Here is a 72,089-nt window from a genome sequence, read left to right on the forward strand (position 1 = left end):
GATTCTTTCCCCCACTCTGCCTGGCACTTCTTTCTAACAGCCTGGCACTCTGCCCGCAGGCCAAACCTGCCTCAGTCAGCCTTTTATGTGCCACCATTTGTTTTCACTGCGCAGTTGTACGTGACCGAGCAAACGTCAGACGGGGCACCTGTAATCCAACAGTCCGGAGATTTTAGGCACTTCCGTTCATTCCTGGAGCAGTCACCGAGCCTTGGCAATAGGCAATTTAAATTCCGGACAACGAGTTCTTAAGCCGCTTCAGTGGCTACATTCTGAGAATAGTGGAAAAACCCCGACCCTTGGCTAATTAGACTGAATCAGTTTTCATAATTCGACTTTATTCAGCAGAATGGTTAGCAAACTTCATTATCAGCAGCCTGATGAGAAAGCTTTTTAGCTTCTAATATAGATCTTTTGAGTAATTTCGATTCGCAGCTAAACTCTGGCACTCTGCAGAGCAGAGTTTGTTGGACAAGATGATCTCCTAGTTTCATGGTTATAAATAATTTCAAAGTGGGCGCAGGGAAAGCATACAAGTAGCATCTTGTCCGTGTATGTTCACTCCGCAGGAAGGACAGCTGACAGCCGCAGCGGAAAGCAGCCACATTAAACCCAAGTAACCCAGGAAGCCTGCATAGGCTGAACGTGTAAATTGATATCCCCCCCCCCCCCAATATATTTGGGACACTGCCAGAATCTAAAAGTCTCTTACCAATTAATCTTTAAGAAATTTCCAGAAAAGATATGCGAATTACCAGGTGATAAACATCCCTGGGCTTTCCCTTTTGTGACACTCACCACAGAGGCCCCAAAGCTCCATGAGGGCAGAGACCGTTTCTGTCTTTGCCACCGAATCCCCAGCATGCAAAGCAGACACTGCGTCAATAGTCGTTGGACGGCTAGATGAATGAATGACACGGATGAATACCCTTCCATAGTGACATAATATTGGTACATACACGTTTTCCTCTTTGGCAGCCCAGCCTAACTGACGCTGTTCTCAGGATTCTACAGCTTATTTGGACAATTGCTTTGCATCCTGTTTCAGTGAGATGGCTACATACCACATCACCCAAAACCTTGCGAGTTATCCGTCACTAACATTTGTTGTGCTCACAAGTCTGTCCTTCTGAACAGGGCTGGGAGGAGACAGCTCATTTCTGCTCCATTGCTGAGGGCTGGGCGGCTGGGCGGCTGCAGAGTGAGCGCACCTGGGAGCGGCTCCCGGCCCGGCCAGGACTGCCCGGAGCTGGGGCTGCCTCCGCCCGCCCGGCGGCCCGGCCTCCACCATCGCCTCTTCCTAGCTCTGCCCCAGGCACCTCTTCCCGCTCCAGGGGTTCACCTTCTAAGGAGAGAGAAAAGGCCACCTAAGGTCAACTGACTGTGGTCCAGAAATACTAGAGGGAAAATTCCAGAAATAAACAATTCATAAGTTTTAAAAATTGCGCACTGTTCTAAGTGGCGGGATGAAATCTCGCGCAATCTCGGCGAATCATCCCTCCTCTCACGTCGTCACGCTGTAGACGCTCCCCGCCCCTTAGGCCCCGAGTAGCCATCTTGGTCATCAGCTGGGCTCAAGTCACCCTCACAGTCCCCTAGTGCAACGTCACGATACTACGTCATTCACCCACTCCATTTCGTCACGTCGGCATTTTATCGTCTCACATCATCCGCAGAAGGGTGAGTACAGCACAACAAGGTATTTTGAGAGAGAGAGAGACCACATTCATATCACTTTTATTACAGTATATTGTTATCATTGTTCCCCTTCTCTTGTCAGTTACTGCTGTTAACCTCGTACTGTGCCTAATTTGTAAATTAAACTGTATCACAGATATGTATGTATAGGAAAAAAACGGGGCCCGGTACTACGTATTCTTGGTTTCAAGCATCTACTGGGCGGAGGTGGGGGGTGGGGGGGTGTCTTTCAACATATTCGCTTCGAATAAGGGGGGACTACTCAGTTGACCCTTGAGCAACATGGGGAGTTAGGGGCAATCTGTGTTTGGTGCTTACAAAGTGTTTACAGAACTCCAAGGAATTTCCCCTACACAGGGAGGCAAGAGGATTAAGGAGCTGCTGAGTTTACACCACAGGTGTGTGAGTCTCTGACCCTTGCTCTTAAAATGTCTGATAAGGTAGAGTTGAGATTAAATGACTGGACCACACGCCGCTATAACTGAATGTTCTCCAAATGTGGGGGTTGCATGCAAGGCTTGTGTTTAAGGACGCAGGTGTTAGAGAACGTTTTTTTCTCCTAGCTCTTCCCTTTATTTTATTTATTTTTTAAAATATATTTTTATTGATTTCAGAGAGGAAGGGAGAGAGAGAGAGAAGCATCAATGATGAGAAAGCATCATTGACCGGCTGCCTCCTGCACGGACCCTACTGGGAATCAAGCCCGCAACCTGAGCATGTGCCCTTGACCTGGAATCGAACCTGGGACCTTTCAGTGCACAGACTGAAGCTCAATCCACTGAGCCAAATGGGTTAGGATTTAGGACTAGCTCTTCCCTTTAAGTGTGAACTTTGTGCCAGGACACACTGTCCTTAAGCCTCAGGTTCCTTGTCCTTGAAACAGAGGTAGTACCAGCATCTACCTGGTAAGATGGAGGTAGTGTGGAGCGGTGGTTAGGACCCTGGATGCAGTGGTTAGGAACCAGGTCCACGCTGGCTCCACCGTCTATTAACTCTCTGTTAGTTTGGGCAAGTTCTTCACTTCTCTGGGCACCAGTTTCTCCATGTAGAGAATGGAGCTAACGATAGGGTTGCTATAAGAATTTAATAATTAAGAGAGGTAAGGGACTTAGACCAGTGCTGTTGTAATTAGAAGCAGGAGTGAAATCGGGGGAGCCAATGTCAAAAAGCCTGAGTGGGCGTTGGTAGATACCCTTCCGGTTTGACTCCTATCACCAAGGGGCAGCCCTCCAAAGGTATTTGATTTGTCCCTCCTCCTTTCCTCTGTTTTAAAAACCTCCATCCCTTCCGTTCAACAAAATGCCTCTTGAAGTCACCTTTTGGGCTCTCAGCTTAGCTTACCATGATTCTCCCTTCTCTTTTGCCCCCTTTCAGTGTCCCCACTAATTGTGTTTAAACCACACAGCCCTTTGTACATCTTAAACTAATATAATACTGAATATCAACTGTACTTGAAAAATAAAAAAATAAAAAAATACTGCCCCCTCCCCTTAACCTCATAGCCCTATCTGAACTTAGCAAATTGGGTAACTGTGGACACCTGACGCAAGCAGGGCAATCAGTTCCTTCCCTGGAATTTGGAATTAGGACCAAAGAGGAGACAAGGGATTTTTTTTTGCATGGCTGACTGTTAGGCACATTTTTTGTGCTCCATTGTGTTCTGCTTGGGGCTCTGGCCCCTCCGGGCAATTGTCCTGTTATTCTCTGTATAGGTCTCATGATTAACAGCCTTTGGCTTCCAGTAAACCTGCCTCACCCAGTTTCCAGTGGACCGCCTACACCCGGCCCCCACCTGCACCTGGTCCTACCGGTTACCGACTGACCCTTACAAGAGACAAATATCCTGCTCCTTCTACTCTGCCCCGCTGATGCCGTTTTGGCCTCAGCCCTTCTGCTGGCAGATGCAACAATACATTTATAATTCTTTACTCCTTTTGGCCTTGTGCGTTCCTCCTTCGGCCACCCTAACATTTGGTGCCGAAACCCAGGAGGGTTCCACGGGGCAGGGGAGCCATCGCCCCGGCTTTGGTCACCCTGAGTGTGCTGCTCAGAGAGCAATAGGCAGTGGCAGCTCGACCTGGGCTTACATCCGAATCCTAATTAGGTGACATGATTGCCAGCCTTGATTAGGCCTCCCTTCCTTAGGGCCCTCCAGAACCAGCCAAGGAGGACGCTGGATCGGGGACCTCTCCTTCCCATTGCTGAGCCTATACTCAACACCGGCTCATTTCATCTCCTATAAGTGACAATTGGATCACCCTCCGAATTGGATTTCTGATTTGCCTTCTCAGACGAAGAACTAGCGCTAGGCCAGAAATCCTCTCCAGTCCGGCCTCAGTCCCGGGAACAGGTCCCATAGTCTTCCTTGTAACGAGATGCCTGCCACGTGGGTTAGACTGCCCTCCTCCCTCTGGAGCCTGACTAGACAGTGGGGACGCCTTCCCTCTAGTCTAGCTTCCTGGGTCTCCCTTTGTTGCATACCTCCTCTTTCTAATTTACACTATAGGGAATTCTTTTCTGTCTCTCCCCACCCCCCCCCTCAACCCCCCAAACCACTCCTCTGGGATGTCTCCTCCTTCCTTTCCACGGAGGTCTGGCCAAAGTGCCTTATCCACAATATAAATTAGACAATGATTCACACTGGCCTGAGAATAGGACTTTTGATTTTAATATTCTCCGGGACTTACACAGTTTCTGTCACCGCAATGGGAAATGTTCAGAGATGCCGGACATCCAGGCCTTCCTCCTCTGCAGTCACCCTTCTCTCTGCCAGGACTGCACCACTTACCAAATTCTTCTTCCTTCTAAACCTTCCTCAGTGTAGTCCCTTCCTGATGAACCTCTCTGATTGAGCTGATCATTCGGTCCCAAACCTATTGCTCCTCTCTTAACCATGGCATCATTCTCTCCTATAATTTCTTCTCTTCTCTTTCAAATAGAAAACCACAAAATTTGTCTCTTAAATAATTAGAAAAACGTGATCCTCAAACTTTATTTATTTATTTAAATTTAAATTCTATATTGTTTAATGTATTAACCTATGTCTCCTTTTCCCCTTATTGACCTCTCCCCGGCCACTCCCATCTCCCAGCACATGCCCTCACCACCCTACTGTCTTCTTGTTGTGGGGTCAAAACCTGGAGTCAAAAATAAGACCACCGGAGGCTGCTAATTGATTAAAAAAAGCAGGCAAGGATTTATTGAAACTGGCCAGGACGGCCGCGAGAGCACCACATGCAGGTAGCCACACTCATGACTGCGCTGTCCCAGGTGTAGGCAGTCCTTTTAAAGGTCTAAACCACAAGAATTTTCCTTTGTTCTAAATGCTAAATTCTAAATTCTAGACATTGGAATGCAGACTTATCTTGCGAAAGCAAATTGTACAAAAGCAGGACTGAGCAGGGTTAATAATCTAAAGGTAGTCAACTCCTGGAGCCACTGAGTCAGTGGGAATCAATCTCCTGTGGTTCTGGTCCACAGGCACAGGAAAATGACCTTTGTGATGTGGTGTGGATTAATGTGAGCTTCCAGGTCTCAATCTGGGGCCTGAGGTAACTACCCTATTGTTTAAGCAAGTAAGTGCGTGCAGGCGCCAAAAGAGCAGGGTTAAAGTTTAAACAGCAGTTTTTACCTGAGATGAATGTATGAATGTCCTTAAAGCCTTATTTCATTCTGTCCGTTGGTTATGCTTATATGCATGCATACAAGTCCTTTGGTTGACCTCTTCCCCCTTCCCACCCTCCCCTGCTTTCCTTCTGAAGTTTGACAGTCTGTTTGATACTTCTGTATCTCTGGATCTATTTTTGTTCATCAGTTTATGTTCATTATATTGCACAAATGAGTGAGATCATGTGAAATCTATCTTTCTCCCACTGGCTTATTTTGCTAAGCATAATGCTCTCCAGGTCCATCTCTGCTGTTGAGAATGGTAAGAGGTCTTTCTCTTTTACCGAAGCGTAGTATTCCATTGTGTAGATGTGCCACAGTTTTCTAATCCACTCATCTGCTGATGGGCACTTAGGCTGTTTCCAAATCTTAGCTATTGTAAATTGTGCTGCTATGAACATAGGGGTGCATATATTCTTTCTGATAAGTGTCTATTTAGGTCTTTTGTCCATTTTTTGATTAGATTATTTATCTTCTTTTTGTAGTTGTATGAGTTCCCTATAAATTTTGGAGACTAAACCCTTATCAGATATAACATTGGCAAATATGTTCTCCCATGCAGTGGGCTTTCTTGTTGTTTTGTTGATGGTTTCTTTTGCTGCACAGAAGCTTTTTATTTTGATGTAGTCACATTTGTTTATTTTCTCCTTAGTTTCCATTGTCCTAGGAGCTGTATTGGTAAAGATATTGCTACGACATATGTCTGATATTTTGCTGCCTATGGATTCCTCTAAGATTTTTCTGACCCTCAAACTTTAAAAAGAGAAATTGATTTTCTTCCCCAATATCAACTCTGGGACAGGGAAGTCTGGCCTGTAAATAAATCTCTAAATTGTAGCATAGTTCTCCAATTAAATTTGTTTTGCTAATACTTATAACACTTTTACTAAGGTAGGGCTTTGAGGAAAACTTCCCTCACAGCCCCGGCAATCTGCCTGCCTTCCTCTATAACCCCTCCTCTCCCCCTCCCGCCCTCCACCTGTTTGCCAGGGAGCAAAAGCTGTTTAATCCTTTCTTTGCTGCAAGACTGCAGGCACTTGCCTAACAGTCCTGCCACTACCAGGAGCGGAGCTCACTATCACCTAACACTTAGCATGTTATCTCTAAGGAAAGTAGTACATAAAAAAACACGTTAAAGAAATTATTTGAGTCTGGTAAGGGCCGAAAATTTTTGAAATACACTTTATCCAATAGACAGCCTCAGGCATTAGAAAAAATTACCAAAACTAGCCTTAGAACCCCAGACTCCCACTGAGCAACTAAAAGATGCAACTTTCAGCATTTTTTAACACTTAAGACAGGGCAGAGGAAAAGCAAGAGAGCCCTCCCATAAAAACAGGTGGCTCCCTTTTAAGTCATATGCCACCTCAAGGGCTGTGCCCTCTCTGCCACAAATTTAGCCCCTGGAAGAGGGACCGTCCCGGGGGCAGAAGGTCCCCAGGACCTACCCACACAATGGCCTTAAGCTGATGGAGCCCAACACTTCAGTCAGCTCCACTAAGAGCATCACCATTAAAAGGATGGAGCTCAGCCGAAACCGGTTTGGCTCAGTGGATAGAGCGTCGGCCTGCGGACTCAAGGGTCCCAGGTTCGATTCTGGTCAAGGGCATGTACCTTGGTTGTGGGCACATCCCCAGTAGGGGGTGTGCAAGAGGCAGCTGATCGATGTTTCTCTCTCATCGTTGTTTCTAACTCTCTATCCCTCTCTCTTCCTCTCTGTAAAAACTCAATAAAATATATTTAAAAAAAAAAAAAGGATGGAGCTCAGGGTGGCCCTCCACGTGTCGGGTAACAAATTTTTCTTAAATGCCGGGGCTGCTTACTCTCACCAAGGCCTCTTTCTTCCAAAACATGTTTAATCACTGGGGTGACTAGGCATCCTCAGCACTACTCTTTCACCCTACCCCCTTCAACGGCAGCCTGGAGAATCTTACTTTTAGCCATGCCTTTCAGAAACTACAGGGAGGAATACAGCCCCTCCCCTTGTAAGGAAAGAATGTGGCACTTTTGAATCCCAGTGGCTGGCAAGAGTGCAGTACTAATTCCCCCCCCCCCCACCCCCCGCCTGTCTTTATTCTAAACAAAAAGGCTGCCCATAAGGTGGTCAACCATGATACACTTAATAATATCACTCATGGCCTTGAGGAAAACCCAGCTCTCTCCCTCTCATGCCTCACAGAGGCCTTACAGAAATTTACCACCTGAGACCCCACCTCCCCAGAGGGCACCCTTCTTCTGAACACCCATTTTATATCCCAATCAGCTGCCGACATATGCCACAAACTTCAAAAAATAGACAGAGGTCCACAAACCCCTCAAAAAGACCTCATTAACCTGGCCTTTAAGGTCTTTAGTAATAGAGATGAGGAGACCCAAATCCAAAAAGTCAAGGATTTCTTCTGACATGCTAAAAATAACAAGTCATATTTTTAAAAGAGAAATGAAGATAATCTAAAAGCATAATTTGGAAACAATTGGTCTGGAATATCTCCTCATTACGGATTCATTTGCTATGCACTGTAATAGAGCTGGTCCTTGAAAATGCATTTAGAATTCCAATGACTCTCACATATATCTTCTATAAGGCTTGGCCTCTGTTTTAGAGGAAGCTATTAGAAAACATCCATAATCTCTCATTCTGGTTATAATATTTCTGTGGTATAGGAAAGGCATTAAAAAAGAAGACTTGCACACATTGCGTTTGACTTGGGCAGATGTTAATTAGAAACAAAGCAATTTATGTTTAATTTAATGGCAGTGAGAGATCCATTATACTGTTCCTTGGTCAGACACAGTGCAATGAAGGTAAATTTCTATGTTATTTCTTTCTCTCTCTCTATCCCCTTTGTCTTTCACAGTCACAGTTTAATGTATTTCCTGGGGATTCTGTCTTTCCATTTTCTCTCCTATTTGATACTTTCCTATATTGTCACTATTACATTTGAAATTTAATTCTTTCCTGCTTCTAAGCTTTTGGTTGTTTTTGCATCCTGTAACTACACATTTTTAATTTTATTTATGGTGGGCAGAATCAACGTGGATTATTCAGGGGGTGGCAACCTGATTGACTAGGTCTCGTGGACTGTTTTTCACTTTCCTTTTCTTCTTGTGGATATTATAACCTTTCCCTGTTTACTACATACTCATTGATAATTACCTAGGGAGGAAGGAGGGAAAAGAACTCAAACAATTAAAATGTGGTGATTTTTAAGCAAATTTGATGAAAGGTTGGTTGGGAAGTATTTGGAACTCCTGGCTACAAACAGGAGTTTGATTATCAGCAAAGCTGCTTTCCCCGGAAATAGCGACTTTCTTGGATTAGAATGATAGGCTATAGAGGGAAAGGCTCACAGTATTCTGAGGACAAACGGTTTTTGGTAATGTCTGTCTGTCTGTCTGTCTCTCTCTCTCTTCCCTCCCTCCCTCCCTCCCTCCCTCCCTCCCTCCCTCCCTCTCTCTCTCTCTCTCTTCTTTCTTTCTTTCTTTCTTTCTTTCTTTCTTTCTTTCTTTCTTTCTTTCTTTCTTTCTTTCTTTCTTTCTTTCTTTCTTTCTGTAATTAAAAGAGTTCAAGGCCCTGTTTATTTTTTGTTTGTTTGTTTGTTTTTCTGAAGTTTCAAAAAGCTGTAAGAAAAAGTTTTCTTTTAGCCCTGGATGGGTGGCTCAGTTGGTTGGAGTGTCATTCCACACACCAAAAGGTTGTGGGTTCGATTCCCCATCAGGGCACATACCTAAGTTTTGGGTTCAATCCCCAGTTGGGTTGCGTAAGGAAGGCAACTGATCAATGTTTCTCTCTCACATTGATGTTTCTCTCTCCCTTCCTCTCTCTCTAAAAATCATTAAGAAAGCATGTTCTCGGGTGAGGATTAAAATAAAATTTAAAAATATTTCCTTTTAGGAAGATGGGTCTAATGGAGACCTCTAGGTGGCTTCATGGGATCACTGCTTCTCACTTGGGAAGGCAGAACAGTCAGAACCCTCACTCTCTTTGTTGAAAGACGGATGTGAGTAGTATGACTTCTCAGGCCCATGGATATGCGTTCTGGTTCAGTCCATGTTTTGCTATTCACTAGCTATGTGATGGCAGAAGCAGTACAAAGAAGGAAAATATATGGACAGTTTATTGTGCTGTTGTTATATGCCAGACATTTCATTTATACTTTGTTCTTACAGAAACCTTTTAAAATAGGAAAGTTATTTAATATGTAGGGAAACTGAGTCAGGGAGAGATTATGTAACTTGCTCAAGGTTACCTGGTTGGTAACTGGCAGGAGTCCCGCTCTGGAGCCTTTGTTCTTAACCACGTGTTATACTTTCTCCGGACTCTCCATTGCCTGGTCTCTCTGGGCCTGTTAGCTCTTACAAAAGGAAGCTCCTATTGGAGAGGATCAAACGAGAGTGTGAAAGGGAAAATGTTTTGAAGACTATAAAGTAGCAGAAAAATACAAACAATTATTAAGATGGACATGCTGAAGGAAAGAGAGAATGAGAGTTTGACCTTCAGCAAAAGGGCTTCTGTCACACACCCTGACAGCCCTGGCTGCTGGGAACCTGGGTCCCGTCCTCCACAGCTGTCAGAATGGCAGGGGCAGGGGACAGACGCCAGGCCGGGGCATCCAGGCGTGAGTGGCAAGGTTGCCTCCAGCAGAGGCTCTGGGAAGATTCAGTCGGAGCTTGACCTTTTGGATGTAAAACACTTGTCAGGTTGCCAGGTGCCAAGCAGCCAGGGTTAGACGGAGCCCGGAGGAGGATATTCCTGTGGTTGCTTCAGGGATGCGCTCTCTCTGCCTGGACCCTGTGACCGCAGGGTCTCTTTGGGAGAGAAATAGCTTCTGCCAAGCTCGGGTATACCTGAAACTGGAATTTTTCCAGTATTTGTTTGCTGTTTCTCAAGTTTTAAAAACCATCTCTCCATTTTATAAGTGTGATGTGTTCTGTAATTTGTACTATAAAAATAGTAATCTATTTTGCATTTTTCTAATTATAAAATTGTGTGGTTTATTTGAATGTTTTCAAATTATACATACCACCCCATGTCTGGTAAGTTTCTCTGAGTGGGCTTCCGGGGAGGGAATAATGTTGTTTTTTTTAAGCATTGATATAAATAGTATGTTTATAGAAATGTCTCAGTTGACTCATTTGGACAAGAGATTTGCACAAGAGAGCTCTGTGAAAAGCAAAATCGTTAACTCTTCAATAAACTTGTTATTGGTGGAAAAGCCTTTTTTTAAAGAATCAAACCACAGTGGGCTAACATGAGAAGTTAGTTATTTAAGTCATATATTTACAGTCACTACCTAGAAAATGAATGCACATCGTTGTTGTTTAAATACTTACAGTTAGGTAGATTATACCGTGGCTGCAAATTCCTCCCATCCCAGAGTGTACTCCCCTTTGCCACATGACTTTGCTCATCCTTCCATTGAGAGGTGGCGTCCAGTGTGCCCCAGTGGTTGAGTGTCGACCAGAGGTTGCGGTTCAATTCTAGGAGGTCACGTTAGGGCACATGCCTGGGTTGCAGGCTCCTTCCCAAGTTGGGGGTGTGTGCGGGAGGCAGCCGATCTGTGATTCTCATCTTTGATGTTTCTCTCTCACCCCCCCCTCTCTCTCCCCCTCTCTCGCTCTCCCTTCCTCCCTCCTTCCCTCCCCCCTCTCTGAAAGAAAGAGAGAGAGAGAGAGAGAGAGAGAGAGAGAGAGAGAGAGAGATATGGAGTCTATTTCTCCTCCTCTGGAATCTGGGCTTGGTCATATGACCCGCTTTGGTCAAAGGAACATTAAGAAATGTGATGCAAGCAGAGGTTTGAAAACTGTGCATTGGGCTTGCTCTCGCTTGCTGCCCAGGTCAGCCTCCTAAGAAGATGAGAAAACACAGGAGCAAAGAAAAAAGGCCCAGAGGAGGCCCCCTACACCAACTGTTCTGCCAGCCACCAGGCGTGTGAGTGAAGCCACCTCTTCGTCCATTTGAGATTGGACCCCTACCCTACACACGCATAGACTTATCCACATCCCCCACCACAGTGGTACATCTGTTACAACAGATGAACCTCCATTGACACATCACCCAAGGTCCATAGTTTACACCAGGATTCACTCTCGATGTACATTCTAGGGGTCTGGACAAGTGGAGAATGACATGTGTTCATTATAGATTCTATTGAGCAGTTTCCCTGCCCTAAAAACCTGGCAGCCTTTCAAAGCTTCAGCGCTTTGGTTATTTAGAGGCAATGCTTTTGAGGGCCATGGAGGTGCTGGGTACGTATTTAAATGAACCTTGTCGGGAGGCCACTGCGGGAGTTTGCAAAGCTCTGCCTTCCACGGCAGGAGGCCTTGCTGGCCCCGGAGTGCTCTGCCTGCACAGCAGCTCCATTTCTCGTTCAGCTTGTACTGACAGCTGTTTGTGTCGAGCACTCTGCCGACTTTCCGTGTCTTTCGGTTGGGCTCCATGGAGCTTGTGATCTTCACACTCCATGTAAAGTGCAGGGAGACCTCCTGGACAGGAAGGAGCCCAATATGCAAAGATCCAGGAAAAGGACTTTCCAGGCAGAGGGTCCCACCAGTGCAAAGGCTCTGAGGTCGGAAGGGGCTTGGCATGATGGAGTTGCAGAAATGCAGTTGGTGTGGCGGACTTTTTTTTATTTTTAATTATATATATTATTGATATCTGAGAGGAAGGGAGAGGGGGGAGAGAGAGAGAGAGGAACATCATGATGAGAGAGTATCATTGATTGGCTGCCTCCCCTACTGGGGATTGAGCCTGCAACCCAGGCATGTGTCCTGACCGAGAATAAAATGGTGACTTCCTGGTTCATAGGTTGACACTCAACTATTGAGCGACGCCCACAAGGGCTGTGTGGTGGACTCTTGGTGAGCAGGCATAAGGGTAGTGGAAAGTGAGGAGGGAGCAGAGACGAGAATTCTGTGTTTCTGGCCGTTCGCACTGGTACATTTACTATCTCACTTTGCATTATTCTGGGGCCCTGGTAAGCTGTATTTTTCAGCAGAACACGTGCAGCTGCAGAATACAGTGTTTTAACACTCACTTCCCTCACACTGTGTACACCTGCTCCGAAGTCTAGCCTGTCCCTTAGGAAGCCAGTCTGAAGGCAACATTGCTGCAGCCTGGGCTGTGTTTCTGACCGGCGAGCCTCTGTGTTCCCAGGGACTGCGGGTGTGCATTGCTGATTGGAGCAGGGTTGAAGAGCTGGCTCCTGGACCATTCCAGCTTTGTGCTCTGCCCTGACCTCTGGTGGGCTCAGCTTGTTAAGACATAGACCAAGCTAGAATCTGGAAGCCCTGGCTCCTATCCCTACCTGCTTGCCTCGGGTTCGGTGTCTGCACTGCACTATGAAGGCCTTCAGCACCTGTGGAGAGGCAGAATTTCAGGCACGGCCACAGTGTTACCTTTTACATGATGCAATAATCAGTCTTTAGAGTTTGGATGGCATCAATCCTTCCCACCCCCCAGGCACAATGGGTGGGCATGGGACCCAGCCTGAGCATTGGCCTCAAGGATTGGTTCAGAAAGAGCACCTGACCCAACATGGGCAAATGTGATCTTCTCTAAGAGTTGGGAGATCGCCTCTTCTTTCTGCTGGATCTAGGATGGTATAGGTCCTCATATACCTGGCTGGTCAGTGCCATCCTTCGGGCCACATGGACACAGGCTCCCTGAGAATGAAATCAACACTGAAGAGGGAGGTGGGGTCTGGAGGTTCAAAGGGAGCCATCATTTAAGCCAAACATGTCAAACTTGGTGGTAGGCGGCCACATGCCTTGCCCGCTGGCTGTGAGTTTGACATGCTTGAATTTTAAGCTCCTGCTTCTGGTGTGCCTAGAGTGAGCCAGTACATTCCTGTTTTCCCTTAACCTGGTGTCAGTTGGGTTTGTGTCGCTTGAGACTGGAAACCTAATTAGTACAACAATCAGTGCTAACATTGTTGGTAGTAGCAGGTAATCATGGTAAGTTTGAAGTAAACACGCCGTGGCCCTTTCCTTAGTGACACTCACCACATTTGTACATATGTGCAGTCATCCGCGTGACTGTGTTAAAGTGGCAGTCTCCCTCTTCATGAGCCAGGGTCATAGTTATTAGAGCATTGCTTTAGCTCGCTGACTGGTTGATAGTAAGTCCTCAATAAATATTTGTGTGATGAATAAATAGTTGCGTGGCAATGTTTATTGGTGTGGTGTAAGAATGTAATTGCCATTATCTTATACTATTTTAGTTGTATTTAGGAGAATGCCCTCATTCTTTTTTTTTTTTTTAAATGAAAACAGTTCAACAGCATTTAGTCATCTGGTACTAACACAAGGGTAATGACAGCAATATGAATAAATGTTTAAGAACTATACTCCCAACAAAGGGCACCTGAAAAGCACAAACTGTATTGCTTCTCAACCATTTCTCACTCCATGAGCCATTTCTAGTTGGAGACACTTTGGAGCGAAGTAACTTGATCCTCTTTCAGCATGACCTGACCTAGTTGTTTTCTTGACTTGTTTCACAGTGAATCTCTTCTGCGTCATCGTGGCGAAGTGTTTAGGGGCAAAGTAGGGTGATGCCTGCAACTTCATCGGTTCAGCAAAAAAGAAAAAAAAAAAAAAGCATATCAGTGTGTGTTATAGAGAGAAAGCAAACATGCTAACTATTATCAAAATAAAGTGGCAGCAACGGGTTCATCCTATTTTTTAAAACTTTTGTATGTTTACAAAAATTAAAGTTAGGAAAAGAAAAAAGATTACTGTTATCTAGATGGGCACTCGTGTTTGTCCTGCCTTTAAGAAACTTCCAGTCCCCACGTTACAGGATAAACACTCTGGAGACAGGCCATTTGTATTACAAAAGAATTTCTTATTTTCTAGGAAAAAAATCGCCTCGAGTCTTCTTCAATAATAGCAATTCAAATAATCCAATAAAGGCACAGAATTCAGATGTAGGAGAAACTGAAATTAGCCCTAGAAAGCAAGTCTTCCCCGCCATCCTTCCCTCCCTCCCTTTCTCTTTCCATTCCTCGTTGTTTATTTTGCTAAAATAAAAAAGCTTCCCCCCCTTTCAGGTTATAAAGTTACTAAAAAACTTTTGGACAATAGGAAAAATGGAAAGGAGAGAGTATAAATTGCCCATGATGTTACTAAAAATAAAAACAGTGCAAAGCAGTGTTCTAAGAACTTTACATATGTTACTATATTCAAGCTTCATTAATAACCTTAGGAGGTAGTTCCTACCATCATTCCCATTTTATAGATGGGGAAGTTGAGGAACATAGGGATTAAGTAAGTTTTCCAAGATCAAATTCTCGTTTCACCTAAGAGGGGGAAGAGTTTGGATTTGAAAGGTAGCCTGACTAAAGCCTAGACTATCCATCACTCTTCTACATGGCCTGAGGCAAAGAGGCACTCTGGACCCTTTGGTATATATCCTTTCATACATACGTGTGCATACTTGCTTGCACACATGCATGCATACATGTGCACATACACTATAATCATACATGCACAGAGATATGCATAGACATGCTGCAGTCACACTGGTGAGTGCACACATTTTACAAAACTAACTTTGAAAAAAATATGTTTTTTATTGATTTTAGAGAGAGATGAAGAGGGAGGGAGAGAGAGGGAGAGAGAGAGAGAGAGAGAGAGAGAGAGAGAGAGAGAGAGAAACATGGATGAAAGAGAAACTTGATCTCTTGGTGCATGGGTCGATGCTCAACCACTGAGCATGCTAGCCAGGCGAAACTACCATTTTATTCTTGGTACTTTATGACTTGCTTTTAAAATATACACACAAGTAGGCAGAAGAGTATAATGAACCCCCGTGTACTCATCCCCCAGAGTCAACGGTGATCAACTCATGGCCACTCTTGTTTCATGTCTGCTCCTATTACTTCCCCCTCCCTATAGATTTAAAAGAAGCATTTCCTTAGAAATCATTTCAGACTTAGAGGGAAGTGGCTAGTATAGGTAACACTGACATGGGACACCTTGACTTCAGAACCTGCTTCCAGAGCTGTGGGGAATACATTTCTGTTGTTTTAAGCCCCTTAGTTTGTGTCTCTGCCACCAGATTGGAAGCTCATTTGGTGGCATGGACACTTCCCATTTGCTCATTCCCTTCGATGTTTTTAAGCTTCAGAGTATATAAACAATAGCATGTATGTATGTATTCTACAGGTGGGTTAGAGTTTTTTTGTGGGTAATTTTGACTGTTTACAATTTCTTCTTACTGTGTTTGTCTTTGCTTTCCCTGACCTGCACAAAATCCTTTCAGTTTTTCTTGGAGTATTTTCCTATACCCCTTGCCAACTACTATGTTCTCCGTTGACTATATGACAGTGGTTCAGTGTCTCTGTTAAAATGTGGTATTCAGTACAGTGATTACAGTGGGACTGTTACCTTCCTTTCTTCAAACATGGACATTCTATCAATGAAATGTAACTTAAAAAAATTAAAATACATCTTTATTGATTTCAGAGAGGAAGGGAGAGGGAGAGAGAGATAAAACATCAATGATGAGAGAGAATCATTGATTGGCTGCCTCCTGCACCCCCCCCCCCCCTCCACCAGCCACACACACAGGATCAAGCCTGCAACCCGGGCATGTGCCCTGACCGGGAATCGAACCATGACCTCCTGGTCCATAGGTTGACACTCAACACTGAGAAACAGTGGCCGGGCCTAACTTTTTTTTTAAGCAGCCACAAAGCAGTTATCTAATTTAAACCATATATATATATATATATATATTTTTAAAAATGCATACCTCCTAACCCAGATTTACCCCATTCTGTACATTTTATAAACCACTTAAATATAAGGTGTCACATTGCTCCTATTAAATTTTATTTTGTGTAGCTAGTAGATAAGTCCTAGAGACCTGATACACAGTCCAGTGCTTATAGACCACAACACTCTATTATAAAATTAAACTTGCTAAGAAACTAGGTCTTAATTGTTCCTAGCACTAGAAGAAATGATCAAGATGTGATGCTGTGAAAGTATTCACTAATGCTGTAGTGTCAATCATATTGCAAAATTAATGTATCAAATCAAAATGTTCCACACAAAGTTACAAAATGTTGTATGTAAATATATCTCAGTATGAAAAATCAGTTTGTTTTCTCTCAACCTCTCTCTTTCTTTTTCTCCTGCAACTTGTTGAATGAGGCTTGGTGCTGTGGGAGCAATTTCCCCATTATGGGCATCACCTCCAGATTTAATAAATAAGTTTGCCTTTTGAAAATACTCATTGGTATTAACTTTCTTCCTTTAGGTTTGTGCCATGTTTTTGCATTCAGGTTTGGCTGGGTGGTCCCACTTCCAACTCTTTGTGTGGCTCTGTGGGAGCTGTGTGTGTTGTTACATATATTGCTCTCTTAAGACGCTGCCTTTTCTTTCTTGTGGAGAATCTGTGGTTTATTTTTTATTTTTTAGTCAGAATGTTATTAAGACAGATTTAATGCCTTTGGATTGTACCAATCATTTAAGAATAACAATGTAATAATGATATTATATTTATGTGGAGGGCGCTGGTAATAAAATTTACTAATAATTATTGGGTTTCTTCCTACGTATTAGGCATTGTCATTTAAGAAAAATAACTTATTGAGGCGAAAGTCAAATATCATAACAGTAACCTTTTTAAAGCAAACAATTCAGTGGCATTAAGTACATTTATAATGTTGTGCAACTGCCATCTCTGTCTCGTTCCAAAGCGTTTTCATCACCCCATAGTAAAAGGCTTTACCCATTAAGGGTATTTGCCTCCCTCTCTCTCCGCCCCTCAGCCCCTGGCAACTGCCAATCTGCATTCTGTCTCTATGGCTTTTCCTGTTGTGAATATTTCATTTACATGAAATCATACAACAGGTGACTTTTTGTGTCTGGCTTCTTTCACTTAGCCTGGTTTTGGAGATTTGTTCACATTGTAGCATCCATTAGCACTTTATTCCCCTTACTAGAGGCCTGGTGCACGGATTTGTGCATTGGTGGGGGCGTGGCCTGTGGGGATCGGCCTGCTGTGGGAATACCACACATCCTGGTCAGTAGAGTGGCTGTGGACCCGCCCTCTGAGTGGCTGCTCCCACTCTGGGGACGCACTGACTACCAGGGGGCAGCTCCTGCGTTGAGTGTCTGCCCCCTGCTGGTCAGTGCACATCATAGTGACTGATCGACTGGTCGTTCTGCTGTTTGGTCACTGCGCTTTTATATATACAGACTAGAGGCCCAGTGCACGAAATCTGTGCACTGGTAGGGTCCCTAGCAGCTGCCGGCCCGGGCCTCCCTCCCTTCCCCTGGCTGCCTGCTGCTGCCAGCTGGGGCCTCCTGCTGTGCTGCCACTGGCCAGGGCCTCCCTCCCTTCCTCTGTATGGCCCCACTCCCTGGTCAAACTCCCAGACAACTCTCCTTCAAGGGGACAATTTGCATATTATGCTTTTATTATATAAGATGGTTGAATATTATTGTGTTGAATATTTGTCCATTCATCTGTGATGGTCATTTGTGCAGTTTTCTCTTCTTGACTGTTGTGAGATGCCATGAATATGCCTGCATATGTACTTGTTTTAGAATTATCTTTTAAATCATGCCTTGGATTTGGAACACATGACCACCATTTTTCCAGAAAACCCTTATTTGTGTGACTATATAATTCAGAAATGAAATGATCCCTATAGAGAAGGTTGTTACATTTTGTAGGGCTTGCTCTGCCCTGGATTATGTTCCCTTTTGTGGGACATTTTTCAAGATGAGTGAGTACATCACCATCGTCATCCTCCTCCTGATGTTGGTGATAGCTATCATTTGAGAACCTAATAAACATAATAAATACTATTATTATCCCCATTTCACAGATGGAGCAATTGAGGCTTATAAAGTTTAAGCATCCTTCCGAAGTTAGACACTAGCGATAGAGTTGGGACTAAAACCCAGGTCTTTGTGATTCTGAAACTTGAGGTATGTGACAGTTACGTGCCCGCATTTTCAGTCTTTCATGAAAGTTATTTTTTTTTCTAATTTCAGTGGATAGCTGCTGACCATTTGTAATGATAAACCATGAACCAGTGAGTCCTGAAATGAATTTAGTGGGTCACAAACCTCATTGAAAACTGTAATGGAATGGAATAGAATAGAATAGAAACTATTACATTGTAATGATATTATTATTTCAGTTATGTGTCTGCATATACACTGCGTAGCCAGATTATTATGATCTCTGAATGCATAATAATCTGGCGCCTCTCTCTCTGTCTCTCTCTGTCTCTGTCTCTCTCTCTCTGTCTCTCTCGATATATATATATATATAGAGGCCTGGTACATGAATTCGTGCATGGGTGGGGTCCGGGCCTGGACAGGGGGAGAGGACATGGGTGGTTGGCCGGCCTGCCTGCTGGTCGAACTCCTGGTCGAGGGGACAATTTGCATGTTAGCCTTTTACTATATAGGATATACACTGAGTGGCCAGATTATTATGCGTTCAGAGATCATAATAATCTGGCCACTCAGTGTATATGTGAGTCTGCACTGGTCATGATGTAAACGTATTTCTCATGTTGTGGGTCACAGTCAAAAAGGTTTAAAAAAACACTGCTCTAGGCTACTCACAGGTATCATTTTTCTCTCCTTATGTTTGAACTTTTCTATGCCCAGCAATTCTTGCTAGTTTCTGTATTGTTAAATGTGGAGAAGTTCCTCTCATCTTCCAGGTTCACAAATGACCAGTTTTCTGAAGTTCAACCTTTGTTGCCCCCTCACAGTCATCACTGACATGCTTTGTACAAACTGTGGTGGGTGAGAGGCATAGTTAGTGCTCAGTGCTGTTGAAGTTCTGTTCACAATCTGCAAGGACATGGTTTCCTTGGTTATTAAGTCCACCCCCCACCGCCCAAAAGGGGGAAAAAAGTGCACATTTCATAAGCACTTTACTAGGCGATAGCCCATGTCAATCCCATTCAGTGCAAACAGACCGTGTGTGCTCACTTGTCATTTACTGGCACCCACATCGGCCGGCAGGCTGGCCTCTGGAGGGGACAGAAGAAGGCTTTTTCCCTGCTGTTGGTCACAGAGAGAGTGCAGTGCGGGCGCTGGTCCCCAGGCAGCCTCTGGGAAGGGTCCCCGTGGGGGTGCAGAGATACTATCACATGGTGAATGTTGGGTTTTCCTCACGTCAGTAGCTATCCACAGCAGTTCTCTGGGGACTTTTTCAAAAGCCAGCTTGAAAACTTGTTCTTTTATACACACATTTTTATTCATAATGAGAACATATTAAAAACTCCAAGCTGCTGGTGGGAAAGCCCCAAAGCAGCCTTTTAACAAACTGGAGTGAATTATAACTAAAATCTACAAAGTAGAATTGGGGTTTTAAATATATATGTGTGTGTATATGTATATATATGCATTTATTTTTTCAGAACTTAAAAATTTAACTTTTGCCCTAGCTGGTTTGGCTCAGTGGATAGACCCTTGGCCTGTGGACAGAAGGGTCCTGGGTTTGATTTCTGTCAAGGGCACGTACCTTGGTTGAAGGCTCCTCCCCAGCCCGGGCCCTAGTCAGAATGTGTGCAGGAGGCAGACAAATGATGTGTTTCTCTCACATCGATGTTTCTCTCTGTCTTTCCCCCCATCTCTTCCACTTCTCTAAAAATCAATGGAAAAATATCTTCGGTGAGGATTAAAAAACAACTCTTTATTGGTATTATTTTGTGGTATTACTAGATCATCATATACATTTATATCTACTGGTTCTTTTTGAGTAATTAAGATTACTCAATTTTAGCCCTAACTAGTTTGGCTCAGTGGATAGAGCGTCAGCCTGTGGACTGAAGGGTCCCAGGTTCAATTCCAGTCAAGGGCATGTACCTTGGTTGCGGGCACATCCCCAGTAGGGGTATGCAGGAAGCAGCTGATCAATGTTCCTAACTCTCTACCCTTCTCCCTTTCTCTGTAAAAAATTAATAAAATATATAAAAAAAGATTACTCAATTTTAATAACAAATTACTATTTGGAAGGTTTAGAATTCAATTCAGACAAGTTTTTATATTTAAACTCAAGAATTCAGTCTCTCATTGAAACATTAGAAAACAGAAGTCATACTGAAAGTTTAAGTGTTCTTGATCAGGTTGTGATTATTGAGTAAATGTTGAAGCACCCATTGTGTGTAAAATACCGTGCCAAGTGTTGAGAAAAAAGGAAGAAGTATAATACAGCAAACTGCTTTAGGAAAACTGTGTGTGTTTGTAGGATGCATTTAAAGGAAGTTAATTGAAATCTCATATGTACATAACTAATGGTAGCAAATTAGAATCTTAATGTTTGTCAAAAAGGGAGAAGTTAAATACATTATGGTACAATTATATAACATGACAGCAGAAAGCCATTTAAAAGAAAGATGTAGATTTTCAAGAAGAAGTACAGAACACTTTTTAATTTCCAGCTCCTAGCATAGAGTGTTTGGTAAATATTTACTGAATGAATGAATGAGTGATAATATGTTAGTGTTTTAATAAAAATGGGGGTGTCCACATACAGATATATATCAAATTGTGAAGAATGATTATCCTTCCTGGGCACAAGGTAGGAGTATACTTTTTAAAAAAATATGTTTTTATAGATTTTAGAGAGAGAGGAAGGTAAAGGGAGAAAGAGTAGAAACATCGATTGGCTGCCTCCTGTACGCCCCCTACTGGGGATCAAGCCCACAACCAGGGCATGTGACCCTGACTGGAATCAATGGGTGACTGACCTCTCGGTGCACAGGACAACACTCAGTCAACTGAGCCACACCAGCCAGAACAGATTATACTTTTGTTCCCCTGTGGTTGGCTGGGTCATATGACTATTTCTGTGTATGTGACATGTGTAACTTCTAGACGAAGCATGTCACTGATGTGACACCTTTGAGAAATCTTTCTCTCTGCACAGCAAGTGACATTGTTCAAGAAGGCTGCTACTTGTCATCTGGGGTCCCTCAGGGACTACAGTGAGCAGAACTCTATTGTCTACCTGTGATGTACATATAACATGAGCATGGAATATACTTTTATTTTTTTCAGCCACTGAGATTTGAGAGGAGGGGGTGGTATTTGTTATTGCAGCACAACTTAGCCTATCCCAACTAACACAGTATTTATACCGTATATCACTATGATGTCCATTTATTCCTGTTGCAAGGCCTCTTCAGATTTGCATCCTTTTATCACTCCTAATTTTTATGTCCCATGAGAAAATTCATCTATCCTCCCACACCTCCCCCTGCAGCTACCTATAGTCTTTTGCTCTAATGCCCTGGTGATATGCAGAATACTGCAAAACTGTAGTCTTCCAGGATTCCAGGCATAGGTGCCTTCTGTTCCCAAATTTCTGGACATGTGTGTTGTGTGTGTGTGTGTGTGTATGTGTGTGTGTGTGTGTATGACTATTATTCCCTCATTTTTGGACTACACTGGAAGGGGCCAAATACAGGGCTCCTTCCCAGAGATGAGGAAACTGAGGCTTACAAAACTTACTGCCTTCCCCAAATCATGCACCAAGAAGTGATAGAACTGGGAGTAAAACCTCTTCAAAAGCATCTCTTGCATTCCTTATAACTCTTCTCCATGCCAAGTGTCCAGAGAAGTTTTCTTACTTTCTCATTGTGTCAAAAAAAGTAGCTAAGCACTCCCCCCCCCCCCAAAAAAAAAAACACACCCCACAAACACTTGTTTACGTTTGAACTCTTTTGGAAACTTAAAGGTGACGTTTACTGTGTTTGTGTTTCTTCTGTGTCCACTTTCCCCAAGAGAATGAGACCAAGGTCTTGTTTAAACAGAAGAAGGGTCAGGAAAGGGAAAACATCACACTCTGACAAAGAGAAACAAATATAAAACAAAACATTTCACTGACTAAGTCTTTAAAATTTTATCTTGCTGCAGAAGAACAAATAGAATGACGTATCCTCCTTGGTCAGATCTCGGTTCTCCTGCCTCACTGGTTGCTCTTCGGTTTCTTGGTGGTTCTCCCTCTTCTCCCCAACCTCTGTTGGGGTGCCTCATGCTCAGGTTTTGATCTCCTTATCAATCTCTATTTCTCCTCAAAGGACTCTTGCCCAATCTCATGGCTTTAAGCACCTTCAAATACTGTTGATGCTCAAGTTTATTTCTCTCACTCGGTACCTCATCTTTGACCTCCTGTATCTGGAATCTTTAACTCACTGTTGAAGAAACATCTCAACTCAATATGTTCAAAATGAACTCTTGATCTTCCTCCCACAAACTTGCTCCACTCACATCTTCCCCAATCTTCCAGTTGCTTTGGTATCATCCTTAATTAATTTTATTTTTGAGTCTGACACCCCACATTCAGAGCATGAGCAAACGGCACTACTTTCAAAATGTCTCCAGAATCGGATCACTTCTCACCACTCCTGCTGCTACCCTTCATCCAGGCTCCTATCACCTCTGATTTGCATTATTCCAGAAGCTACCAGCTGGTCTCCATGCTTCCATTATTGCTTACTCTTGTAGTCTATTTTAAAATGTTTTTCATATTTTAATATTTCATTCTTTTATTTTTTATCATTTTAATTGAATTTATTGGGGGTGACATTGGTTTGCAAGGACATACAAGTATACAACTCAGTAAATCATCATCTTCACACTGCATCAAGAACTTATATAACACCAGAAAGACAAACAAAGCAATTAAAAAATGGGCAAAGGACCTGAATAGACACTTTTCCAAAGAGGATATACAGATGACCAATAGATATGAAAAAATGCTCAATGTCACCAATTATCAGAAAGATGAAAGTTAAAACCACAATGAGATTTCACTTCACACCTGCCAGAATGGCTACCATCAATAAATCAGGTGAGAATGTGGAGAAAACAAAACCCTCGTGCACTGTTGGTGGGAGTGCAGACTCATGCAGCCACTGTGGAAAGCACTATGTAGTTACCTCAGAAATTAAATGCACTGATAGAACCACACGTTGACTGTCTCAAAATCTGTGAACAAAAGGTGCTGTAACATATTGAAAAAATCAAAACCTTACTTCCTTTCTTAGCCTTTTCTGCCAGGTTTATTCGAGCCAAACTGTAAGGACTGGCCCTCAATCCTTAGGAGGTGTTTGCTTTCTCATACCCCGGGAAGCTAGACTGTGCTTCTCCGACCTTAGTGTGCATGCATGTCCCCTGTCTATGTGTTACGATGCAGAGCCTGAGTTAGCAGGTCCAGGTAAAGCCTGTGATTCTGCATTGCTCTTAAGCTCTCAGGTGACGCCAGGCCGCTTGCTGCTCTGTGGACCACACCTTCTGAGTAGCAAGGAGAGGATTCTGTTGAAAATCTCTGGTTTGGGCTTTTTCTTCTCATTTTTCTAGAAGCCAGGCTTGAATGTGGAGGGCTCTTGCCAAAAGTCATAACCATGACATCAGACTTTGTCTTTATTATCTTTTTCATTCTATTTTATATGCTACTTATGCTTTTGGTTCTTCTTCCTCCCCACCCCTTGTTGTGCTCTGGCTGTCATAAGCTGGGATTGTGCCACTGGAAAAAGGTGGTACATGTAATACACTGTGACAATGGACTCTTTCATTATAACACAATTAGTAGTGGACATATCTGGTTTTACTCTCAGGCAGCACATGGAAGGAGCTATTTAAACCAGTGAAAAAGTCTTAACAATGAAAAATATAATTAATACAGGGTTACTCTGTTGAGTAAAATTTCACTGTGTGTGTTATGCCAGGCAATGACAACTGTAACAATCGTCCCCAGTGTTGATCTGCTGGCTGTCACCCAGGCGGATTTCTGTCTGCTGGTGAAGTGGGTGTGGTAGGAGGAGTAATGAGAATCATTATTCTCCTCCAAGGTCCATATTTCTATGGTGCCGAGAAATCAGGGATAGCAGCTAAACATAGTAGCTAGGGACCTTGAGTTGATCATCAAAGTTCCCATTAGTGTAAGAGGTGGAGCTTTCCTTAATAGAAGTTACTGTAAATGGACATAGGAGTCATGGGGGTAATCGAGGAACCAAGGCATAAGCATGCTTGTGGCAAGGAAAAGCCACGAAAGATTATGCCTTCCCCCATTAGCCCTCCACAGAAGTGAGTGGCAATTGCTGGCAATTCATCCTGGACCAAGAGTAGAGCTCATTAGGATGTTGAATTGCATGGAGATTGTAACGGGGATACTAATGCTCATTGAATCCCGTAGACCCTGTCTTTTATAAGGGTTGTGTTATTTTCCAAGAAATCACATTGTGCTTATCTTGACCCTCCCATAGTTGAGCTGTCTGGGTGATGGAGGGAAGCTGGCTTCTAGGATGCCTTGAAGAATGCCCTGCTCTGCTTTCTACTGCTGGGTCTGGACTGTGGCTCCACTTGACAGCCTGGAATTTAAAAATGTAAGCAATAGTGCCACCCAATGGTGTCTCAGCAGCCTTCTGATGGAGAAGAAAATGGAATTTTCTTTTGGGAAATTAACTTCATGAAGCTCTGTGCTCAGATGTGGCTCCCAGGCCGTGCAGGGTATGTTTCTCTCTCAGTGGAGGGCCAGCTTCTCTGATTCTTACCATAATTTGGAAAAGCGACCTTGCTGGAGTTCTCTAGTCTCTCCTGAAAATGGGGAAAATTATATCTACTATGTTCCTCTAGCTGTGAGGATTAGGGATATTCATTTTTGGAAAGAAGGGACCTGGTTTTGAATACAAAACAATGACTTGGCATGCCTCAACAAAACACTATATTTTGAATACTCAGACCTTTTCACAATGATTAAAAAAAAAAAAATTCCATCTCCAAACCTATAACCCTGCCTTAGGCAGCAAGCTCCAGGCACTGGGCCCTGTCCAGCTCTAGTTCTTTAAATATTAGAATTGGAACCCAGACGTGGCAGACCTCTTGTGGGTAGCTGGTCCTTATGCTGTCCCCTAAGCTTCATGGTGAACCCCCAGCTCCAGAACACAGTAACCAGAGAGGACTTTTTACTGAAGATTTCACGAAGAAACGGGGATGATTTGCATCATAGACTACACAGAGAACTAACAAAGCTCTCGTTCCTGTTCTGTCTTCCACCAGCGACCTTGTCATCCCCCGTTTCCTACTCCAAACAGCTTCTGACGACTCCTTTATTGTCCAGGCTATTTAGCTTGTGTCCCCAATTTATAGACCCCCTTCAGCAAGCTGAAACCCTGATATTAGCCCCATAGTGGTCGTCAAGCTCCTCTTGGAGGCCTCTTCCCCCATCAAGGCTTTTAATTTATTCATCTAATTAAACAGTTTTTGGGCGGGTGAGTTCTCCTGCTGAGTAAAGAAGATTTTTTTCTTCAGATTGCCACATAAGGTATATATACCCTGCCTACTTCCAAAAATGGCTGTGAACCATTAAGAGGTTCAGCTACATAGGAAGACATACATGAGTAGTTAGTTACATAGCTCAGTACCAGACACCGTTGGGTTTGTTCCTGATGGTCCTTCTGCCTTCTGGTCCTTTCGTCAAGAGAGTCTTTTGACCGCATCAAGTGGACACTTTGTGTTCACTTCATTTTCCTCAGCCTCTTGGCAAACCCCCTTCCCACACCCCAGCTTTGTTCTTCCTGGAAGCACTGTCTTAGCTCCCCTCACTGTTGCTGTGATACTTGAAAGGTGTTAATGAATGAATGACAGTGATGTCATGTGTGATCCTTATATGAGGTTGGTTTAAAACTGAGTCAAGTCTTTTGGGGCAGCATGAGATGATTTCTCTCTCCTCAAGGGAAGGGGCATTCAGAAGACAAGTCTTTTTAAAAAAAATATATTTTTTATTGATTTCAGAGAGGAAGGGAGAGGGAGAGAGAGAAACATCAATGTTGAGAAAGAATCACTGATCAGCTGCCTCCTGCATGCCCTCTACTGGGGATTGAGCCCACAACTGGGCATGTGCCTTGACCTCCTAGTTCATAGGTCGATGCTCAACCACTGAGTCACACTGGCTGGACCATAAGACAAGTCTTGAAGAGCACCTTGCAAGCTTTGCCCTCTGAAGGACCAGTGAGTGAGCCAGCCCTAGACAGCAAACGCGTGTGGTGCTTCTCAGTCTATAAAAATGATGTCTCTCTTGGGAAAGCATTAAAAAGAAGTTCACCACCAGTTCTGACCCAGTGATGCTGATGTGCTCCAGGGGCATCATATCCCTTTAAGAGGAGCTTCCTTTTCTCTGTATCTCCCCCAACCAAGATGATTGTGTTGAGCCTTCCAGTCAGGAATGTGTCTGAGTGGTGGTGGTCCCTGGCCTGGCATCTACTCCCAGCTGCAGACCTTTACTGTGGGGAAGAAACGGAGCTCAGTGCCGTATGATGCATGTGAAATGCTTAGTGTAGTCTCAGTACAAAGTAAGCAGTTAGTCAATTTAAGCAAATTTATAAAGTGTGAACATATTGGAGTAGAATAGGCACCTGCAATAGAGATCAAACTTTAATGGCTCAAAGAAAAATGTATTTCTCACTCATGTTACAGAATCAGGCAAGTGTTCCAGGTGTTAAAGGAAACTTTCAGACAATTTAGCTCTGAGCATATATCAGAGTTTTATTATGATTATGCACAGCAGGGAAATGGACCCTGGAAGACCACTTCCCAAATTCACTTTTGGCAAGGACATTTGATAGGAAAGAATTCAGTTAATTATTGTTAGAGCAGACAAAGAAAGAAAAGAAAGTCTGGTTAAAGGTCACTAGATCCTTGATTGACAGTTGGCAACTGAGTGTGTGGGTAATTGGGCATGTGGGTAATTGGTTTCCTAGAGCAAACCTCAATCCCATTAAAGTTCACAGAAAATTGCTTAAGCATTTTATCAGGAATGCTAACTTCTCGGAGAAAGGTTGTGAAAGCAAACATGTTCTCCCCAGACCAGGTTTGGAAAAATGTCTCTTATGTGAGAAACTGTGGGCCGCTCTGCCACATCCAGTCACTCGGGCTCTCTGGTTGATGGCAGCTCTGCCATTTCAGTATATAGCTTTAATATCCTGCTGGTCATTGTCATTAGCCAATGAGAAGAGGGAAAAGAACAGAGAGTCTTCTTAAGAAATCTTGCTTCAGCAAATGAGCCAGAGGTTGGAAACAGAACTTCCGCTCACATCATTGAGAGCTTAGTTACATGGCCACCAAACAGTCCCCAATTGGGCACCCAAGTCCTGGCTGTAGTTTGGGCCCAGCAGTGGTCTCTGCCCCAGCGAGGGTGTCCTGCCTTCTTGATAGCAGGAGATAGCAAAGTATGACCAAATCCCGCCCACAGCCATTTTGTAAATAAAGTTTCATTGGAACACAGCCATACTTATTTATTTAACATGATAGCCACAGAGTAGAGTTGTTGAAATAAAGACCATGTGTCCCAGAGACTAAAATATTTGCTATTTGGCCTTTTATAGAAAAAGTTTGCCGACTCCAGCCTGGCCCGTGTTGCTCAGTGGTTGAGCTTCGACCTATGAACCAGGAGGTTACGGTTCGATTCCCAGTCAGGGCACATGCCCGGGTTGTGGGCTTGATCCCCAGAGTGGGGTGTGCAGGAGGTAGCTGACCAGTGATTCTCTCTCATCATTGATGTTTCTCTCTCTCTCTCCCTCTCCCTTCTTCTCTAAAATAATATATATATATAAAGTTTGCTGACTCTAGTTCTAGAGAGGGTTCTAAATTGCCACAAAAGTGGAATTGCTGGATCAAAGGGTGTGTGCATTTAAAATTTCAGGAGATACCACCGTTCACTAGTAATGTATGAGATTGCCTCGTTCCCCAGTATCCTCACCAACACGGAGTGATATCATACTTATTCATCTGGCCAATTTGACAGGTGAAAGTGATATTTCACTATAATTTTAATTGGACTTATAATTAGTAAGATTTAATATTAGGCATTGGGCATAATAAAATATATATTTGATTTTTGTCTCTGGTTCCTGGCACAAAGCTCCTAGCACCCATGGAATTTGCAGAATGATAGAAATGTCTTTTGATATTCATAACAAACCCCTTTCAACCACATCAGAATTTATATTAACGAGGTGACTTTTGAAAAGCCCCCGTTGCCAGGAAAAACAACCAGGAGTAGAGGTTAGGATCTCCCAGGCCCACCTTGGAGTGGAGAGGGCGTGGAGTTTAAATCAGTCATACCTACAGAATAACGCCTTAATAAATCCCAAAATGGGTTTGGAAGGCTGGGTTGGTGAACACACGGAGGTGCTGGGAGAGACAGCATGGAAGTTCCACACTCCTTTTTCTCTTCCCTGCACTACGGGTCTCTGCTCTCCGGCTGTTGCTCAGTTAGATCTTTGATAGTGACGTGGTCACATAGTAAATGTTGGACTGAATTCCGTGAGCTGCTCTAGCAGATGAATGGAACCCAAGGCGGGGTCATGAGAACCTCTGGTTTACAGCCAGTAGGTCAGAAGCACAGGTGACAGCCTGGACTTGTGATGGGCATCTGAAGTCTTGAAGGACCGAGCCCTTACTCTGTGGGACCTGATGCTGTCTCCAGGTAGACAGTGTTAGAACTGAGTTATTGTGTAGGACACCCAGCTGGGGCTGAGGAATTGCTCGATGTGTGGAAAACAAACACATTTGGTATCAAGTTTATCCATTAGATATTGTGAGAGTAAAGGAGAGACATACAGGTGGTTTTTTCCTTTAGACTTATTGTGAGGGAAACAAATCAAGTCATATTGTAAGACTATTTATACTTCCTTTTCTTTGACTGTCTGCTTATATCCTTTGCACATCTACTGAAAAGTGTTGAGTTGTTGATTTTGTATAATAATTTTGAGGAGCTTTTATATGGTAGGGAATGGAGCCATTTATGGCATTAATTGCACAAAACTACCTGTCTTAATGTGTTCTTTGTATAGTCAAATTGAACAGTTTTCTCTTTTATGACTTATGATTTATATATCATGCTTGCAGGCCTTCCCTACTCTGAGATTGTACAAAAATGTCTTCCATTTTTTCCTAATTATTTTGTGGTTTTCAGTTTTTATATTAAAGTGTGTGTTCCATCTGTAATTTATTTTAAGTTTAGAGGAATGGAATCAATTTTTTTTCTGGTTTCCCATTGTGTGTACACCATTTCTTTAATAAGACATATATCATGTTAATCTTTATACTATGTTAACTTTCTTTATATTTTTGGTCTATTATTAGAATATTCCATTGAAATGTCTATTTATGGGCCAGTGTTAGGTTGTTTTAATTAATGTAGCTTCATATCATATTTTAATATCTGACAGGGCTAATTTACCCTCATTACTTTTTTTTTAATAGGATTTTTCTGGCTAGTTTTACTTGTTTGTTTTTCCATATGAAAATAGATTAAAAAACTGCTGATAATTTTTATTTGGATTGCATTAAATTTATATATTAACTTGGCAGAATTGACATCTTTATGATATTGTTGATGTTGAGTTCGTAAGCATGGTCAGGGTATACCTTTCCATTTGAAGAACTTGTGTTGTTTTTAAATTATTTTTTGGTTATTGACTGCATTTTTCTGACCATGACACATTTCTGAGACTGGCCCACTCAGTTCATTTCTTATGCTGTTATCAATTATTGTTTTTACTGCTGAGACAACCTGTTCCACAAGCTCAGAAGATCTAGGAGCTCACCATTTACTTGTGTAATGATCCACAGAGCAAGCACATCTTGCTGTAGGAAATGGTAAATTTGTGGGTTTTGGCTGTCCCTAAAGTGTTTTGTGATGATTACTTCATAGACTAGCAGCAAGGAGACCGTGAGAGGGAGAGGAACAAGGTCTGGATCATAGAGCTGGAGAAAGTGTTGGTTCAGCTCTTCGTTTTGAAAATTCTATGTTATCGAGCAGCTCTGCAGGCAACGGTAGCTCAGTCATAGTCTGGACCTCTGGGAGAAAGTGTAGAACATGCTTCAGACTTATCCCACCGAAGGGCCATATCTACCAACTCCCACTTGTCGTTGACTGAATGCTGCTTCTGGTGCCATCAACTCCAGGCTCCTCTGGCTTGCCTTGGGAGTGCACCTATGAGCACAAAAGCCCCAGGTGGGGAGTCCCAGGTGCTTGTAGTTGGAAGTGGTCAGCCTGCACAGGAACAGCACAGGGGAGGCTCTAATACAGGGGTCCTCAAACTTCTTAAACAGGGGGCCAGTTCACTGTCCCTCAGACCGTTGGAGGGCCGGACTATAGTTTAAAAAAATATGAACAAATTCCTATGCACACTGCACATATCTTATTTTGAAGTAAAAAAACAAAACGGCAAAAACACCCGCATGTGGCCCTCGGGCCGTAGTTTGAGGACGCCTGCACTCTAATACAACCTTCTTAACAAGTTTCAAATTTTGGCCACCAGCTACCCACTGCACCTGTTGGGAGAGGAATAGGGCAGTTAATACTTTGGGTTAGTTGTACCATCTACACTCCTTTCTTAACAAATTCTGCCTTCATCCTCGTCTGAGTGGGCATGTCTTTGTTCAATGCCTGGAATTCTCTCACTTCTCATTCCTACCACACTGATGGACCAGAGTCCAAACTTGTCTCAAAGTTAGCATTGTCCATAGGCTTGTCAGTAACCTACGACTTATTATTGGAGTTAGTCCTAATTCAAACTCCAACAGGGCAGGTCAGATTCCTCTTTTGGGGATATGGAATTGAGAGGCAAAGAAAGAGCCAGTGCTGAAGTAGCGGTAGGAACTAGAGTTAAAATGTTACAGTATGAAGAGAACACCTGATCGAGCTGGTTGTTAGAGGGAATGGAGAGTGAAGGACAGGGGACCTCAAAGATGCCTTGTTTCTTTTCCTTCTTTAGTCTTGGTTCAGATATTTCAGCCTTTTTTAAAATCCTCACCCAAGGATATTTCTTTTCCATTTTTTCGGGAGAGTGGAAAGGAGGGAGGAGGGTGAGAGAGAGAGAAACATTACATAAGAGAGACACATTGATGGAACCTACCACTGAGGTACATGCCCTTGACTGGGAATTGAACCTGAGAACCTTTGGTCAGCAGGTTGACTCTCTAACCACTGAGCAACTGCCAGAGCGATTTTCCAGCTTTGTCATGAGGGTTTCCTTATCCTCACAATAATCAACTCCACCCTTTACTTCAGTTAGTATGAGTGAGTTACTGTTATTTGCCTCGACCGATACACATTGGCAGAATATTGGAGCATGGTCCCCTCAGAGTTACTCATGCTCTTCTCCATTTCTACTGCCCCTTCTTCCTCCAGTGTGTCTGGCGGCAGCTGATCGGCCTCTCCCCTCCCCATGGCTGTTTCCTGCTGCCGTGGAAGGCTCCAGGAAAATAAAATCCAGAGAAAATGCTGACCATTAAGTGCAATAGGCTTGTCCTTCCCAGAAAAGGCCGTGATAACATGCAGCTTACTGTATAAGGAAGCTCAATTTTCATCCTCTCAAGAAAAGAGGAAACCTGATTAAATCTTTTCTAGTTGTAACCCTGTGCTTTATAAATGGGCCCAGACAGTAAGGAGCTTAGAGGGAGGAAGTTTTAGCAGGTTTCCTTTAATGAAACTTGATGCGATTCTCTCACCTGAGTTTTTACTGACTCCAGCTTCTTTAAGAAAGAGCCTCAGAAGAAGCTTGTTGACCAAGTAGAAATATGTAAAGACTAGAGGCCCGATGCACGAAATTCATGCACGGAGGGGAGCGTGTCCCTCAGCCCAGCCTGCACCCTCTCCAATCTGGGACCCCTCAAGGGATGTCCGACTGCCTGTTTAGGCCCAATCCTGGATCGGGCCTAAACTGGCAGTTGGACATCCCTCTCACAATCCAGGACTGCTGGCTCCCAACTGATCACCTGCCTGCCTTCCTGATTGCTCCTAACCACTTCTGCCTGCCAGCCTGATCATCCCCTAACCACTCAGCTGCCAGCCTGATTGATGCCTAACTGCTCCCCAGCCAGCCTGTTTGCCCCCAACTTCCCTCCTCTGCTGGCCTGGTCACCCCTAACTGCCCTCCCTTGCAGACTTGATCGCTCCAACTGCCCTACCTTGCAGGCCTGATGCCTCCCAACTGCCCTCCCCTGCTGGCCATCTTGTGGTGGCCATCTTGTGTCCACATGGGGGCAGGATCTTTGACCACATGGGGGCAGCTATACTGTGTGTTGCAGTGATGGTCAATCTGCATATTACTCTTTTATTAGATAGGATAAGCCAGGAGGCCTAATCCAGAATCTAATTCTCTGAACACATGCAATCCACAATCAAGCTCTGTTAAATACAAGCTGCAGTGACACACGGGACAGATATTTATTGAGCACCTTCTAGGTCCAGACTTTGTGGTAGGTGCTGGCTGCATGGAAGTGAGTAAGACAGTGTTCCTGCACTCAGGACACAGAGTCTGGGGGGGAAGGTGGACACTGACTATGTGTTTGTAAAGAAGGGTGTCACCCAAGGGAAGGGCATGAGAGCAGGTCAGGGAAGGCCTCCCTAGCAAACTTTTATTTTTCAAGCTGAGACCTGAAGAATGAGCACAGGGAAGAGCCTTCTAGGAATAAGAGTACTATTGGAGGAAGAGGTCAGCCTCCCACTGGCTTTCATATAGTTTCTTTGTGCTGCTGAAATTCCACCTCTGTGCACAGGGCTTTCTCAAGAGTAGGTCACTCTTGCCTAGCCGTTGTGGCTCAGTGGTTGAGCGTCAACCTATGAGCCAGGAGGTCGCAGTTTGATTCCTGGTCAGGGCCCATACCCAGGTTGCAGGCTCGATCCCCAGTGTGGGGCATGCAGGAGGCAGCCGATCAATGATTATCTCTCATGATTGATGTTTCTCTCTTTCTCTCCATTCCTCCCTGAAATCACTAAAAATATATATTTTTATAAAAGAGTAGGTCGGACTGGGCCAGGCTCCTGCTCCTCAACCGGCTGCGATGGCGCCGCTCACCATGAAGGTGTACCTTCTGGGAAAGGAGGACGCGGCCCCGGGAGATCCGCTGCTTCCAGGCACACTACCGCGGTGAGGACCGGGACTTGGTTGCCTTTTCCAGTGATGAGGAACTGCTGATGGCCCTGGCATACGTGAAGGATGACCTTTTCCGTATTTACATTAAAGAGAGGAAGGAGTGCCGGGGGGACCACCGCCCTCCCCCCTCCCCCTTCCGTGATCCTTGATGGCTGCAACGGTCCAGTGGTGGGCACCCGGTACAGGTGCAGCGGCTGCGAGGGGAAGGGCATGCACCGGGAGCACAGCAAGCTCGCCTTCCCCAGCCCCTTCGGGCCTCTCTCTGAGGGCTTCTCTCACAGCCGCTGGCTCCGGAGGCTGAAACTGGCACTTTGGGTGGCCTGCCTGGGAGATGGGCCTGCCTGGGAACTGGAGCCCACGTCCTCCTCGGGCAGGGGACACCCATGCCAGCCCCACAGCAAACTCTGCTTCTGGTCCATCAGAGGATCCCAGTGGGAATCTCCAGAGTCTGCTGTGGGGAGAGTGTGGCAGCCGCCCTCAGCGCCCTGGGCATTGAGGTGGATATTGACGTGGAACATGGAGGGAAGAGAAGCCGCCTGACCCCGTCTCTCCAGGCAGCTCCAGCGCGGAGGAGAGGTGCAGCTCTCAGGCAGGAAGCTGCTCTTCTGGCTCCAGCAAACCGGACGGGCTCATGGAAGGAGAGGCACAGACTCGGGTGAAGCAAATGAACAAGATCACGCCGCAGTCGGGTGTGCAGCCTGAGGAGCAGATGGAGTCTGACAACTGCTCGGGAGGAGACGATGACTGGACTCATTTATCTTCAAAGGAAGTGGACCCGTCGACAGGCGAACTCCACTCTCTACAGATGCCCGAGTCTGAAGGGCCAAGCTCTCTGGACCCTTCCCAGGAGGTACCCACAGGGCTGAAGGAAGCTGCGGTGTACCCATACCTGCCGCCAGAAGCTGACCCCCGGCTCATTGAGTCCCTCTCCCCGATGCTGTCCACGGGGTTCCCTGATGAAGGCGGCTGGCTCACCAGGCTCCTGCAGACCAAGAATTATGACATTGGGGCTGCCCTGGACACCATCCAGTATTCAAAGCATCCACCGCCCTTGTGACAGCTGTGCTCACCTGTTCTCTGACCCCCTTCTTGTCTCACAGTTGTGTTGAGCTTGTTAGAACCCTGCGCCTCTAAGGGCCAGTTACTCTGCATTTTTCTTTCAGAACCGGGGCGGGGGGGGGGGAGGGAGATGCATGAAGCCATTTAGGGCAGTAGGACAAGGACAGGAGGGAGTTCCCAGCGTTGTGATGATGACTAAGCAGTGCTTCCCAGCTTCCCTCGGTGCCCGCTTCATGTAGCCAGGGTGGCCGGGGGTCTCCCCCTCATCTCCCTGCTCTCTGCCCGCCGGGATGTCACCAACAGCCCAGAATCCAACTCGCCTCACCTGAGGATATTTTTTGATTCCCGGTCAGGGTCGTCTGCTTTTTCTTTTTTTAAATAACGAATAAAGTAACTGATGTGTAGCTGATTTTCTGCTAGAAGCTGATATACTCAGAGTTCAGCTGGAACAGCCAGCATCCTGTCAGGAGGTGGTTGTCCTGCAGCAAGTACCGGAGGGCAGGCCTCCCCCGGGCACAGGAGTGGCTGGCAGGCACCCATGGTGGTGGTCACTGAGCACTGCCCGTTTCACAGCCATTCTAGTTCTCTCATTTCCAAACGTGTCACCTGCGTTTAAAGTAAGAAGATCCTTTGTAGCCATTCTGTTAGCATCTCTGTAAACCAACTGCAATTAAATGGTGTAAGCACTTTTAATCCAAGATGTTGCAGTAAGAGATGATCCGTTTGAAAAAACAAAACAAAAAGGAGCAGGTCACTCTTTATGGAATAATGGTAATTTCTGATCACCTGTGGGTTCTCTGCAGCAGATGCTGTTGGTGTCTGCGGTGGTGGACATTGCGGACAGCCGCGTTGCAGGCCGAGGTGTGTCTGCCCCCTAGGGACTTCGCAAGAGACTGTGTGCCTGTGGGGGCCAGGAGTGCTGGAGAGTTCACACCTCTTCCTGGTCTTCTCCTGATGTGGAACAGCATTTGGAGGGTGGATACCGGAGCCCTTCAGTGGGACCTTCTGAGGTGTGTTTACACAGCCTCTTGCAGGGTCCCTAGGGGGCAGAGACCCCACGAGCCATTAGTGATCCTGTGCGTATCAAGAAGTCCGTAATTGGGTAACTGGTCTTCCTCCCTTCTCTGCTACCTCCTCCCTCATTTCCTCACGGTGCCTCGTGGGCTTACCTTCATGAATGCGTCCTGAAATCCTTATTTTGGAGTCTGTGTTTGAGAGGAAGCCACGCAAAGACCATCTCTAAGCTCTGCGTGTTTGTTTTCATGACTGTGTCTCCATCTTGTGGGGATTCTGGGGGTAAAAAGGAGGGGAGGGACAGTCAGGACTAGAAGCTTTTGCTCCTTCCATGAAAAGAAGGTGGGGTGTGTGTGTGTGTAGTGTGAGAGAGAGAGAGAGTAGAGAGAGAGAGAGAGATTAGAAGTAAATCCTCATTAAGAAACTGTTGAGAACATCTGTCAAGTTATTCTTCTCCAGAAGGCTTATGTTAAAAAGAAAGGAACAGGGCAGCAAACCTGGAGGGATGACCCCTGACCTGAATCAGATTCTGTTCCAGTCACTCACTGTGTGACCTTAGGCAGGAAACTCCTCCTCTTTGGGCTTCGGTTTCCTTATCTGTGAAGTGGTGAGGTGGGACTCAGGGGTCCTTAGGGTCAACATTCTAGGACACTGTTTGAATAAATTTCATTAACTCTGAGGCATGCAAGCTCTGCTCCAAGGCCCTCCCGCCCCCCCAGGATCTGCTGGTGGATGGGGAGGGGGCAGAGGAAGGATGAAGAAGCAGGATGGGCCCTCATTCATTCATCAAATAGTTCTCAAAGCCTGCTGGATGCCAGGTACTGTTCCAGCACTGGGGATGGAGGTGAATACTCTGACTCAACCAAAGAAGGCCTTAAATGAAGAGAGGGTTTGGAGGTTTAAAAAAGGCAGAACATAAGTCTCTTCCTAACTTTACTATCCAGTTAGCACCTATTGATACATGAATGCAGGTATTTTTAAAAAATTAGATTACCCATTTGCTCTCTGGCAGGAAGCAGAGCCCTATGGGAAAAAGACGTTCAGGATAGGGATATTTTAATGAGAAAAACTTGGGACTGTGAGTGTTGCCCTGGAGAGTGAGATGGGTCAGGTAAATTCAGCAGGGGCAGCCTAAGGGTGTGGGTGCCTGGCAGTGGTCAGGAAAGGGGTCAGTTCAGAGGTGGAAGAGGGGCCCCATCTTGGGCCTTCCCATCTTGGTCCTCCCACTCTTGCCAATGGCTCATCCTAAAGTTATCAGTCAGGTCACAATGCTGTTTTCTATAAACAGGGAATGGAGGTGGGGAGGGGGTGAACATAGAAATAATTTATCGTCCTAAAGCAACAGATCCTGGGCACAGGCCCAGTGCTACTGAAAGGGTCCTTTTCATGGTGCGTGGGCAACTCTCTGGGCTTCCTAAGTCATCTGAGAGGCGATTAGAGTGACTTTTAAACATGGACCCTGTCAAGTGATGCAAAAGTCCCATGATTTACAACCCTAAAAAGTTTATCTTGCTCTGGGAAAAAAGACGACCTTGGAACCAAAGCTTCACATTTAGAAGCCAATAAAAACATCTTAAAATAACGCCCCCTCCTCTCTCCTGCTTTATAATGAGGAATGGAGGATTTAGCAAGAGGTTGGGGGGCGGGGGGGAGGGGGAGGCTGTGGGCAGGACTATTGCAATCACCAGTGATTGAGCTTCAAGGTCCAAGGACTTTGTTGTGGGCACTGGAACCCTAATGATTTATAATTAACTCCAACAAGAAAAACTAAATGCCATGCACTTTCCTAACAGAGCTACAAAAATAAGCACATTCACAGTGTTTGCAAAATTGGAAACAAATGTCCCAAGGAACTTAAGAGCTCCGTGCTGTCCTACCCAGGCTTTTGAGGAAGAAAAATACTGGCACTCAGTCACGACCACAGATGATGAGCCAATATCGTTTGTCATGGGAAATTCATCTAGGCAAAGTCGGACTGCACCGCTAGTCCTCAGTGACTCTGAGAAACAACCATGCTGAAATGCCTCAAATTAAAGTCAGCCCAGGGCTGGGCCTAACATCCTCTCCCCTCCTCCCTGCCAAGTGTTCTTTATTCCCTCTATCACAGGGACAAGCTGAAAGGGGGGAAATAATGCCTAATTGTACCCTTGTTCCTGAAATGACCCAGACCCATGTGGTTCTTTTTAAAAAGTGGGTACAGCCCATCTGGCTCAGTGGCAGTTGAATGTTGACCTATGAACCAGGAGGTCTCGATTCGATTCCTGGTCAGGGCATATGCCCAGGTTTCGAGCTTGATCCCCAGTGTGGGGCATGCAGGAGGCAGCCGATCAATGATTCTCTCTCATCATTGATGTTTCTATCTCTCTCTCCCCTTCCCTTCCTCTCTGAAATCAATAATAATAATAATAAAGTGGACATAGACAAGGATAATGACCAAGAAAAGTAGCGGGGGGGTGGGGGTGGGGACGGGACTCTGAGGTGCTAATGAGGGGCCTGGTGACCTTTGTTCACTGTTGAAGAATATTGGAGGGAGTGGGTTGCTGATGACCTGGCTACTGATTTAATAACCTTTAACCCTAGTTTACAAAACAGTCTTTTTTCTTCTTTAGGGTATATGACTCCATGAATAATCTTAGTTTTTGTGCTGATGTGGAACATGAAAGGTTTGGTTATGGAAGTTCTCTTAGTTATGAGAAATTCTTTCTATGTAGGACCTTTTTGATGACTTTAAACATCAAAGTCATGCAGCAGAAGACTTAGTTCATTATGAGTTAATGATTCTAAGACAATAATGAACGAAGTTTAAGCATAAGACACTACGGATATCTAATCTTTAATATAATCCCTATTTTACAGATGAGAGAATAAAGCCTCCGAAGGTTCAGTCACCTAAGTTTTAGTTAGGGAGAAGCAGCGCTGGGACAGGGACTCACTTCTCTTTGATCCCAAAGCGCCATCCTCTGAGTCCTAGGTGGGTTTCTGTGTGTTTTCCCTCTTTAAGTCAGTGTCTTCCAGCTGGTTCATCAGCACTGAGGGGCCGCAGGAAAAGTCCAGATGACCTTGCCATCATGTCCCTAATTCTATATGTCGGAGAGGTAGATAACAAAACCTTTTCAGCCCTGGCATCTCATCATCCTTCCTCTGATTGTATGAATTAAGTAATGTACCTCCCCTCAGGGACCCAAGTCAGTAATATCAGCTGAGTAAGAAGGGGTGAGTGAACTTTTAAACTAACTTAAAGGTAGCAGCACTAAAATATGAATGAGAGTCAACTGTGTAGACCTTGTTAGTATATGTAAACTTGTCACAATGAATATGCAAATTTTCTATATGTTTTCATTCTTCTATACTTCTAACAGACCTGCTGCCTATGGCCCTTGAGAAAATACTGGTTTAAGCCTTTCTGCAAAAGTCACCTGTGAAACTGACAATTTCCACTGCCTCTGTCCAAAATATGGGATTAATTGAAGAAATCCTCACTCCTTGTTTTTCACTTGAGAGAATTTAATTCTTCCTATGGGAAACTTTCTTAATGTCCTCAAACTATCTGAACTTCAGGAACTTGAACCTCACTTTGCAGCTGCCTTCTGTCCCTAAGGAATATAATCTATCCAAGCTGTTAAATTGTTGTGAACACCAATAATGGGACATTTTTATAGTGCTCAGGATATGAAGCTAAAGCATATTAGACTGCTGTGGGTATGTGTATTAGCTCACATGTAAAAACTGGTTAAACATTTCAAACCTATTTAGATTTATGCAGGGTTATTTATTACAAGGCTCCTGACTTCCTAGAGGCCGAAGTCTTCCGGTGATCTTTATCAAGCTGTTCTCTGTCCTCCTACAAGACTGCTTGTTTGGTTCTTTCTTTTCTCTCTCCCTCTCTCTTTTATTTTTATTGAGCTTAGCCCTTAACAGGGAAGTAAAATGTCAAATGCATCTGAAAAAAATCCGGTGGTAAAGTTTTCAAATGGGAATATAATTTGAAGGCCATGCCAATTTTATTTTTTACTTTGCTCAGCTAACGAGGCTGCACATTTTTAATCTTAAACATGTGTCGAATTGTGAGGGATCGTGTAAAGAGGCTTAATTCCAGCAGCTCTCCATAGGTGAATGTTCAGTTTTGCAATGCTCACAATAGACACCATCAACAACTCATTTTTTTAGTGCCTCTGCACAAATGGCAGTATGGAAAGATCAGAGAGTTAGAGCTGGCCTGAACTCCAATGTTATCTACCCCAGCAATCTCCAATATCAGATCTTACCCAGAAGTCTGATATGTAAAGCAGACAGCCTCAGCTGCGATATATGGAGTGTGTGAACATGTGAGTCCAGGTATGAAGGACTGTGTGTGAAGGTGGGTACATATGTGAAGGAATATTTGCATGTGGGTATATGTATGAAGGAGTGTGTGTGCATGTATGAAGCAGTATGTGTGAACGTGGGTATGTGTCTGCTGGGAGTGGGCACACAAAATTCTTAGGATTATAGTTTGAAAGTTTCAGGTCTTGGATCACCCTCTCATTATTTTAAAGGAAGAACCCAAGTTCAAGAAAGCTGAATGGGTTGTTCAAGGACACATCTCTCAGAAGAGGTAGAGTAACACTTGAACTAGATTTTATGTTTCTCAGCACTCTGCTCTTTTTTTCACCTGCTAAATGTATTATACATTCTTTTACTTCACACTGTCATGCATATTTTAACAAGTAAGTCCACACCTGTTAGTTTTTTAGGAAACCACACATACCAGTTTAATTATATTTTTTCTCATTCTAAGGAAGGACTACAAAGATATTGCTTGCATGCTTACCTGTTTGTTTATTTGATTTTTTTCTAGTTTTATTGAGATATAACTGACATATAATTGCCCTTTGCTTTTCTACTACAGCACACTATTGTTTCATGGACCACAAAGAAACTACCTATGCTTGCTGCTGAGAAAATGAGACATGTGTAAAAATAAAGTTAATGTACATGTAAGGATATGGTTGAATACTTCGTAAGGGCTGATTAAGGTGATCATTAAAAATATACACATAGCTGTTGAATTAGGAGTGTAAGAAATAACTGTGAAAGATGGGTGTAATGTTGTGAAAATCAAGAATGATTCTGCATCCACTCAGATTCCTTCATAAGTGTCTTTAAGATCTTATCACTCTTTAAGAAGACCTAGACTAGTAATTGTAGGCATTAATGAGCTTAGTTTATGCAAAAAAGAGAAAAATGATCATTTTCAATCAACATCCCTGTTCTTAATGAATGAGAATGTGTGAAAGAACAAATGTACATTTACATGTCTAAAGTTAAAATGGTTAAGTTATGTAAGTGCTATTATTTTAATTATTTATTATTAATTGATATAAAAATTGTTCTGTCAACTACCCATCTCAAGCATATGAATAGGATTCTTCTTTACTGTAACCCTACTATGTGCTCAGATTCACTGATGCCAATGTAAAATTTCTAGCCATTTGAATTATAATTTTTCTTTTAAAAATGTTTTTATTGATTTTTAGAGAGAGAGGAAGGGAGAAGGATTGAGATAAAAACATTAATGAGAGAGAAACATTATCAGCTGCCTCCTGAAAACCCCCTACTGGGGATCGAGCCCACAACCTGGGCATATGCCCTGACCAGGAATTGAATAGTGACCTCTTGGTTCCTGGGTTGAGGCTCAACCTCTGTGCCACACAGGCAGGGCTGAATTATAATCTTTCTTAAAGTTAATAGCACAAATCTAGTATATATACTTTCCTACTGAATTTCAGTATATAACATGCTATATTTGTAAAACAAAATATTATCCTCTAATTCCAATTTAGAGCTACTTTTAAGTCATCTGTGATAAATATATTTCACATAATTTTCCCTCAGGAAATCTCTATACAGAATAATTCTACAACTTCTGTTCCAGCAAATATGGTAGTTTCTGCCTCCATGGAACTCACTATTGAAAGTCTCATCTTATATTATCACCATTTGGTTGGACTTTTGCATTTCCTTTGTCCTGAGGAAATAGTCATCATCCTATATAATAAAACCCTAATATGCAAATCAACTGAACAGTGGAATGACCAATCGCTATGACTGACCACCAGAGGGCAGATGCTCAACGCAGGAGCATCTGCTCCCCGAGAGGGAGGCAACTGGCAGCAGCCACGATCAGAGGGCGGGACTGGCCAGTAGGCAGCGCCAGGCCACCAGCCAAGGTGGGTGCCAGTGGGGGGCCCCCAATTGCCCCACCCACTGGTTGTCCCACAGATGGCTTTGATCGCTGGCCAGGCCTAGGGACCCTATCCTATATGTTGGGAACAGTCTCTTAGATTTAGAAATTAAAACCTGTCAAGGCTACTCTATCACTGACAAAACAGGATGATGCAGCAATGACATACATGGACTCTGGCTTGCACATTTTGTGGTCAGTCTTGATCCTGACACTTATAACTGTGTGACAATGCCAATTACTTAACTTCTCTCTGCTTCAGTTTTTCCACCCATAAGATGGGGAAAATGGTACTACTGCCTCAGAAGGATCATGTTATGTACTACTTTTATAATCAGGGCAAAAAAATGTAGCTGCCCATACAATAGCAAAATGCCTTTCAACTATATGAAAAGTATGGTCACTGGTGTATGCAGCATCCCGTATTGCGAGAGGGATGTCCGATTGCCAATTTAGGACCTACATCCCCGAGGAGTCCCGGATTGCGAGAGGGCGCAGGCCTGGCTGAGGGTCCCCCTCCTCCCCCTGTGCACAAATTTTGTGCACTGGGCCTCAAGTGTGGATATATGGATGTTTCTGGAATTGTTCTGGGTTCCCCACCCTGCAGATATGTAAGATTTGGGCAGGCTCAAATCCAGTGGGATTTGATCATCCAAGGTGGAGTGAAGTAGTCAGGGAGTACAGGTGGTGTGGAATTCAAGGAATCAAGTTGTTGGCACAAGTAGCACAACAGAGATTTATACTCTGTCCTGTCTGATCCATTTGGCTGAGATGTTCCCAGGCTTATTTCTTTAGGCGGAGGGAATCAAGGGGTTCTAGGCTGGGCAAATCTTTCCCATGATTAAGCCAGGGGCAGAGATGTTAAGATTTCCTGATTACTTCCAACCCAAGTAATGGACTTGCAATGGACTGTCCAATACCATAGAACCAAAGAATTCATTTATAGGAAAGATTGTGTTTCCAAGTTGCTTTTTTTTTCTTTTCTGCTGAACAATGAGAAACGAGGCTTCACAGTTCTTCAGAGCTTGGGTGGTCCAATTACCAACCCTTTGTTGAAAGTTCTGCAGCATGGTGGTAACAGCATGAAGTCCCAGCCACCATGGACACCTCTCCAGGTCTTTGAGGACATGTAAATTTCAAAGCCACGCCCTCCCCCACTTCCTCTGTTACCCTTGCAAAATGAGGCTGAAGCTTCATTCCAGCAAAATAAATGGATAGGGCATGGCCTTGGGTATTTAGTAGGTTCTGGGAAGCTGCCTTTTTCATTCTAATATATATCACTTTTTCTTCTATTTTTCTCAGGCCTATATTCCATCATTAAAGATTCATCACCCCTGTGAGTCTAAAAAAAAAAAGCATTTTGTTTTTCTTCAAAATGGAGAAATAGTTCTTTAACTAGATTACCACCTTCATAGGAATTACTTCATTTCTTTGATTCTAAGATGCATTTCCTCCCACATTTTAACACTTCTGAAATGCTCAATTAGTGTACAGTGTATGTGCTTCATGTCATGTTTCATTTTCATTTCTTGGAAAGTTGTTATTGAGATTCATTTTAAAGGGATGACATCATAGAATCAGGAGAATACCATTGCTTCTTTAGCCAATTTCTAATTTTATTCGGAATAAAATTATGTAACCACAAAATCATGGTGGTGGTGATGGAAGAGGAGGAAATGTGAGGAGAGTGGGGGCAGATTCTCAAAATGGGAGAGGAACTATGCTAGAGAAGATTTGGCTGTTTTATTTTTATCTAGGATTATGCTTTTGATCTCCATTCACTTGCATTTAACTGGGCATTTCCCCCCACAACTGGAGTGGGGAAATTTGGATATTTTTTACCATTACTATCAGAGCCATTTATTTATTGCCTACTTGATAAAATCACAAAGAGATATAAAGCACAGCCTTCGAACCTCAAGATATGCTGATTATTGGGAACTGAGAGTTTTTTGTGACTTCATTGGGAAAGCCTTCCATTAAATGTTATTATTATTTTTTTTTTGGTGACTGCTTTATCATGATATAATTCACATACTGTACCATCCATCCATTTCAAGTATATAATCCAATGGATTTTAGTATATTTACAGAGTTGGGCAAACATTGCCACAATCAATTTCAGAACATTTTCACCCCCTTCAAAGAAATCCCATATTCTTTGGTACTTACCTCTTATTCCTTCCATCTCTCCCAAATCTAAAAACTACTATTTCATTTAAATTTGAAGACCAGCCCTAGCTGGTTTGGCTTAGTGTATAGAGCATCGGCCTGTGAACTGAAGGACCCCGGGTTTGATTCTGGTCAAGGGCACATGCCTGGGTTACAGGCTTGATCCCCAGTGGCATGTTATGTACTACTTTTATAATCAGGGCAAAAAAGGAGGCAGCTGATCAATTATTCTCATCATTGATGTTTCTATCTCTCTCCCCCTCTCCCTTCCTCTTTGAAATAAATAAATATATTAAAAAAATAAACTTGAAGACCAAAAATACAGTATAGGGGAGGGGCTGTATTAGGGCAATAAAGTTTCAAGGAGATTTCAAATTTTGGCATAGTTTCTTAGAATTAATTTCCTTGGGTCACATTTTCTTCATCTGTGAAGTTGGTAAAATGACACATCACAGGTAATTCTTTTTAATATGGTGGTTATGAGGATTAACGAAGATAACTTATATGAAAGCACCAGCATAGAGCATGTCACAGAGTAGCTTCAGAGTGTCATTTATTCATCCTTTCATCTCTCTTCATGAGGGATCCCTGAGTTGGATTGCTGAAGGATGACTGGTCTCTCTCCTTTCTTTACATGAAGATTGAGTCCTTTGTAGGTGCCAACTCTGCATTCCCTCTCAGAAATCACCTTTTGGAAATGGTTAAAGCCCAGTAGTCTTTTTTAAAAAAAAAATATTTTATTTATTTTTTACAGAGAGGAAGGGAGAGGGTAGAGAGCTAGAAACATCGATGAGAGAGAAACATCGATCAGCTGCCTCCTGCATACGCCCCACTGGGGATGTGCCGCAACCAAGGTACATGCCCTTGACCGGAATCGAACCTGGGGCCCCTCAGTCTGCAGTCCGACGCTCTATCCACTGAGCCAAACCGGTCAGGGCAAAGCCCAGTAGTCTTGCTGGTGACACCTCACCTCAGTAGATGAACTGCTGATATGAAACAGAGGGTCTCATTTCCCTTTTTCTTGGAAAAGAAAAACAACACCCTGCATCATCCACTTTATTCAGATACTGGGAAGTCAGCCTAAAGTCTCAAAATTACAGAGCACACTTCTCCAACTGGGTGGTTTCAGAGGGATACAGAATCCAAGGAACCAAGTGGTCAGGATGAGCAAGGGTGACGGGTGTGGAACAACACTGTGACCCTGTCTGGGCCCCACAGGAACTGCCCTGCAGTGCGAGGAAAAGAGATGAGGGTAACTGGACTCCAAAAATCAACTCCATGGTTTTAGCTCTGCAAAAGCCCACTGTGCAGTGCCAGCACTGTGCCTTGGCCATCTCAGAGAGGTCTGCCTTGTCTTTGTCTGCTCATCCTTGGGGAATATGGAGGTGAGGGGTGGTTCTCGTGCGTGCGCACGCCCATGGGATTGGCACAGTCAGCCATGGGGAAGAGTAGGCGATCACCAGAGGGTTCTGAGCAGAGCTGTGATGTAACCTGCCGTATGTTTCAGACACATCACTGTGATTGCCCTTGGGAGATCATCTGTGGCAGGGACAAAGGTGGAAGCAGGAGACGACTGATGAGAGGCGATGGTGGTTTGGACCAAGGTGATTGCTGCGGAAGTGGTGAAAAGTGGTTGAATTATTGATATATTTCGAAATTAGAGTCTACAGGACTTGCTTATATATACAGGATATGGAATATGAGACAGAGAGAGACGTCAGGTATGAATCCCAATTGTTTGGCCTGGGTGAGTGGAAGGATGGAAGGATGGATCTGCATTTGTTGAGATGGGGCAGTCTGCCGGAAGGTGGAGTTTGGGAGACAAGACCAGGAGCCCAGTTTTGGACGTGTTAAGTTTGATATGCTTATTAGCCATCCAAGATATTTCTCTAAGGAGAACGCATTATTGTTTGAAAATTTGCAAAAACAATAAATGATATTTTAAAAGATATCCTATTGTGGGACTAGGTTGTTCTAAGGAGCTCTGTATTGCCAGCCTCAATTGCTCAGTGGATTAAATTTCTGTGGCTAAATTGTTTTTAGTCAAGCCGTCTGGATCTGGTGCATGCAGGGGGTGACTCTGGGTAACTACAGAGCACACGTCTCCTAGGACCCCCTTGTTGAGCAGAAAGCTGAAAGCAGGCTCATCCTCGCTTTGCTGTCTTGACTTTCAGGGCCACCGACTCAAGGGACTTCTGAGATGCTTGTTTTAACCACCTAAACTCCTAATCCCACAGACCCTGCCTCACTTCCTGGACCTTTGACTCTTCCATCAGCTTCTCTGATTTCCGGTACTTACCTGACGTTTCCAGGCTCCAGAGCTCCTGGACCCTTAGTTCTTCTTGTCCCCTGATGGTCCCTGCCTATTCACACCCACCTGGTAACCACCGTGCTCTCACGCATCAATTCACACTACACATCTTGGGCATCTGTTTTGTGCAAAGCACTGTTGGGAGGATGAAGTTGTGACGTGGCACTGACGATGTAGGAGGGTTCGATGTTGGGGTGGAGGGTAAGTCTATGTAATGAGGTGGTGATCTGTTGATGTGGAAGAGAATCTGAGGCTCTGGTTTTTGTGGTAATTAGCTACTTGGTAATATAAGCATTTTGCAGATTTTTCTCAGAGGCTTTTAAAATATTTTTCAATATTTTGCCTGTGTGTTTTTTCCTGATTATGAAGTAACATGTTCATTGTAGAAAACATGAGAACATGAAGGAATAAAAACTACTCATAATTTTATCATCCAGAGTGTTACTTTTAATGTCTGAGCATATTTCTTCTCATTCTTAAAAAACAGTTTTATCGTTGGTATTTTTCCACATCATTAACATCCTGTGGAAGAGTTTTTTCTCATAGTTGAATGGAACTGATGTCTCCCCACTTATTTACTGGCCCCCTAATATTGAGTCTTTTCAGGTTCCTCCTTGCATGGGCTGCCTAGGCTTGGTATTGAGGCTGTCCTAGGACACCTGGGGAAGAGTAGGGGCTCATGAAAATGGTGTGTGTGTGTGTGTGTGTGTGTGTGTGTCCACATGGAATGATGTGTTGGTGAGGTGGGTGCAGCCACTTGGGGCATGAATAGCAGCACTTGATTAATGCCCTTCCCCAAGCTGGCACACGTGTGAGCATAGTGCACACCACTGCTGAAAAGTCAAAGGGGGCCTTTGTTCTGTATTATTATTTTTTAAAATACATTTTTATTGATTTCAGAGAGGAAGAGAGAGGAAGAGAGAGCTATAAACTTCAATGATGAGAGAAAGTCGTTGATCGGCTGCATCCTGCACGCCCCCTACTGGGGATTGAGCCACAACCCGGGCATGTGCCCCTGACTGGAATTGAACCCCGGGTGGGCCCTTTAGTCTGCAGGCTGAATCTCTAGCCACCTAGCCAAACAGGCTAGGGCTGTTCTGTATTTTAAAAGCTGCTTATCACGGATAGACTGAGGAACTTTGAAATCATATGATTTTACATAATGTACCTTTTGATTTTATTATTTTTAAAAATATATTTAAATTGATTTCAGAGAGGGAGAGAGAGATAGAAACATCAATGATGAGAGAGAATCATTGATCGGCTGCCTCCTGCATGATCAGGGATCAAGCCTGCAACTCAGGCATATGCCCTGACCAGGAATTGAACTGTGATCTCCTGGTTCATAGGTTGATGTTCAACCATTGAGCCACCTCGACCCGGGCATAATGCACTACCCTTTTAATGCTGAACATTAGTAGTTGTATTTGTCAGGGTAGCCATTAAATAGAAATGGCTCAGGGACCTTCTTTCTCAATATAGAGAATGAGCAAAGCAAGATGGAAGAAAATGGCCTAAGGGCTCCCCTTATAATGTAGATGAGTGTCCCTACTTCTGTGAGATTCCTCCTGGAGAGAAAAGAAATAGGAAAAAAAAATTAGAAAGGTGTATTACATTGTTTAAGAATATGCAAACCAACAATGCTTTCCAAGGCTGGTATGTGAAACTGGCCCTTCTCTTTTGGCTCTTCCAGCCACAGAGGAGTGTTTCCATGCCAACTATAACATTCTTGAGGTGCTTTCCTTTTCTTCACGTGATGTTGGTTGTGATCCCATGCTTGTCGTTACTTATAAATTAATTTCTGGCATTGTAGTGAATTCTAGGAAAACCAAGAAAACCACAAATGTGTAGTTAAATTCTTCAGAGTTTTTTTTCCCCCCTATTTGTTTGTTTTTGTTTGTTTCTGGGTTTTAATTTTTTTTTTTCCTGTGGGAAAGACAAAGTAAAAGAAAAAATGTTTTCAGGAGTGGCTGGGTGGTTTATCGAGTACACTTCTGAGCTCCATTATTCTTTAGTCTTTTTATGGAGATAAATGTGTTCTCCTGTTTGCTTAAGGCTATTGGATCACCTTCCTTTTTTTTTTTAAAAAATATATCTTTATTGATTTCAGAGAGGAAGGGAGAGGGAAGGAGAGATAGAAACATCAATGATGAGAGAGAATCATTGATTGGCTGCCTCCTGCACATCCCCTAATGGGGATGAAGCCCACAACCCGGCATGTGCCCTTGACCGAATCGAACCTAGGACCCTTAAGTCCGCAGACTGATGCTCTATCCACTGAGCCAAACCAGCTAGGGCTGGATCACCTTCCTTGATAGAAATAGTAAAGACATTAATCTTGAAGATCTAGGTAGATGGAAAAGAATTGATGGAATATCTTTTTTTATTTTGACAAGAAGTACCAGTGCTGATAATCAATACTTTAAATATACCAAAACCAGGAAGCCAAGTGGAGAGCTGGTGACACCGATAACATGGCCATGGGTCAAGGGTATATCAGGATGATGTGAAGTTGTCAGAGAGACTTAACTCGTTTTCCAGGAAAGGCTTCCTCAGGGATTTTGGAGGAAGTAATTGTGAATGTTGTAGAACTAGCATTTCCCCAAGTGAGGGCTATAGAATGTTGAAGGGTAGAGTGGACATCTGTCATTTGTGTCTGCCCTGAAGCCATTTCTTCCTGCTGATAGCAACACCCTGATTGGCCTTCAAGGAGCCACCCCTTCCTTCTATTATTGGTCCCTGTGGTTTAGGTGTGTTTGAGTCCAGAGGTGGGCACATGGCCCAGGATTGTTCAACCAGCACATTCCATCTTATCTGTCTCAGGAATGGATGCAGGGATGACCATGTGACCAAAGACAGTCCCATGATGCCTTTTGGGCCCTTTTTTTTGGAATTATTGACAACAATATGCCCATTTTTTCACTGGGGTTGCTGAAAAGAGAGGATGTAAGCTCTTGCTGATGGTCATTTTTCTTCCTTATGGGAAGAGCCTGCTCACATGAAGCCAACACACAGAAATGCAGAGCCCATAAATGGAGATGGAGAGAGTCACTGTGACTTTGTCCAAGACCCTGAGTTATGCCAGGCTGAAAGCCAGACTATCCTTGGACTTAAAGTAATTTTTCTCTTTTAGCCAGTTAGTATTGGGCTTCTCTCACTTGCCACCAAAAGAGTTTGGGCTAATTGAAAAAGTGTTATGTGAAGACCGATCTGTCTTCACACACATGTGGGGAACCCTGGACATAATGGTGTGGGCCTTCTAGGAGGATTTGTGTGCCAGTAGTTTATTTGGGAGGTGGGGAGTGGGGAAGTAAGACAGTGAAGGAAGGCATCTAATAAATGGCACCTTATCAAACCAGCAACTATTGTGGATGATTAGAACTTAACCCCATGGGAGACAGTTTAAAGCACATGCCTCTGAGTTATCCCAACCAAGCAGCAAGAGAGCTGGGATAGCTACCCGCGCCCCCCACCCCAACTCTCATCAGCTATTGGCTGAGGGCTGCTCTTGGGGGGCTGTTACTTTCCTGGTAGAAGAGAGAAAGAAAGGGGGGAGAGGAAGAGTGAGAAAGATTACAAATATAAATCAGGCAAAAAGGTACAGATACTGGCAATAGTACTCAAGGGAGATGGGCTAAACAAAGTAAAGGTTCTTTGATTGCTTCAGGACTTCTTAGAGTCTTTAATATGTTAAATATAGATATGAATATCCAAAGTTGAGGTTATGGTATGCTGTGTTTTCCAAGTTTATTTTACCATGGAAGCTTTTCTTCATGGATTGTCTTTGGAACTTGAAGTCTACAGCATGTGCTTTGAGAAATGTCTCAAAATATCCTAAACTTAAGGCATAACTAAGCTGAGAAAACTTGCAGGACCCAATAGTATCCATGTCAAAACTTTGAAGGACTCTATGAGTAAAGTTGTGAAATTTTGGACAATGTTATAGACTGAATGTTTATGTTCCCCCCAAATTCATATGTTGAAATCCTCACCCCCCAATATGATAGTATAAGGAGGTGGGGCCTTTGGGAGGTCATGGCAGTGGAATCTTCATGAATGGAATTGCTGCATTTATAAGGAGAGACATCAGAGAGCTTGCCTCTTTCTCTCTGCCCTCCGCCACAACCAAAAGACAGCCATCTATGAGCTGGGAAGACAGCTCTCACCAGACTGCGGATCTGCCAGCGCCTTGATCTTGGACTTCTCAGCCTCCAGAACTGTGAGAAATAAATTTCTGTTGTTTGTAAGCCACCCAGTCTATGGTGTTTTTGTTATAGCAGCCCTAACTAAGACAGCCAACAAGTGTAATTGTTATATTTTTTAAATTTAGCAAATGACTACTGTAGATGTTTCTGCAGTCTCATCATCAATTGATGATGAAGCAACAAAGGCCCAGGGAGTTTCAGTCACTTGCTTAAGGCTGTTAACTAGTTTTTTGCAGAGTCAGGACTCAAGTCTAAACTCGCTTTTTATTTCCCTTTCTGTGGATCAAGCATTTTAAATTAAACTGAAGGCTATTTGGAACCACATTCTGTCCTGTAATTGCCCAAATGTGCCACTCGTCTTCTCCAACCACTTTTTTGGGGTCTATAAGTATTTGCTTAATCAGGTAGCAAAACACTGAGGTTGTTTCTCAGGTCAGTTTTTCAAATAAAGGTCTTGAGCACCGAGTACCATTTTCCTGGGTTTGGCTGACAGGCAGCCTTCATTGTCTCTAGACTTGGGATTCATTCTGGTTTTGTAAAGAAGTCTGTTTTCTCCCACTTGCATTTCTAGATTATGGTCATAAGTGTACCCAAGCTCACAGAATAGTTTGTGGCAAATAGTAAATATACACTAAGTCTAGAGACTAAAGGATAAATAACTTAAGAGATAAAAAGACTCATCTAAAGCCAAAAAAAAGTTTTTGCTTGTAATATTCTCATACTCAATATTTGTTGACTGGTGAACACATTTGTCAACATTTGTAACTGGTCATGTGGTTCTGTGTGGATGGGGCCAGTTGGGAGTGGGAATCAATTATATTAGAGAGTCTCAAAGTGTGGTTCGAGGTCTGGTCTCCTCTATTATTTATGCTGCAATATGACAGCATTCATACTTTAGTTTCTGGCATAAATTAATAATTTGATATTGAATTAATAATTATCCTATTGAATACAAACCAGACATCACCTCATTGGTGTCTCATTGGAAGCAGTGAATTTCCCCCCAAGCACTTTGGGAAGGTTTTCTAAGGGTGAAGTGAATGGGCTTGGATCATCAGTGGTGAGTGCCTTGATAAAGTGACCCTTGGATCAAAGCGTCTTGGCAATCCTTGGCTCAGTCCTCCTTTGACTGTGGTTTTCTGTGAAGTGGCCAACCAGAAAGAAAGGCTGTGGGTCCACATGAGAAAAAGCTGCTCAAACTCAAACAGTATGGAGCAGAGTTTCCAGAGGTCTGTGTCTCTCTGAGTTGTATATTGTTCTCAGACCTATGTATTAGATGGATATATTTTTTGGGACTGGAGCAGAAAATTTCCAAAGGGTAAACAATTTTTTTTTCTGAAAAGGTAATGATCCTGGAAGGTTATATAATTTTTTTTCTTCAAACTGAAGGTAATTTTCCCAAAAGCATCCATCATAACTCAGAGTTATCTATCTCTTCAGCCTTTATCTTCCTAAGGGTCATGCTTTTAGTCTGTTAAAGAAAAAAATATTCAGTGACACTTGCTAAGGATGGTAAGGCAAACTGTATTCAGGACCATCACAGTAGGTATAGGGACCACTGCAATAGGATTTTATAGTGGGTGAGAGATTGGGCTTACACTCAACAGGCAAGTAGGACTTTGCAGCCAAGGAGCAGGGTAGGGGGCAGTGGATGGAAAATTACTAAGAGGACCCATTAGGGATAAGGTAGTTCTAGCTCAATTGACCTAGCGAGATTCTTAGTGAATCACTTTGGGGTGGTGGAGGGTAAAGAACATGATCAGAAATTGAGGGTGAACAGATAGAGCAGGTTAAACTGACTTAGCAGAGTGTTTGCTAAAACTAGATTTTATAAGGACGTGCACAGATGGGCCTAGGAGAAGGTTCAGAAGCCTGGTTAAAGTTTGGTCAGGCCAAGAATCTTTGTCAGGTCTCACAAACTGAAACCCACAGAGGAAGCAGTTAGGAAAGACCGAGTCCCATCAGAGGCAGTCTGTGTAGCTGTGGGTCTGTAATGGGCTTGTGTGGAGTGAGCGGACAGTTATCTGCCCTGTGTGCTTCGGGTTGGGGCAGATACTGCTCACTATGCTGTGACTTTGTCACCATGCTCACAACTAAACTATATCTCCCAGCCTTTTCTGCAGGTAGGTGGGCATGCAACTGAGTTCTGGCCACTGGCATGGGTTGAGGTATTGTTGCCACTTTATGCCTGGCTGCAAGGCCTCCCCTTGATTCCATATTCCTTCTTCACCACCCCCCTGGCCAGAGGTGCAGCCCAAGGAACTTTGTCAGCTATGGATTGCAGGTGGCAGAGCCCCAAATAGAAGGAGCCCGGTACCCGGCTGGTGTGGCTCGGGTTGAGCATTGACTCAGGAACCAAGAGGTTACTGGTTTGATTCCTGGACAGGGTACCTGCCTGGATTGTGTGCTCGATCCTCAATAGGGGGCATGTAGGAGGCAGTCGATCAAGATGTGTATCTCTCATTGATGTTTCTATCTCTCCCTTTTTCTTCCTTTCTCTCTAAAAATCAATAAACACACACACACATATCTATATATATAAAAGCCTAAGCAACCGAAAGATTGAATGACCAAACAACCGGTCACTATGACGTGCACTGACCACCAGGGGGCAGACACTCAACACAGGAGCTGCCCCCTGGTGGTCAGTACGCTCCCACAGCCAACCTCCCATGGCCCCTCCCCCCAGCCAGTCTCCCTCGACTCTGATTGTCCCTGATCACCGGCCAGGCCGAGGGACCCTAGCTGTGCATGAATTTGTGCACCGGGCCTCTAGTATGTATGTATATATACATGCATGCCTGGGTTTCTGAATTATTTGTTGAAGAGAGCTGCTTGAATTACAATGTCAAACAAATCTATACTGTGTTAAGGTCCTCACATTTTGTTGGTGTTTATTACTATGATCAGCCTGCCTGTCGAACATGCAGGAGAAGGCAGCCATCATTCCTAAAGGGAAATGAATGTCCAGACTCAATCCAGCAGTGCATGCTAGAACTGACACAGTCAGCCTCTTGTAGCAGATGCCAGGTGAGCGCTGGAGTCTTCTGGAGCAAGATTGCTAGCGTGCGAGTTGTTTTATAGGAGAAGCATTTCATATAAACCTACAGAACCGATTTGGATGCTCTCAGGAGATAACCAGCCCTAAAATATGTGAGTTCCAATGGCTTTCCAGGTGTGCTTTCAGGAATGTTTCCCCAAATTCCTTTGCAAGTTTTCCAGGGTACTTAATTGTACTCACTAAGAACTTTTAGCATCTCAGAATCTGAACAGAGCACCTAATATTAAAGGGATGACATTGGTCAAATGAGTTTTTGATGAGGGCTCAGTGAGTTGGGGGAGATGGAAATGTTTAGAATGTGGGGTGACCACCCTGGGTGAGGAAGAACTGGTTGGAACCCCCCAGTGCCTGGGAGAGTGTCTGGGCTCAGTAAATAGGATGGTGGGAGTGAGAATGGGAAGGAGGTAGACAGGCAAACTTTGCCCCATTATGAAGCTTGGCTTAGTAAAAAAAAAAAAAAGTTCAGACTGATTTTCATGAAAGATCTACTGGGCTTTATTTCTGTTACTAGCAAGGAAGAGTTCTATTTTTTTTTTTCTTTACAGGTGGGGTAAGTAAGGTCTACCTTTCTTTTAAATTGACCATACTTTTTTCCCTGATGGAATTAAGAAATATTTAAAATTTTGTTTTGGGGAAGGTCTAGAACTAACTGATGACCTTGGATCACTAATCTCAGCTCAATTAAAAAATGATAGCTCAATTAAAAAATGATAGGAAAAAAAATCACATAAAATTTTCCCCCCAAATAATATCTGTGTCATAGCTAAATATTCCTCCTCATTATTCTCTGCTTCATCTGGCTCCTCCAACTCTGGCAGCTTTAGAAGTTGAAAAGCAAGCTTCAGCTGCTGCAAAACCTCTGCCTCAGCTAAAGATAAAAGGAAGAAAACATCACCTGCTCTTCCCTTAACATAGAAATGCTGGTTTCAGCCACCTATGCTAGTTGTGAACCAGATAGCGGTAGGTTTTGTAGATTTGAGTTCGGTGGTAATCTGTCTCGCTCACTTAATTATTGAAGCTTTTATTTTTACAGTCGCCTCTTCAAGAAACCCACAATCACCTTTTTGTTAGTTTGGTATCTACAGAGTATGAGCTCCTTGAAGACAAAGGCATCTCTATTCTATTGTCCTGACACGCAGTGTTCACACCTGGCAGGCGGTGAATAAATGTCTCTTTAGTGATCCAATCAGTTATGAATCCTCACCTTTTATTTTTCTTCTTCAGCCTGAGAGAGCCAAGCCGCTACCTTTGCTCACTGCTACCTCCCCACAGACTGCGCTGAAAGATAAATTCAGGGAAGCTGAGAGTTGAGATGGATATTCTCCCAACTTGATTTTCACAGGGATGCCAACTGATGTCCACTGGCTGCACTCTGATTTTTTTTGAGGGCTTTGGCATAGATGAGTGTTTATTGTTCTGGCCAACGTACATATTCCTTTTGTGTCTGCCATGGAAAAGATCCCACTTAATCTCTGGGGTACAAGGAACCGCTCAGTTTTATAGAACTCACTTAAATGTTCTCAAGATTTTCAAATCCTGCATGTTCAGCTTCTGTTCTGACTCTGTCTTTACTTCCTTATCCGTGTTTCTTGAGGAAGGTTAGAGGAGTGTATCAGGCTGATGTTGTTAGCTGTAAGGAAAAAGAAACCCAAGGAAAAGTGGTGTAAACAACCTGGACTTAAAAAAAAAAAGTTTTATTGATTTTTTTTTTTTTTAGAGGAAGGGAGAGGGAGAGAAAATAGAAACATTGATCAGCTGCTTCCTGAATGCCCCATACTGAGGATCAAGCCTGTAACCCAGGCATATGCCCTGACCAGGAATCAAACCAGCAACCTCTTGGTGCATGGGATGATGCTCAATCCACTGAGCCACGCTGGCTGGGCCAACCTGGACATTTTTATGGTGTCCAATAATGAGTTTGAAGATAGGGCAGTTGCAGGGTTGGTTCATTTGGAGGCTCAACCAAGTCCATCTTTCTGCTCTGGCATCCTTGGCACATTTGCTTTGGTCCTGGGATGGACACCTTTTCAAGATTACTGTAAGGCTGCCGCAGCTGCAGGCATTACCTCTTTGCCAGCCATCCGGAGAGGGGAAAAATGGGCCTCTGTCTTCCTGTACATTTGATTTTAGGAGCAAGAAAACCTTTCTCAGAAATCCCTCTACAGATCTTTCCTTAATCTTGCTGGCTTGAACTGAGCCGCATGCCCACTCTTGCATCAATTACTGGAAGAGAATTGGAATTACCATGACTAGTTTAGATTAATTAAGACTTGCCCTTGGGAATGGGGAGGAGCCCTGTCATCTTTGAAGCATAAAATTAGAGTTATGCTTTTAAGGAAGAAGGGGGAAAGGGCTGTCACAAGAAGTGAAGGGGACATGACTCCAGGCTCCCAGAAAAGCTTTGACTACAAGAATGGAAGTGGTGATCACTCAGCCAGAGAGTTGTCTGGGAAGTTCCCGGTGGGACCCTCATGTCTTATCCCACATTGCAACCTCTCTCCCTTGGATCCAGAGACATTGTGCAAAGCTGTGTGGCGATGACTTGTCTCATCAGTGGACATCAGCTCCCTTCCTGAGCATCAGGGTCCCCTCATGGGAAGTTATGAGATTTTTTTTGACCCAAACTTTATTAAATATTCAAAAAAGAAACAAATACTAAATGAAAGAGTCTTGCTCTTTCCCTATGCCAGTCCCACTCCTGAGAGGTGCACTCATAACATCTTACTGTTTATTCTCCTAGACTTTATACTGGCAGTTTAAAGAAATACATAATCAGGACACGTTTAAGGGAAGAAGTGACATCTTCTTTAGAAGTTGAAAAGTGAGATTCAGCTGCTGGAAGACCTTTGCCTCAGCTAAAGATAAAAGGAAGAAAAAGCTACCACCTCTTCCCTTAACACAGAACTGCTGGTTTCAGGCACCTACATTAGTTGTGAACCAGTTCGAGATAGGTTTTGTAGATTTGAGTTTGGTGATAATCTGTCTTGCTTACTTAATTACTGAAGCTTTTATTTTTACATTAGTCTCTTCTGAATGAATGCTGTTTTTCTGGGTTCTGTAATTCCACCCTGTGCAAGCCCCCGGGGCCAGCATAGACCTTGGTGATACCCAGAATCGGGCCAGAGGGTGTCTCTCTTGGACATGGTATAGTGGTTATTCAACTTCAAAGCACCAGACAATGATGAATTTTTCCAGGACATTGCACCCCGTTTTTTATAAAACGTATTAGTGTTGTTATAAATCAATGAACATGGTTCATAATGGCAATAATGCCCTTGAAATCTGTTCATCCTGCCATCAGAGAACGGAATGCCAGAGCATTTGCTGCCCTTGGCTTCACCTTGGGCTATTAACTAACAAATCAGTTATTAGCTGGTGGTAATGACCAATTTTCTAGAGATGATTGCTTAAATATTGCCCACCTTGGAAAGAGAATTATTATTCAACCGAGAACTGAACCCTTATTTTCGACTCAGTAGAGCTAACGATCTTATCTCACTCCACAGTACCTCCCTCCCCCAGCGCCCCCCCCCCTCCACTTCCCCCACCTCCTCCCCTCATCTTCTGCCCTCCTGGCTATGAGGTGTGCGGACATCATATGGTTACATAACTGCTTTCCTCTTGGCCTCAGTGCCTAGAGTCCAGGAAAAGTTCCATATTTAATATTTATTCACCAAGCAGTGGTAGATGAAGACAGATGGTAATGAAATCAGTCTTGCTGCAAGTGACCACAACGATAATAGATTCTTTATGATGTCCAGGAATTCTGGACTCTTAGTCTCTGCTTAAATGCATGTTGGCGCCAACTCTGTCGTCTTAAGCTTTAGTATTCTTGTCATCCTCCTGACCTCTCCTTAGACCAGAGCAGGCAGGCTGTGCTAAAGGCATCAATCTGTCTTTCTCCTCACATAAATGCTTTAAACACCTATAGCCACAGATGACTCACAGCCGAGATTTTTCCGCACGGGAAAAATGAGAAGATAAAACCAAGGAGCCCCTCCGGCACTGGTGGGGCTGCCAGCCCTGGTGTCCGGGCTGGTTTTGCTCATGCTGCCCATTGCCTGGAACTGGTTCTTCCACACACCCAGGGCTGCCCAGCTGGGCTTGTTGGGGGAGAGGGTGGAGCTCGGGGGAGGGAGCGGGGAAAGGAGATAATGTGAAATGAAGCCGGGTTGGCAAAGAATTGGTGCTCCTGTCAAGTGAGGAAACTCAGATTGCAGATTGCCCTGGAGATAGCAGCCTCCTGGGCCAGGCAGGGCTTTCTTACGCAATCTGGCAGCCTTCTCAGTAAGGAGAGGTAAATCATCCTGCTGCTCCCCGCTATGCAAGGCATTAATCATGCTGGATTCCTTTGTTATTCTGGGGTCTGGATCAAGTGTAATTCTGTAGGAATTCCATTGTAATCTCGTATTAATTAATCTCCATTTTATGGCGCCAGAACCCTTTCTCTGCATTGGTTTACTTGTACATCAGTTATTAGCTTTGTTAGTACCTGACTCTCTGTGGAATGGTTCCTCTCTCTCTCTCTCTCTCTCTCTCTCTCTCTCTCTCTCTCTCTCCCCCCCCCCCCTTTTTTTTTCATCTCAGTCTTGGAAATAGTCATATTTTCTTGGGCTGGAAATAGGGTTGCTCACGTGTCAAGAACTTTGTGACACTAAAATGCTGGGAGAGGTGGGAATGTTTGATGGGAGGGCTGGTTGCAGTCTCCTTGAGGAGCCAGAAAACCCAGGGTTCAAACTCCAGTTCCACCACTTACAGCCGTGTTACTTTCACAAGTTCAATGACCTCAGTTTCCTTTTCTGTGAAATGGACATTAAGATGGTCCCTGTTTTTCAGGGATTGTTGTGAACATTAAACAACGGCCAGTTCTCTCTCCCGTCCTGCCAGCGGCTGCCCAGGGAAGGGAATAAACCCCCTGCCCTGTGATGGCATTGTTCTCTGTTAGTGACGCCGCAGGGCTCTCTCTTCCAGGATGTAAGTTGTGGGGCTACATCTTTGCCCGTGTCACTCCCAACTCGAAGATTTGGAGTGTTTGCATAGGAACCACATGTTACTGGCTTCAGGAAACACCTGCCTGCCTCTCAGCTCTTCCCAGAATATGCCTAAGCAACAATGAAGGGTCAGAGGCTGAGAGTCTTGGCTTTTGAGCGGTAAATAATGAATGTTGCACCAGCTGCTGGCAGGCTCTGAAACCTTCTGTTTTGAGATGCAGAAGGAGGGAGAGAGAGAAAAACAACAACCCCAATATGCATTTATCTGGCCCATCATCTTTAAATAGCTCCTCTTCAGATTTCAAAAAAGGCAACTCTGTCCTCTCTCCTGGCTGACTCTCTGCATCCTGCTGCAAAACAGGACTGCTGGCCCTAGATTGTGACCTGGTATAAAAAGCAGTATATTTTTATGACCTGGTAACAGTCACATTTCTACACCATAAAATATTAAAGCAGGCATGACAGTGCCTTTAAGATCTTTGAGGCAGGTGCTATCAGAATGTGCCCCTTTATTATTTATTTATTTGACTCCTTCTGTATAGCGAAGCATAAATGCTTCTCAGGCCAAATAATTAAATTCCATTATGGAAAGAGGGGATTGTTGGCAAAATGTGCTCACTCTGGCTATTAGACCCGTGAGTCCCCAGGGAAACTCCATGGCGGGGAATGAAAAATCTGGCTTATGTTTACATGGAAGATATGCAGTGTGACATATATTGGGCTCACAGGAGTGATGCTACCTAAGAAACTCGACAGGGAGGGGCTGTTAGAGACCCCGCTCTTCTGGCCAGCATCTTCTCAGAGCAGGGGTCTGCAAACTGTGGCCCTCAGGCCACACACCGCCTGCTTTTGTACAATCCTATGAGTTGAGCATGGTTTTTACAGTTTTAAAAACGTAAAAAAATCAAAAGAATAATAATAATATATTGTGGCATAGGAAAATTATATTAAATTAAAATCTCATTTTCCCATAAAATGTTTTTTATTGGACACAGCCTTACCCATTTGTTTACGCATCATCTGTGGCTGCTTTTACCCTCTGCAAACTGAGTGGTTGTGACAGAAACCATGTGGCTACAAAGCAGAAAAATACTCTCCGGACATTTATAGGAAGATCTTGCTGACCCTTGTCCTGGAGGGATTTGGCCTGGGCTCTGTACAGGATAGCACGGGGACTAGAAATGTTCACGTTCCTTTACTGCTGTTGGTACAGTGGATATTGACTCTTGATGTTGATGAACTGGATTATTTCCTGAAATGGACAGATAGGCAGGCTAAGAGAAAGGAAGAGGCATGTCCTAAAGTAGTTTTTGGATCTCACAGCCTCCTCCCTGAAGCAGTTCCCATGGTTGCACACAAGGTGACATGCTTCCTTTCCCTCTCTGATGTTTCCTTATGCCTTCTACCCTCATCATCCCCACGGCTTCCATCCAGGTCTGAGCCATGACCCTCTCCCATGGTCTTTGAGAAAAGCTCTTAACTTGTCTGTTTCTGTACTTGTCTAATCATACTTCAGTCTCCACATAACAAATACAGTGATCTTGTAAAAACCTAAACCAGGTCATATAACTTCCCTCAGATTTTTAGAAAATATATTTTTATTGATTTCACAGAGGAAGGGAGAGGGAGAGAGAGAGAGAGACATCAATGATGAGAGAGAATCATTGACTGGCCTCTTCCCACACGCCCCCCACTGGGGTTTGAGCCCACAACCTGGGCATGTGCCCTGACCAGAATCAAACCCAGGACTCTTCAGTCCACAGGCTGATGTTCTAAGCACTGAGCCAGCGAGGGCTTCCTCAGATTTTTGCATGGATCTGTTCATACCTCATTCTGTTGCAATGGCACCTGGGAAAAGCTTTCCTTGCCCACTGTTTCTAGAGTAGGCACCACATCACCTCATCACTATTTGCTTATTACCTCTTTGCTTCATGAGAGTAGGCACCTTGACTACTCTCTTATTCATTCGGGTATTTCCAACATTTCTTGAATTAATGAGTCTGGACATATTTTTATTTCATCTAAATTTTGAGTTCAAGAATTTTATATACTGTCGCCTGGGTGCTTTTGATTCTGTGACCTTTCTCTGTGACTCTCTTTGAAGAACTTTCTGGGGCTACTGGAGTAGCTTTGCCCAATTCTCAGAGAGGTGGAAATGCCTGGGCCACTCTTAGCCAGCAACTAACTGACCGGCTCCCTTGTCTCAAGCTGAGGTACATTACTCACACTCCAGTGTTCCCTCTGGGATCAGAATGAGCTTGCTCTCCACAGGGATTTGTCAGACATCAAGCCTTAGCTTCTGCCTCTTCCCTCTTACTCCTGGGAAAGTTTCTTTCCCAAATCAGGGTCTATTTATGAGAAGCACCCTCAACACACTGCATTTCCACATCTTAGAGAGAGACATAGACACTTAATACAAAGTAAGGGTACGATGGGGATATCAGCCACTGTGGCAAAGCCAGAGTTCAGTGGTGGGTGGTATAGGGAGTAAGACAGGTAGACTGTAAAGGGCCTTGCAGCCCAGCCGGCATGGCTCAGTGGTTGAGCGTCAACCTATGAACCAGGAGGTCACAGTTCGATTTCCGATCAGAGCATATGCCTGGGTTGTGGGCTCAATCTCTCTCATCATTGATGTTTCTGTCTCTCTTTTCTTCTTCCTTCCTCTCTGAAATCAATTAAAAAATATATATATATCTTGCAAATTGATCCAAGTAGGGGACTTAACATTTTGATGTGTTAGGCTTGTTCTTAGTGAAGGAAAGAAAAGAGGAAGCCAGGAATGCCCTTATTTGGGCAATGGGTGTGAAAAAAAGAATGCAGGCATATATTTGGTTTTATGGCCCAGAGCAGGGGTGGTGGAGGGGAAAAGGCTGCTTCTGCATTTAGGAAGTTCTACTTCAAGGTCCATTCTGGCAGATGTGCTAGGTTTCCCTGTAGCCATCGCCAACATGCCACCAATCTTTTTCATCCTGTACATGCTGGCAGCTTCTTTAAAATCATCATGCCCCAAATGACATGGTTTTTGTCCTTCACCAGATGGTTCAATTAGTCAAGATTCTGAAAAAGCCAACTGGAACATTCTTTTAGCCTCATCTATTCAAGTCAGCCAACCCTTCAAAGCTGGGTGGGGGTTTGGAGAGCAGCAGATTTACCCAGCCCCAAGGCATCCAGGTTATTACTTTTTGATGGGCTCCTGGAGGGCTGGAGGAGGCTGCCAATGTGTTTTATATATTGGACAATGCCAACACTAGAAGCAAATGGAGAGAAGAGCGTTTCGTCTGTGGGAGTGTTTAGAATGAACAGCATGTGAAGGAGCTGGGACAGAAGGACCCGTGCCCTGTTCTCCTGCCACAGGACACCCACCGTCAGTGCAGCCCTACTGATCTGCTTCTCCCGCCTCTGGTGGTACCTGGATGCCCTTACTTGAATGATACATGGCATTAGTTCCACACTTCTTCCCTCACAATTAGCATATTAATGTGGCAGATTGAAAGTGCTGGAAGGATAGATGCTTGAACACACAGGCTGCCTTCTTCTGCACCAACTAGCAGCAGGTTTTTTCAGAATGAACCTCAGCACGTTGACACCAAGTCACAGGATTTAAAATGTAAAAGGCGTCATCTAGTTCAGCCTCTTCATTTTACCTGGAGGAAAACTAGGGCTTAAATAGATGACATGGTCTGGTTCAAGGGAAGCTTGTTGGGCCTATAAACCAGAGACCAATGGAATGAAATGATTTTATTTTACAATCTCTTATTTTAAAATTTATTGAAGTTGAGAGAGAAACATCCATTTGTTGTTCTACTTATTTATGCATTGGTTGACCCTTATATGTGCTCTGTTGATATATATACCATAACCAGGAATCAAACCCACAACCTTTGGATATTAGGATGATGCTCTAACCAACTGAGCTATGCAGCCAGGGCTCTACAGCCTCTTATTTTAAGGTGGTGACTTGGTTGTGGTGAGAAAAATGAGAGACATTTGTGCTTTCTAGTCAATACAGCTGGTTTCAAATCTATTCTTTTAAAAAATTTTAAATTAAAAAAATCTTTATTGTTGAAAGTATTACATGTGTTCCCTTTCCCCCCCATTGACCTCTCCCAGCCTGCTCCTGCCCCCCACCCCAGGCCTTTACCACCCTATTGTCAGTGTTCCTGGCTTATGCATATATGCATACAAGTTCATTGATTCATCTCTTCTCACCTGCCCACCCTCCCCTGTCTTCCATCTGAGGTTTGACCGTCTGTTCAGGTTTGACCGTCTGTTCTATGTCTTTGGATCTACCTATTTTTTTCATCAGTTTATGTTGTTCATTCCACATATGAGTGATGGGTTCAAATCTTGATTTCACTACTAGGTATAACTTAGGTGAAAAACTCAAACTCCCTGAGTTTTAGTTTTTTTTTTTTTTTACTCTTAAAACTGGGATAGAAATAGCTTCTTGGCAGGGCAATTAAATTGACCAAATCTGTAGAAAGTGTTTAGCACAGAGTTGGCTCATAGCAAAGGCTTCACAAATGTTCTTATTGCCTCTTTCCCCCACAGATACATAGCTGATTAATGGCAAATCTGGTCTCCAGTTCTCATGGCTTCTGTGTGGTATTTCTCCTCCCCCCACCTTCACTCATTCCTTGACTCTTATTTAGTTGGAACAATTTTCTTCTTGTGACTGGGTTGGTGAATAGCTTTGTCTGACTGTAAATTTTTGAAAACTAGCAACTGTAAAATGGGGATTAAAAATTATTGTAAAACAAGACTCACAGAATGGAATGGTTTATTCCAGATACAAAGTATCAAGAATGGTTCATAATGGGGAAATTGATATTGATTGATAAATTAATGAATCCAATCAGTAACTATTGAGCACCTGCAGCGATTGGGGCACCAGAGGCACTTCTCAGGTGAACAAAGCAAATGTGGTTCCTGTGTTCACCAAGTCACTTGGGGTGGAGTCCAGGTGGATTTGGTGTTTAAGTGGACCCTAGCTTTTACTCTCTTTGAGCTTGTGAAAGATACAGCTAAATACAGCTTGAATGAAAGGAAGCCTTAGTAGACACAGCTTCTGATCAGAATAGGGGACTCAGAAGAGATAGCAAAAGCTAAAAATGTAGCTTTAGAAAATATTTAGGAAAAAACTTTTATGACAGATGGATAACTGGTTATGAGGGAAAAGCAGGACATTTTGAGTATATCCCCAAATATCTTTGGGGTTCATGCAAAGAAGACATACTGTTTCTTTTTAAAAAATATATATTTATTGATTTCAGAGAGGAAGGGAGAAGGAGAGAGAGATAGAAACATCAATGATGAGAGAGAATCATCGATCAGCTGCCTCCTGCACGCCCCCCACTGGGGAACGAGCTCGCAACCCAGGCATGTGCCCTTGGCTGGAATCGAACCTGGGACCCTTCAGTCCACAGGCTGACGCTCTATCCACTGAGCCAAGCCGGTTAGGGCGACATACTCTTTCTTTACCTCATTCTTTTAGAGGTCTGATGGAGTCATGATAACTTCCATCCATGGGCACTTAATTTAGCATCAGGCATTGCTCTGCGTGCTCTCAATGCATTATCTTACTTAGACCGCAGCGATGGGATGGTTAGGTTTCCATCTTTATAGAAAAGGACACTGGGATGCTAGGAAGGGTATTAAAGTGACCCGAGGTCAAGCTCAGGGTTCAGCTTGAGGCCGTCTTTACAGTTGGGGCGTATCTGGCAGGCTCAGCTCTGTAGTTCACAGCCCTGAACACATTAGCAATTACTGAATATCTCTGTGATTCAGTTTCCTTGTCTGTCAAATGGGTTCTGTCCCTGGGTTGTGCTGAGGGTCAAGTGAGATAACATTAGTGAAAGCCAGATAGGTAGGGACCAACTGCCCTGGTTTTCTTGGGACTTCCCAGTTTTTAGCAGTGGAAGTCCTGATCCTTAGGTATTTTTCAGTTCCAGGCCAATGAGGACACTTGGTTTCCTCTATGCAAGTCCCATTCCAACCTGCAAAATATTTGGGCAAAGTGCTAACTGATTTTGGAGAACTGAAAGCAGTTCAAGGAGGCACGTGAATTTCAGCTGATGTTTTAAGCCACTGTCAACTCTGTGGACTGAAAGGCTTCAGGCAAAGTCTCCCTGATAAAGCTTATGAGAAAAGTGGGGGAGTTAGAGCTGAGTTTGGAAAACAGGATGCTTGCCAAGCCAGGATGCCAATGCTTTGACTGTGTAAGCCTCAGATACACAGCCTGGTGAGTGATGTTCAGAGCCTGGGGATAAGTTACTGATGACAAGGGCAGGGAGAAGGGGATGGAGAGGGCACCAGGTGGCAAACATAGCACCTTTGGCATCTCCAGTTATGTCTTTTCCCCTTTCCCTTTTATAGAACATGGATCTTGGTGGATTTCAAACTGACATTGCCATTGTTTAACTATGATATTGAGCAAGCTATTTCACCTCTTTAGTCCTTAATCACTGCATCAGTAAATTGGGAAAGATTGTAATAATTTATAACCTCCTGTGATGTGGTTAGGATTGAGTAAGAAACTGTGCCCGATGAAGGAAACACTCAATAATTGTTAGTGCTATTGCTACTATGATTCCCATGCTATTAATTATTATATTAGGGTAGGGTTGCCAGATTTTGCAAATATAAATGCAGGATGTCCAGTTAAATCTGAATTTCAGATAAACAATAAATATTTCTCTGGACATACTTATACTGAAAATTATATGTGGTTTATCTGAAATTCAAATTTAACTGGGCATTTGCATTTTGTGTGGAAATCCCAGATTAGTGTGACCAACCACCCTCCTTTTCCTGGGTCTGAGGGATTTCCTGGGACACAGGGCCTTCAATCTAAAATCAGGACAGTCATGTGGGCACAATTGGTCCCCATTAAAATAGCAATCTGGCTGCTTTTAAGGTCACATTTGAAACTCAGATGATGGTTATAGATACTCTTCCCTAAAAACACACACCCACATGAACGCAATGTTTTGCATACATTTTCAGGAATTTCTTGGACCTTTTGAAGCCTATTCATGAATTTCTGGTTAAGAATACAGACTCTGAAAAATCACCAGGTTCCAAGGTACTTTCCTTATTTATTTATTTTTTGGCAAACTTGTGAACATCGTTTGAGGAATCACAGGAAATGGGTGGTGAGGGAGATGTGGCCCTCTAAGCATTCCCCAAATGTGTTTTCATTAGGATAAATACACTGATCAACAGAATAAAAATGAGTGCATACGTCTATGTAGCATAAAATGAGGCGGTCTCAGTGTTGAAATTCATCTATTTAGTTAAGTCAAGCCTTTCTTCTAAATCCACTTTGAGGTTACAGTGATCTGTTTTTGATGGTTCATACTGATTGATTGACTATCAGAAGTCCTCTAATCTGATATGACAGGAGCAGTTGCAAGTTAATGAAAAAAAAAAAAAAGGTTAAATCAGGATATCATTAAAAGACACATTGATCCATTTTATTTTAACTTAAGACACATAAAGTATGTGTTCATTTACTCATCATTTGATGTCTGGCCAAGGTCTTTGTTTCCTGGCCAGCCGTCTGCTATTGGAGTTCCTGGCTTTTCTTTTCCAAACCCATCATCTGTGAATTCTAGTTTTTATTATTTTAAGTTGGATCATTAACTTAAAAGAAACTTGGGAGGTAATTTCGGTGCATATTCCTTTCAGAGGTTTATTCTTACCTCCCCTCTTTTATAGTGATCTTTTCTCCAAGATTGTATCGGATAGTAATTTCTCTATAAGTGCACTTTTATCAAGTCTCTACAAAGCATTTAATTTAGTTTTGATAGAAACAAGAGCTATATTTTTATACTTATATTTTATCTGTTTGTTTATGTTGGATTAAGTTATATAATTACAACTAGAGGCCCGGTGCATGAAATTCGTGCACAGGAGTGTGTGTCCCTCAGCCCAGCCTGCACCCTCTCCAATCTGGGACCCCTTGAGGGAAGTCCGACTGCCCATTTAGGCCCGATCCTGGTAGGATAGGGCCTAAACAAGCAGTTGGACATCCCTCTCACAATCCAGGACTGCTGGCTCCTAACTGCTCATCTGCCTGCCTTCCTGATTGCCCCTAACTGCTTCTGCCTGCCAGCCTGATCATCCCCTAACTACTCCCCTGCCAGCCTGATTGATGCCTGACTGCTCCCCTGCCAGCCTGATCATCCCCTAACTACTCCCCTGCCAGCCTGATTGATGCCTGACTGCTCCCCTGCCAGCCTGTTTGCCCCTAACTTCCCTCCCCTGCAGGCCTGGTCACCCTTAACTGCCCTCCCCTGCAGGTCTGGTCACCCCTAACTGCCCTCCCCTGCAGGCCTGGTCCCCCCCAACTACTCTCCCCTGCAGGCCTGGGTCCCCCCCAGCTGCCCTTCCCTACAGGCCCAGTCGCCTCCAACTTCCCTCCTCTGCCGGCCTGGTCACCCCTAACTGCCTCCCCTGCAGGCTTGATCGCCCCCAACTGCCCTCCCTTGCAGGCCTGGTCCCTCCCAACTGCCCTCCCCTGCTGGCCATCTTGTGGTGGCCATCTTGTGTCCACATGGGGGCAACCATCTTTGACCACATGGGGGCAGCCATCTGTGTGTTGGAGTGATGATCAATTTGCATATTACTCTTTTATTAGATAGGATAGCAGCACAACTGCCACCAACAAAGTTGGGGATAGCAATATTTAGGCATCAGTTATGAGTTGGGGGCTTGAGTCTATCTAGTGGACGATCAGGTGGAAGTCATTTAATGTGACTTCTAATGTAGCTCACCACAGGCCATGTGCTATCTTTTTTCTAAAATCTTTAGAAAAATCCTCATCGTTCACCCCCAGCTCTCTGTGAGTAGATTCTTTGGGGCTGACCTGAGGAGATGTTGAACTTCACATCAGGGTCTCTTCCATGGAAAGCAGAGGTGATCCCTTGATTGTGGGAATAAGGGAGGAAGGAGCAACTGAATAAGTATGAGGAAATTATAGGAATCTTGGGGAGATGAAGGGCTTCCCCAACACTACAGAATTGGAATTGGGATTTTGAGGCCTGAGAAATCCCAGATGACATGGTAAATAAATAAGTGCATTCAAGGAGATCAGATGTTAATTCAAAAAGAAATTCTCTATCTTTTCGTAGATGTTTGTATGTTCTGAGAGCACCAGAGCGATGATTTTACAAGCGGCATTTTCTGTGAGTCATGAGTTCTCGCCACAGTCTGATGTACCTATTAGGCCCCATTTGCCTTCTTTGCCGTCTCTGTGTGCTTGGGGCTCAGTATGGCTTAGAGGACTGTGGTGGGAGGAAGGCAGTGGAGGGCTTTGCCTACACAGACCTGGGGGATATCTCCATCCTGCCTTCGTTTGTGAAACAGTGTCTCTCTCAGTAAAGCTCAACCCTTGTTAATGTTTATGGAGCACCTCACAGTTCATAACTGAACCAAATTCCAGTCCTGTCTGTCTATTCCACCCCAAGTCTTAGTCACTCTGGAGCTAGGCCTAATCCTTGCTCTTGGGGTATCGAAAGCCTGGTAAAAATGCAGGCTTTTTTTTTGATAGAAGCAATAATGAGGAAACATCCATATACCCATAATACTTTAAAATAAATTAATTTTTCAGATTAGTGAAAAGAGAGCAGTGTGTCAAGGGCAGGTTGTCACTAGGGGTATGTTACCTGAAGGATCAGAATGCATGAGGATGTTTAGAGAGAGAACTTCAGCTGACTTTGAGACCCGGGGCATCCAAAAAGCAACGTGAAGCATGGGGTGCTTAATTGGGAGGATATATCCTAATACACACACACACACACACACACAAAGAGCATAACAAAGATCTGGGAAAAACCTTGCTCTTCTTCCCAGTTTTGCCTGCTGCTGACTCTTGCCCTGACTGGCTCCACTGGCTGACCTTGACTTCTCCCTGTTCACTGGAACAGCTAACAACTGGCCTCATGAAATTCCTTTCTTATGTGCTTTACATGTATTGGCTTCCATTTCCTTTGCACAGGGAAGGTCTGTTCTCTCTTATTCATCGTGAGGGGCAAATAAGTATTTATATTGGTTTTAGCAGAGGCTGGAATGGCCGTGCGCTGGCGCTGCATCCTGTGATTTCTTGAATGCATGTTCCATGGGTGAAATCACTGGGCAGATGTTGCTTTATCTGGTTTCATTATCCAGGCTCTGAATTCTCAGGAGGCCTGGGCTGTTTTCCATTAATAGTAATTATTACTATTTTAATAGTTAAACCTTATTTGAGTTCTTACTATGAACAGATGTTGAACTAGACACTTGCTATGCATTAGCTCATTGAATCTTCCCAATGAAACAGTGAGATGGCTACTATTATTCTGAGGCTGCCTGAGGTTTAAAAAAAACAACTGGTAAAAGGCAGAGCCAAGATTTGAACTTGGTCTCATTTTAAAGCAGGAGTTCTTAAGGACCATGTGGGAATACTGCCTCCTGAGCAACCAGAGAAGGCTCTACTTTCCCCCTCAGCTCTAGAGACCACAGAGAGTGTCTGGTTACCCCATTCTACAGCCTTGCCTGAGCTGAACTCTATTGTCAGCTAAGAAGCCACCCACTGGGCTTCTTCCAGTATGTGAGGAATGTGGAGATTGCTGCTCCATCTGGGATCACAGTGTCCAGGTCAGCGCGACAGAGAGAAATTTCCAAACATTTTGGGACTAATGACATTATAAAACCCAGGCCTCTGTAGGCCAAGGTCACAGCAGCATAGGGACCCTGCAAACAGAAATGGCCATCTTACAAAACCCACCTAGGCGTATAAAAATATACAGAACAAAACCGAGGGAAAAATAATTTTTCTGTAGGGTGATTGGGGGTAATTTTGTGACTTCCTGGAACACTTGAAAATTGTAGTAATTTTCAATTCTTATGCTCAAGAAACAGTGTTCTTCTCTTTCCTTAAAACACAACAACAACCCAGTCCCCATTTCACTGGTGGGCTAGAATTTCAACCTTGCTAAGTCCTGGGGACCATATCTTTCCCCCATCCCCGAAGGGCTAAGGGGGTCTACAACAGAGTCAGGTGGTTGGGGAAGGCCCAGGTCGCCACCACCAGGGGAGCCTTGGTTGCTGAGATTCCCATGAACCCAGTCCACATGGTGTCATTCCTGCCCTGCTGCTTTTGTGCCACAACTGGAGCAAGAACGCCATTGTCAGAGCGGAGAACTGCACACAGCCATTCCTCGCTCGAGTCTTGCTATTTCTCCAGAACACCATCAGTCAGCCACCTTCAGTCTGCCGCTCTTTGAGAGAATGCCCTCTGTCTTCTTCAGCTTCTGGAAATTCCTTAATCTTGAGAGAATTTAGGAGTCCGCTCTAGTCTCCAACCCTATTCTCCTATCCTTCCAGGAGTCCTGGCATATTCTTCTCAGTAGGTTTAGACCAAGAATTGCAAACTCAAATGAATACAGAGGCTGGGTAGGAATAGAAGTGAGTGGAGCAGCTTGGCAGGGGCATGGCATGTAGTCTGTCTAAAGGGGGCTGCTACTCAGTTCTGGCTTGTTGCCCTGTATTGCTGGATCTTCTGATTTTCCAAGAAAATCAAGAAATCCAGGTTATTGTGAGCAACCTCCTATGTGTTAGCTGTTGTCTCAAGCATTTAAAATCACTCTGCATATGCCAAAGAAAAATGACAAAAGGAAAATGTCTGTCAGCCATCAGGTGGCCAACACCAGTGCAGGCTTCTGAGAGCCAAAGCCAGGGAAGAAAGTGTTTCACAGTTAGAAACCTTCCCTCCGGCAGGGAAGCACAGGGCTTGGTGGAAAGAGGAAAAGACAGGAAGGAAAACACACAAGTGAATGTCTGAAACAATTGTCTTTCTACAAAACATGCTGCTTTGACTCACAATGTCTCCTTTCCTGAAAAGGAAGCTTCTTTAGGTCTTAGGGTTTGCTTTCCTGAAATCAGCTGCTTGGGAGCAAATAAGTTAAATTATTTTGGGTTCAACCTAAAGTGCTCACCTAACTTTTGGTCTTGATGATTTTGAATTATGACCATAGAAAGTGCTAAAGTCCACATTATTTGTTGCATTGTTGAAATCAAGGTTTAGTGGACTTAATTTGGTTCATTCCTAGCTTTTGATGCAAATTTTGCTCATTCTATATTTTAGGGGCATTCCTGACTCTGGAGAGACATGTCACTGGGATGTGCCAGTGATTGAAAGGATGAGAAGTGTGGAAGAGTACAGACTGTCAATTCCTGCTTCTCCCACTACTATTAATGAATTTATATTTATGGAGCCCACTGGCAGTCCAGATTACTTTGGCTGAAAGTGGCAAATACCCAATTCAAACTGGCTTATGCAGAGAAGGGATCTCTATGGAAGAGTGAAAAAATTGTCTCTCTCCAGTGGTATGCTTTGGGAATACTCCTAGGTTCCCACATCACCAAATATTTCTATTTTATATTACCTTTTTTATGATCAACACTTTTTATATCATCACATTTCATTAATATTATTATATTCACATAATAATCCTATAAGGAAAATACTATTTTTTTAAATTTCCATTTTACCCATGAGAAAAATGGGCTCAGAAAGCTTAAGTTACTCAATCAAGGTCATATGTAGGTAAGGGATAAGAGCTGGAATTTGAACACAGGTTTTGCCTGACTCTAAATTCTGTTCTATTCTGCTTTCCTATCATTTAATATACCAACTAAAATGAGTAAGTTCACTCACTTCTGAATTCCTGTTTCTGTGTGGGAGGGTGAGGCAAACTACTCCTAACTGGAAAGAAACCAAAGAACCTCTTACCTTATATAATTAATTTCTTTTCCCTACAAAGAGCTGTTCTGCAGAGTCTCAATACCAAGGCTTCCCTAACAAATGCAAATGAGTGTGCAACATAAGACCATTCTTCAGTTAGATCAGAGTCTTAGATAAATGCTCTGGCTTCAAACATCTGTGATGGTGACCCACATATGGTTCATGTCTAACCTGCGATTGCTGATGTTGGGATGACATTGACTGTCAAGCCCTCTTTCTCAGTCATGGGCAGACAGTGGGGGATTTCACTGAGGAATTATGTAGTTCTTACTCAGTTCTGGGCACTGTTCTCAGCACTTTGCAAATATTATCTGATCGAATTTTCTCAAGAACCTCTTGAGGTAGATCATTGCCTGTGCTTTCATTCTGAATCCAAAATACACAGGCACTTACAGAGTGTTTACTCTGTGTGGACACTGTTCTAAGTGCTTCAAATACACTGCGTTCCCTTATTTAATCCTCACTCACAACCCCATGAGGTAGACACTGTTCTTATCATCTATTTTACAGGTAAGGAGACTGAAGAATGGGGAGATGAAATTTGCTCAAGGTCACAGAATTAGTAATTGATGGCTATGGAATTTGAACCCAAGCAAACTGGCCTCAGGAAAGCAGCTTATCTACTAACTGCCCTGGACAGTCACTTCCTAGTCCCCTATTGCTTAAAAATAGTAGTTAATTCTTTTTTTTTTTTTGCAGATGAAACTTTAAGAAAATAAATACAGTAGCTTTGTCTAATCTGAATGTTATTGATCCTCACCTTAAACTCATTAACTAAATTTTCCAGAATATTTAGCTTAGTTAGAAAAGTAGGAAGCAAGGAGGCTGATGATCTTAGACTTAGACATGAATGAGCCATTTATTGGCTGTATGATCTGGGACAAGTTACTTTACTTCTTTGAACCTCAGTTAATTCTTCATTAAAATGGGAGTAACAATATGCCTTCCTTATGGGGTATAATGAAGA

At 43.7% G+C, this 72,089-nt stretch overlaps 1 long non-coding RNA gene and 1 pseudogene across 1 annotated transcript; both read left to right on the forward strand.

Annotated features, from left to right (window-relative positions):
- Positions 1-5,071: 5,071 nt before the first annotated feature.
- Positions 5,072-40,319, forward strand: LOC129149350 (uncharacterized). Its single transcript, XR_008556268.1, has 3 exons — positions 5,072-5,273; positions 39,908-39,966; positions 40,261-40,319. It is a non-coding gene; the product is annotated as an uncharacterized LOC129149350 (long non-coding RNA).
- On the forward strand, positions 33,208-34,463 carry LOC103291631 (sequestosome-1-like; annotated as a pseudogene).
- Positions 40,320-72,089: the final 31,770 nt, after the last annotated feature.

The sequence above is a fragment of the Eptesicus fuscus genome, chromosome 6, assembly GCF_027574615.1.
Source record: "Eptesicus fuscus isolate TK198812 chromosome 6, DD_ASM_mEF_20220401, whole genome shotgun sequence".
Classification (NCBI taxonomy): Eukaryota; Metazoa; Chordata; class Mammalia; order Chiroptera; family Vespertilionidae; genus Eptesicus; species Eptesicus fuscus.